The sequence below is a fragment of the Cloeon dipterum genome, chromosome 4 (assembly GCF_949628265.1).
Source record: "Cloeon dipterum chromosome 4, ieCloDipt1.1, whole genome shotgun sequence".
NCBI classification, from domain to species: Eukaryota; Metazoa; Arthropoda; class Insecta; order Ephemeroptera; family Baetidae; genus Cloeon; species Cloeon dipterum.
The window spans coordinates 12,166,522-12,227,172 of record NC_088789.1 but is presented as its reverse complement, the minus strand read 5'-3'; the positions used below and the strand labels follow the sequence as shown (position 1 = coordinate 12,227,172).

The 60,651-nt window shown below is 37.5% G+C and overlaps 4 protein-coding genes across 6 annotated transcripts; all 4 read left to right on the top strand.

Annotated features, from left to right (window-relative positions):
• Window positions 1-204: 204 nt before the first annotated feature.
• LOC135942681 (nose resistant to fluoxetine protein 6-like) lies at window positions 205-5,029 on the top strand. Its single transcript, XM_065488941.1, has 12 exons — window positions 205-436; window positions 1,015-1,247; window positions 1,316-1,509; window positions 1,986-2,065; window positions 2,118-2,311; window positions 2,370-2,527; window positions 2,580-2,748; window positions 3,097-3,290; window positions 3,895-4,214; window positions 4,458-4,600; window positions 4,655-4,763; window positions 4,850-5,029. The coding sequence occupies exons 1-12, from the start codon at window positions 226-228 to the stop codon at window positions 4,879-4,881; spliced, it is 2,037 nt and encodes a 678-aa protein (XP_065345013.1). The 5' UTR covers window positions 205-225; the 3' UTR covers window positions 4,882-5,029.
• A 7,360-nt stretch (window positions 5,030-12,389) lies between these two features.
• LOC135943326 (nose resistant to fluoxetine protein 6-like) lies at window positions 12,390-19,510 on the top strand. Of its 3 annotated transcripts, XM_065489804.1 has the most exons (13): window positions 12,408-12,516; window positions 12,601-12,636; window positions 13,989-14,221; window positions 14,286-14,479; window positions 15,379-15,458; window positions 15,512-15,705; window positions 15,768-15,925; window positions 15,988-16,156; window positions 16,468-16,661; window positions 17,245-17,561; window positions 17,762-17,904; window positions 17,958-18,066; window positions 18,127-19,510. In XM_065489804.1, exons 1-13 carry the CDS (start codon window positions 12,426-12,428, stop codon window positions 18,156-18,158), a joined length of 1,950 nt encoding a protein of 649 aa, XP_065345876.1. In that variant the 5' UTR covers window positions 12,408-12,425; the 3' UTR covers window positions 18,159-19,510. The 3 variants fall into 3 exon arrangements, with proteins under 3 accessions (XP_065345875.1, XP_065345876.1, XP_065345877.1); XM_065489803.1 differs by having other exon boundaries at window positions 12,390-12,636; XM_065489805.1 differs by lacking the exon at window positions 13,989-14,221 and having other exon boundaries at window positions 12,409-12,636.
• Window positions 19,511-24,283: 4,773 nt separating this feature from the next.
• On the top strand, window positions 24,284-29,692 carry LOC135943650 (nose resistant to fluoxetine protein 6-like). The gene is given in 12 exon segments (XM_065490297.1): window positions 24,284-24,584; window positions 24,884-25,143; window positions 25,198-25,406; window positions 25,466-25,536; window positions 25,610-25,800; window positions 25,863-26,040; window positions 27,607-27,764; window positions 27,851-28,044; window positions 28,106-28,241; window positions 28,301-28,490; window positions 28,547-28,689; window positions 28,747-29,692. Coding segments are annotated over 12 exon segments (2,019 nt in total). The 5' UTR covers window positions 24,284-24,406; the 3' UTR covers window positions 28,858-29,692.
• A 2,822-nt stretch (window positions 29,693-32,514) lies between these two features.
• On the top strand, window positions 32,515-35,981 carry LOC135944004 (nose resistant to fluoxetine protein 6-like). Its single transcript, XM_065490678.1, has 12 exons — window positions 32,515-32,785; window positions 33,089-33,348; window positions 33,403-33,611; window positions 33,671-33,741; window positions 33,815-34,005; window positions 34,068-34,225; window positions 34,286-34,454; window positions 34,541-34,734; window positions 34,792-34,927; window positions 34,987-35,176; window positions 35,233-35,375; window positions 35,431-35,981. The coding sequence occupies exons 1-12, from the start codon at window positions 32,608-32,610 to the stop codon at window positions 35,539-35,541; spliced, it is 2,010 nt and encodes a 669-aa protein (XP_065346750.1). The 5' UTR covers window positions 32,515-32,607; the 3' UTR covers window positions 35,542-35,981.
• The last annotated feature ends 24,670 nt before the right edge of the window (window positions 35,982-60,651 follow it).

The following is a 60,651-nucleotide window of genomic DNA, read 5'->3' as shown; positions in this document are numbered from 1 at the left end:
TGGCAAACTTTAACTCTTACAGCTTGACGTGCTAGGTAGAGAGGACTGCGACAAAATGCCGAAATAAATTAAGATTTATTAGAATTTAGCGTGAGCATCAGTTGAATTTTACAATGAATAGAGTTCCCAAGCGCAACGGGTACGAATCTCAAGCTCACGCACACCGTCTAGTGGGGATGAGGTAAATGGAAAAGCTCTCTCTTGCTCTTCGAGTTCATTCTCAAAATGACTTCGACCGTTTCAAGATGCTTCTTTATTCTTCTAATTTGCTGTTCTTCCAGTGGTCTCAACGTTTTTCCAAACTTAGAGGATATCGCTAAAAATGCGCGAGTGGTCATCAATGACATCGCATCCTTGATTGAGGAAGAGAATTGCAGGTCAGACCTGTTAACCCTAGCAGATGGCATTGACAAACTGGACTTATGGGCAATGAAAAGTAAGGAAGCCTATTTTCTATTTATTTTCAATTTTTGGTTTTCTTAATTTGGTAAATGATATATATTGAATATTAGAAGCGCAGGGATTAAAAATTTCAGCTCATTTCATTCTGAGAGCTAACCTTTTATTTGAGTTTATAATTTCATTCATATCAATCTGGCCTACAAAATATTATTAATGCATTTTTACGTACCAAGGAGGAATATATTAATGCTTGTAAATCACAATGCATAATTACAAATAAAACGAATCTTTAAATGGCTTTGATCTCTACGGGATGGCTTAGGCTGGGCGTTAATGAGTAAAATTTGATGAGAAATATGATCTTGATCACAGGTCACACTTTCTCACATGAGGCTGCTAATGTTAATGGGCCTCATAATTCTCGTCACGTTTCACTCAAAACCAACCTTTCCCAGTTAATTAACACGATTAATAGCGACCCTTTCGCAATTTTCGTTTTTACGCTACAATTTCTGAGTGTTTTTTTTTAATTTTATGCTATGGCTATTTACGTTAGGTGGATAAAATAAGCAAGGTTTTTTATTTTAATGCCCCTTTTTTGTTATGGTTTAGTGATTGACGCAAATGGAAAATGGAACCCAGCTTTTTTATTGGGAAACATCAAAAGCTTGGGAAGCTACGAGGAATGTGTTTCTATCCAGCAATCAAAACCCTACATCAAGGGAAAATATTGTCTGGCCAATGTGCACCTCTCTTCAAATGATGAACAAATAGATTCATTGTTGGAAATAGCCACGCAAAAAAGACGTAACCGTGAAATAACTATGAACAGAACGAATACGCCGGTAATAATTTTTATGCAACCAATTGGCACCTTAAAACTAAATAATATGTACTAAACTGCCACCATTAGGTACCGGACCTGCTTCCTTCAATGGCCCTCATTCAATTCGGCATATGCGTCCCTTCAACCTGCTCAATTGCGGACGTGCAAAAGGCGTTCAGCTACATTATATCGAAGGAGAAGTCTGCCAATGGCGAGGCACAAATTGAATCATGCTACACTAACGGTGCAGCGCCGCTTTCTTCTGGAGATTTGGCATTTATGTGAGTAAAGTAAAGACAAAGCGATGTTATCATTAATGAGCTGCCCGCTTCTACCCGTCGAATCATTTCTCTTCCATTGTGTGTTAACCTAAGGACATCTTATGGGCTACGTATGAGAAGTAAATTATACGGAAGACCTAGAGGAAAAATTAGAGGAATCGTTAACTCTAAATTTTACGACAAAACATTTTGCACAAATTTTGGTCAACAATAAATTATAGTAAATACGTAAATCAAATCAGCAAAAAATTCATTCGTTCCGGGAAAAAACGTGTTAAAAGTGTTTGCGAAAAATCAGTTGATGGTATGCAGTCTTCCGTTTTGCAGAGAGCGAAAGTCTAAAATTGAATTTTGAGAATTTTCTGACTAACAAATCAAACATCTGAACAAGTCGTGAGAGACAGTGAAAGTTTTAGTCACTATGATCCTTCTCCTTTATTTCATGTTTTACTTAATGCCATTATTATTTTTTTCAGTGGATGTGTTGCTATCATCGTCGGACTGGTATTCTTGAGTTCTGTAATCGAATCCAATTTTGGCGTAAAAGAAGATGCAGGTTTTTATTTCGAAATAGTTGCGAAATTTTTAATTAGTGACTTGCATTTTAGGGTTTGCGTATAGCTGCTTAATGGCGTTTTCTTTGCCGACTAACTGGAGGAAGCTCTTTTTTATTTCTAACCATCCAGGTGCATTGAAGAGCCTCGATGGTATTCGAGTCTTGAGCACACTATGGGTTGTTGCTGGACACAAAATCATCTTTACCCTTCAAGAACCGTGGGCAAACAAAAATTTTCAAGTTGAGGTAAAGCTAGCTAACTCAAGTAAATACTCGTCCAGCTAGTTCAAAAGCAGCTTTACAGTCTCTTCAGAAATTAGCAAATATGCCATTCATCAACAACATGCCCAGCGTCGACACGTTCTTCCTGATGTCTGGCATGCTGAGATCATACAACCTACTGAAGGAGTTTCAAGGCAATCGATTTCGATTTTTCTCTGACTTTGCTCGCCGTTACTTAAGGTATGAATGTTATGGAAAATTAATTAAATTTAATATTTTTTTTTTATTTTAGGCTAACGCCAGTTTATGCATTGGTGATTGCTTTCTACGCTACCTTATTAACACGGCTAGGTAGTGGTCCTAGATGGGAAAAGTTCGTGACTGAGCCCGGTGAGGCCTGCGCCGTTAATTGGAAAAACAATTTGCTGTATATCAACAGCTACGTCCACAGCAACAAACATGTACGTTTGAAATTAGAATTTACAACAGAGCTTATTGCTGCAGTTGATTAAATGCCATGAACTTTCTCATACTCGTATTTCAAAAACATATCTCTCGATCTCCATCAAAAATAACAATTATGTGTATTGGATACTACTGGCTTGAAAAATTGCCATCTCATTGTTATTATAAATTTAAGTTGATTCCGGCATTTAGGATGCTTCCAATCAGATAAGAGAGAGCACTATTGTATGTTAATTCGGATCCGATTCTTTCTAATGACGCAGCATTATTGTTGGATTCAGCGTGACTGTATGCAACCGGTAGCACTCCGGCCTTAATCAGGTTGCATAACTCTTTGCTTTCAGTGCATGATCCAAACTTGGTATCTGGCATCCGACATGCAACTCTTTTTGGTCTCGCCTTTGGTTGTTTATGCTCTGTGGAAAAAACCTGTAGCTGGAAAATGGATTCTGTTTCTCATGGCCGCGATACCGATTTGTTTCACGGCCTGGTACACATACAGCTATGAAGTTCTGCCCACTTATTTGCTCAACAATTCGTAAGTAAAAAGTTCAAATTATAATATTGGCATCTCAAGAGTTCAAAAAAACTATATAGATACTGGAATTGGAATATATTATGATGTTCTTCTGTGCTTCCAATTATCTTTTAATAAATCCATCTTAGCTCACATTTTGTAGCTTCGGCTTTTGAACTCCTCTTAAACCTTAAAGCTCTCCTTAAACAATCTCTTTCAAAATGTCAAAAGCATTTTGAACTAAAACTACTTGTCGGAGAATTTAAACATAACTTTTCCAACTACGAACCGAGTATCCTTTAAAACCATTTTGTATAATTGTAAGAAATACTTTATTTTTTATTGGATCGAAGTTTTTATCGCCGTATATTTTCATGCTTAAGGACAAGCTAGATTAAGTCAGATTTATTTTGATGTCAGAAAAATCATCTTCATTTCCCATCATAATAATTTTTTTGAATGAATAATATAATAAACGCAATTATACGTGCAACACTAAGCCTAAAATCATCCGTATCAATATACATTTCTTTATATTTACAATAATTATTTTTAATGTTTAATTTTTATTTTTTAAGTTCTGCTCTTTACTTAGTAAAATTTGTAAATTACAACAAAATTTCAGAGACGAGAAGCTGATCAGCTATCAAAGGGACGTGCACATCACCACGCACCATCGAATGGCTCCTTACGTTGTAGGCTTGGCACTGGGATATATTCTTTACAGCAAAAACAGGAATTTTCACTTGAGTCCGTTGAGAGCGCTTTTTGGCTGGCTAATGAGCCTCTCAACGCTCTACTTTGTGGTATTTGGTGCCATCAATATCGTTCAATACGACCACGAGTACGACCCGGTCGAATCCACTTTTTACGCCAGTTTGCATCGCATCTCGTGGGCATTTGCTGTTGGCTGGCTTATTTTTGCTTGCAATAATGAAAACGGAGGTAAATGAATGCCAAAATTCTTAGATAAAAAAAAGAGATGAATTCAATTTTAAATTAAAATTCCGATATTTAATTTTGAAGGGTGAATTTCTCTAAAAATAATAAAAAGGACACGGAAAATTTTTGTCGAATCAATTTTTGATCATATTAATGTAATATCACAATGATATTAGATGCTTTTAGTTTTTCTTAAAAGAAAGGAAATGACAAAATTTTAATTTTTAGCGTGCTTGTATGTTATAGGTTGGATAACGAAAATTCTGTCGCTGAACGTATTTCAACCACTGAGTAAGATTTCTTATTGCATCTATTTGAGTCACTACGTGATTTTAATGGTTGGAACGGCGAGGATAAAAACTCCGCTCTTCGCAGACGATTACGCGCTGGTAAATATCAACTCATAAATTTTACTGATGCACAGATTAACACTCTCGTAAAAGATCCACAGCCTGGCCGGTGATTTTATAATAAGCTTTGCCGTAGCCACAGTCCTGTATCTATCGGTAGAGGCCCCTTTGTTTGAAATTACAAGGCTCATCTTTGCAACCTGTAAGTTTAAAATTGAATAGCTGTCAGGTAAAACCCTGACAATAGCACTATTGATTATTTTAATTTAATGTTATTTTTATTTTCAGCCAAGAGTGTTAACCAGAAAAAAGAAGCTTGAAGATTTTTGTATATCTTGTTGAGTTTATTTTACTTTTTTAGCACATTATTTGTATTAAAATTCATATTTTCAATGGCTGAAAAAGATCCATGAACATTAATCAACATTAATATAATAAAATTCTTTATTACAATATTAAAGACTGCGTGCTGTTAAAATTTGTGATTGATTCGTTAATGTATCACAGGAGTGACACTTTCTGGTGAACAAAAAGTTTCTAAATGTAAGTCTCTACCCAGAAGGACACAGTCGAATTGAGCCCAGATTAGTAAAAAGTCTGACTGTATTTTTTACCTCTGCTTAGCACATCCCGTGGGCAACAACACCGCCGAGCGGATATCATGGGGCCAGTGTGGCCGAAGAGAAGCTTGGGCCCAATGTGGCCATCTTTTCGCCTCCTGGCACCGAGTTCTTTTATTGAAACGCTAGACATTTTTCCCAAAGCCGCTGGAAAGGTGCGAAAACCAGCAAGTAGCGAGTTGGCGCTGGTGAGCCTCCCAGCCCGTGGAGCTATTTGAGAATTTCGAATCGCTTATAACTAACTACATATTGCCATTTCGGACATTGGGCATCTAGTTAGATTCCCCGAACTGCACAAATATCTCCCACTATTTTGACACTCCTGAGAATACCATAACAATGCATGCCAACAGGCTGGTTGCAGCTATTTTTCATCAATGTTTCATTCGCAAATAATTATCTTAATATTCTTGAAACCCAAGATACTTTGCAAAAAAGGTCAACGTAGTGAGGTTTGCTATTAATGAAGCATTGAAAACTGGTTTCACGGGAAGCCCGTTGGCCTATAGGTCAGCTTACTCCACACTAAAGCTGTTGATTTATTTGTGACTTACCATATTTAATTTCATCCATTTTCAGCCCTCAATTATATATTGAAACCATTGTCTAGAATAATCTCTTGCGTCCCTAGAAATGAAGGCGAAGAGGAGTTTTAACGAACGTGTCGGAATTTCTACCAAGGTTCCACTTCACCAAAAAATCAAATGAAAATCTTGCTCGGAAAATAGTCATATCTTACCAAATCCAGAAAAAGGAAAATAATAGGGAGCACTTCTTTGTGAGATGAGCCTGTTCTGACTGGTTCTGAGGTCTATTTTTAAAATTTTCTGTGCAAGCACGACATGTGTATCATTTGTGCACTCGTGGTTGTTTCACTATGCTTTCAATTTGAAGTTTTAATTTTATTAATTAATATTTTTATATTAATTCAAATTTTCCCGTGTTTAAATTATTTTAACGATTTGGATTATTTAAAATTAGGTTCTGCGTTTAGGGCTTGAAACTGGCGTGACCCTGAGGGTCGAAATCTGGTAATCGTAAAAAAAATCTGTGAGCCTTTTTAAATCCTTTGAAGTCCATTTTAACTTAGAATTTATGTCGTACAGAAAAAATACATTCGTTAATATGTGCGTTTTTCATCCTCTTATATGGAAATGACAAATTTATTGAGAATTCATTATTCAGCTTCGTATGGGGGCAAAAGGTTTCTACATCAAGGTCATTTCAAAATTACTTTTGATGCAAGATAAATAATATTCACAAAATTAAAATATAACAATGAATATTGGCTTGGATCTTACAGTTAGAATTATTGTAAATTTAAAAATTTCCTATCTTTTTCTTTTCTTAGCTGTGAATTTTGAAAACATAGTAATAGGGTGCTGAAATCCAGCTGTGTCGTTTGCACCTCGAATTATTTATGTCTCATATGTGGCTATCCACTGGAACATCCATAATCAAGGTTATGCTGTCTATATTATTAGAGTTCATAAATAAAGTTTAAGCAAACAATATAGTTTTGTTAGTGTTCAACATATTCAACAGTTGAGTAATTATTAGAAAATACATGCAATAAATTGATGACAATAGCCAATACAGACACATAATTTGATTTGAATCTACAATTTTACTCCATCACGATTGTTTCCCTGTCTGACTGTAGTCAGTCTCGGAAATTTTTTAAACAGTTTATAAAATGGCTGAGAAAACCTCCAAGGTAATTAGGAAAAATTCACAGCTGGAAATCGCTTTTAAAATATTTCTTCTAGGATGGTGTTTAAAGTTGCTCATATTAGAGCTCATTAAATGATAATTGTGCATTTTGGCGAGATTTCTACATATCAAACCATATAGTAAAATTAGCTCAGCCAAATTCCATCCTTCCTGCTGAATTTATATAAGAATTGAGGTCAAAATATAAATCGATTCTCGATTTTTTTTAGTTAGTGAAACAGGTCATCGGGTTATAAGAATGACGCAATCAAAGCGTGATACTCTATACTTTATTATTTTTCTGTGCTAAAGACATGGTCAACTGATTTCTCTCTTGCAGGACATATTACACTTTTATCAGCCGGCTTGCGTGATTTCTACTCACTTAATCGAAATGGGCTACATGTATAAATCGGCCACACACACGGATTATTGCACAGTAATATTAAAAACGTTAGTTTATATACATTTTCTATTTAACTGTTTTGTTTTCTGATTTGCTCTTTAATAATACAGTGTGTATTTTTTTTTCTCTTCGCACCTGCTTGTAAAAGTCCCATTTAGAGTGCGATACGAATTTTTCGACTATTAAATCTCTCAACCTTTTTTCAAGTTTCGAAGTATTAAAACTATATATATCAGGTAGACTCGCGTAGCAAACTTTCACGACAAACAAATAATAATGAATAAATTAGGACAAGGAACACGTCGTGTTGAGCCGTGAGAAAATTTGTGCTGAGCAAAAAAGAATGCAATCATAAAATAATTTACAAATATTATTTTACCATTTCAGTTTTACGTTTTGCATTATATTATGTATATCAAATCATTAAAATTTTTATTTAATGGCATGCAAGTTAATGTATTGAAACCAACTGTCGGCAACTTGTATTGATGCAATTTTCAAACTCACCGACAAGGCCACGTTTACTTACGTGGTGGAGTAACAAAAAGATCGTTTGGGTGTATTCCAAAGCACCCAACCGGTTTACCCAAAAGCGAAGCAATAAATAACTCTCAGACAGGGAACAACAATCTGAATAAGAGGCAGTCAGCCAGACAGGACATTCTTATTACCTTTTTTATGTCTATCAGTACGCTTTTTATGCTTGCGCGCCGCGCACATATTGTTTTGCGAAAGACTACAATTTTAAATAAATCTTTGTTCGGGCAGACAAAGGAAAAAGTACTGGAGCTAAAAATTAATCCAAAAAGACAATTAATTCACCCTAAGATTTCGAGAAAATCGAGAAGATTAACGGACGAATTACATTGTATGTTTACTCAATAGTTTCAATGCCTCATTGTCAGTGGAAGAAGCCAAGTCAAGAGAAACCACCATTATTTAGTCATCGCACCAAATGCTTATAATTAAACGCTAGACATAGCTCTCATGACATTTTTTATTCACGCATGCTGGTAAGGTGCAAAAAAGCAGGTATATAGTAGGCATTTGAACTACTTTCGCAATCCTCGCAAACACAAACATGCTCGTCTGGTATACTGGTTTTACCTGAAATTGGAATGCCTAAAAAAGGTAAAAATGGAGTGCCGAAAACCTTGCGAATGAATTGTGGAGTGCCCAGTGCCCGAAAATGTGGTACTAGCGGCGGTCACCAATAACTTCTGATAAAGGGTTGTTCCCAGAGTACCGAGCGTTTAATTGTGAAGGCTCAATTGAGTAAATTCTTGTTTTAATTGGAGTTTTTCCGCAATTCAATTCTAATTGTTTTGTTCATTTCGTTTTCTGTTAAAATGTTAATTTGTTAGAGTTTAAATTTGATATTATTGTTAAGAATTTTATTCGGATTTCGATTTCAAATCTGTTTAAGGTCCTTGTGTTCTGTTTGTCGTAATCGACACGTGACTTATTGATAAAAGAAGAACTGTTCAAGACTCTATTTTTTACCCTCTTGCCTAAATTAGCATTGTGCGCCTAGAGCGTTTAATAATTTTCTATTCTCATATAATAATGCGTAACATTTAAATTTTTCCAAACGATTCGATTAAAAATTTCATTTCCATCATTTCTAGAATAAAATTAAATATGAGGTTATGCATCGCTGCAGGAATTTTTAAAATAAACATTTAAAATTCATTATAAATTTATTAAAATTTTAGTAATATGAATTATTATATAATTCAATGAATTATTTTAAATCTTGAATGTAAAGAGCTTGAAAAGTCTATTATTAATAAAACTGTTATAAGCAGCAGTCTCTGAAAGTGAACATTTTTGGAGAAGATTGTCAGCAAAAAAGTTAGTGTTAGACAGCTCATATGCAAGTCTTAATTTCATGAATTTTGTCAATGCTTTTTTGAGAAAACGAGATTTGGAATATTCTAACTTATTTAAGTTGGTCAAAGAAAGATATGGCCTGTATGCCTCCCAAATCGATGGGGGTTTTTTATGGCACCCCGGGCCGGAAAAATGCCTGTTTTCTAAAAAGACATGTTTTCACCAGGAACGCTTTGTCACGACTATCATTATGTTTAATGTAATAATAAGAAATAACATAGTAAGGCCGGTCTCGATTGTAAATGTGTGTTCTGTGATGAATATGTGAATTTCTACCAGTTTTTGAATTGTGAGTAGATCCCATTGCGTGCTAGTGTGCTGTAATATTTGATTCATGTCTATATCTATTGTACACCATTGGTGTTTCTTTAAACAAATAATAATGAAACTGACATTAGCACAGACCTGAAAATGCTTGCCCCGCTATACTGAACCACTGACTAAGGGTAAAAATCAGATCTTGTCCGCTCTGAAAAGGTAGTGCATTTCATTATTTATGCATTTAAGCAGGAACTTAGTGCATATTTTAATATATAGCATTTATTTATTTAAAATGAAATATATCAAATGAGGCTCAAACGGCTGTAATTTGTTTTCATCATTGGAGTAAATTATTAAATATAGACCATCGCCACAAACCTACTCTTCCAACTCGTTTTACTAAAAAAATTTAATTCTTAATCACAAGTTGCACTGTCACGATCACTATTTCCTTGGGCTGAAGGCACCATTAGTTTAAGTGCCTCAAATAAATGAAATCACTGTCAGCTCTAATCCCCCAGCACACAAGAAAGATAATGATCTCTTACAGTAGAGTAAGCAACAACTACTACTGTCACTTAAATTGTCGCAGGTACAAGAATGTTTTTCTGTTCATCTACTTGAGCTAGTATGTATGAATGAACAAGACCGTAATGAAAGACGAATTCAATTTAAATACATATTAAGTCGAAAATTTTCACACACAGCCCTCCCTCGTATAGAAGTGATCAATCACCATACTATAAATTATCATGAAAAAGGTGAGAAACGAGTCTCATGAAAACTTGTATGACAGCAGTTTTTGTTGATCATTATAGTACAGATGATTAACTCTTTAAGATGCTTTGATATTAAGGCCTTGATTTTATTGTATTACTATCACTTTCAGTATACATGTATAAAACAATGGATGGGTTTTTGATAGTTTGTACGTCAGCGTGAATTTAACGAATTTTTAAACGAGAAATTCCCTCTCCAAAAATGTGAATTTATATCATTATAATTATTTTTGAAATTGCTTTGTGTTCAATTTGACTGAGTTGCCAGAGTTACATTATAGTCTTAATTGGAGCTCTGATGAAATTGAATTAATTTGCGCACCGCATTTATTTAGTTTCAAATCAAGTTTGAGTCATCGTCATCACACTGTGGAAAATGGTTTGCCTGATCAAATTGGGAGGCCCAATTGAACATTAATTTTTTTAAATTTCAAATCTTATTATTCATATGATCTTGGATTCCTAAAAAATGCTAGTTTATAGCTGCAAGGATTTCTATAATTAATTAATAAACAATTTAATTAATATTTATGCTTATTTAGCTTCTGCAAAGTCAACACTGGAATAGTTAAAATTTGATAAAGTAATGCAGCAATGGAACCAGCTCGCATTGTTAGGCATTCTCAAGTGTCAAATGTCAAAGCAGTGGAAAATATTTGAGCAGTTCGGGGATCTAATATTGGCTGCCCATAATATCAGATATGGCAAAAGGTGGTTAGTTGTTTGGGGAAGGGGTGAAAAACGACCTCTCAGAAATTGGAATAATTCTTCATTTTATCAATAAGTAAGTCACTTGACGACCATGATAACAATGATAACAGATCACTTGGAAGAATAGGATAATTGATCACTTGGATAATAGTATACTTGTCTGCTTGGACCTTAAACAGAGTTTAATCAAAATCAGAACGAAATTCCTAAAAACAATGTCAAATTTGATCTCGAACAGACTATTACACTCAGAGAAACGACTTTGATTAACCAATCTGAATTGAATTAAGTACAAATTAAATTAGAACAATAATTAACCCGATTGATCCGGGTCCTCCACTGTTAAACGCTTAGAACTGGTCGCACGCCGGCGAAATCTGATTAAAATTAAAATTTTCTCTCTGTTGTTTTTTCGAATTTCTAACAAATACATGGCACCTAACAATAATTATTCAACAAACACTAACAATAGCTGGAACAAAAATGAAAAAGGAGCAGGAGCTCAGCTCCGCATCCGCAACAGTTGAATGACTCGAAATAATGCTTAAATAGCTCAACGAGCTGGGAGGCGCACCAGCGCTGACCCGCCACTAGCTGGTTTTTGCACCTTCCAGAGGCTTTATGAACTCATTATGTTCTCGTTTCAATCAAAGACCTCGGTGCCGGGAGGCGAAAAGATGTCCACATTAGGCCCAAGCTCTTCTGCGGCCACGCGGGCCCTATGGTCTCAGCTTGGTGGTGTTATTGGGACCCGGGGTGGTCTCATAGCCCACGGGATCGACTGAGCAGAGGTTCACAAAAAGTGGGCTCACAGAACTCGCAAAATACTGCCGAAAATATAGGATGCAAGGTTATCTCTCGACGCGCTGAGCCGCAAGTGTAAAACAATGTTGATTAATGATCACTGTGCACGATTGCCACGGGTAATTTTTGCACTTGGAGGGGAATTTCGTCAGAAGGTACATGCTTTTGCTGTGCACTGGTATCGACTGCACCTACCATCTTTCGCTGATGCGCACAAGTATGAAAATATATTGTTGGTAATGAAATTTGAGCTTTTTCTGGTCCTGCATCAAATATACGCGAAAAATAAAATTTACAAAGAATATAAAAATTGCGGCTTGATGGGTACAGACAATGCATTCTTTGTTAAGAGAAAGAAGATTTATTTTTTAGACTTATTTCTTGTAACGGATGGCGCCAGATCCGAGATTAAATTAAATTAAACTTAATTATTTAATTACCATGATTGTTAAATTAAATTCTAACAGCGCATCGTTTCCAAGAGTACGTGTAGAGAGGACTGCGATAAAACGACGAGATAAATTTTGATTTATTTGCATGTGGTGCGAGTGTTGGTTGAACTGAAAAATGAGGCGGTATTCTCAAGCGCAACAAGTACGAATTTCTATCTCACGTACACCGATTAGTGGGGAGGTGAATCGGTAAGCTCTCTCTTGCTCTCCGACTTCATTCCCAAAATGTCTACTACCGTTACAAGATGCTTTTTTGTTCTTCTCGTTTGCTGCTTTTCCCAAGCTCTCAACGTTTTGCCGAATTTAAAGGAAATTGGTACAAATGCACAGTTGGTCGTCAATGACATTGCACCCTTAATAGAGGATGAGCAGTGCAGGTCAGACTTGTTAATTCTTGCAGATAGTATTGAAAAACTGGACTTATGGGCAATGAAAAGTAAGTAAGCTACCATTTTTTGTTTTAAAATATTCCGTTTTTATTTAAATATTTTTACTTTGTATTAATATCAATCATTCGATTTTTGAAATAAATGATATATAATTCAACCAAAGAGCGCAATTTAATTCCAACGATGTCGATTTGGTTCACATATTAGGAAGTATAAATCATAGTGCATGAGCTAAATCTATTTGACCAAAAACAAATTTTTAAATGTAAATATGTACATTCTGGAATAACATATAGAGAAAAGTAAAAATCCACTGCCTATACTTGTCACTGATTCGCGCTGATCGACTAAGGAAACAGCTATGCATAAAATTTAAAGAGCAATAATTATTATGTTCTCGAACATACGCGCCGCATTTTTTTATCTCTCTTTCGGTCTTCATTATTCGATTCAATTTTCACTCAAAGCCGCCCATCGTAAGTAAATCCGCGCAGTGTAGAGCTATTAGCAATATCAATTTATTCATTAAAATTCCTTATGTACTAAGAATTCTTCAAATTTCGCTGTTTAAAAATAGAAAATTTGATCAAATTTAGTTTTATATTATATTTTTGCCACGGCCAAATTGACCTCCCTCTCAAAGTCTTCTGTCAAGACGGCCTTTAAGCTTTTTGATCTTGTGGTTGCGCCAGGTTATCTGGCCGTACTTGACATTAAGTTATTTTGCAAAACTAGAGTCAGTAAAGTCGAGATTTTTAAAGAGAGCACTCGGCTTGTCAAAATAAATGAAATCGAGAATGTCATACAAACTGGCCGACGCTAGCTTCTTTGCTGATGATTTTGTTGCAAGATTCGCTCTTCCTCTCACTGAAAATTACAATAAATTTTTCCAAAACATTTGGTTCAAGATTTTCCAGATAGAGCCGGGGTTTTTCGACAAGCCCGCGATGGTTGATCAAAGGTGGAAAGCCGCGTTTTATACGCGAACATGTCATGCCTGTCACGGCTTTCACTTTTTGCTGTGTAAAATAATAGAATTTCAAGCGAAGCTCTACCTGAGTGTGTGTAAACTTTGTGATAAGAGCATGTTGTACTTTTACAATTTCTTAAGCTGTGATAAAAACCAAATGAGTCTGAAATAAGCTGCAAAATGCCCAGCAAAGTAAATTGACTCTAAAGTTTAATTTTTTTTTTTTTTAAATTTTTCTTCTGTTAAAATAGTGTTTAATAAGATTATTGATTGAGGAATTTTCAAAGTATCAATTGTATGTGTTCCAATACAATTAATTATAGTATTTAACAATATTAAGTGATTGGCTATTAACGTTGAGAGCTTTAGGAGATAAAATCAGTGGCGTTTCTCTATATTATACAATGACTTTTCTTTATAATACTGTAGTGCTAGACGCCACTGGAAAATGGAACCCAGCTTTTTTATTGGGAAACATCAAAAGCTTAGGAAGCTACGAGGAATGCGTTTCTATCCAGCAGTCAAAACCCTATATCAAAGGAAAATATTGTCTGGCCAATGTGCACCTTACTTCCAATGATGAACAAATAGATTCATTGTTGGAAATAGCCACGCAAAAAAGACGTAACCGTGAAATAACTATGAACAGAACGAATACGCCGGTAATAGTTTTTATGCAACCAATTGGCACCTTAAAACTAAATAATACTAAACTGCCACCATTAGGTACCGGACCTGCTTCCTTCAATGGCCCTCATTCAATTCGGCATATGCGTCCCTTCAACCTGCTCAATTGCGGACGTGCAAAAAGCGTTCGGCTACATTATATCGAAGGAGAAGTCTGCCAACGGCGAGGTACAAATAGAATCATGTTACACTAACGATGCAACGCCGCTTTCTTCTGGAGATTTGGCATTCATGTGAGTAAGCTGTGTACAATTCATGTGATGTGTAACATATCAATTTAATAAATTACCCGTTTCTATCACATAATTACGCCTTACGCCCCCTATGGGTGTTGACCTCCAACAATATAATATCATATGTATTACGTCGTTTAAGTGATAAATTAAATGAGAGTTTCGGAGGAAAATACAATAATAGTTAAATTTGCATATTACAACGCATGGTTCGCATAAATTTTAAGGTGGAGGACTCACGCTTTCCGCATACTCACACTTCTCGCTCTGACAGGAAGAACCAATGTTAATGCCCTATTCTACCGAGAAGTGTGAGACGGGTGAGCTGTGCGCAAAGTGTGAGTCCTCCATAGAAAAGTTAAAAAGCAAAATTGCCGATAATTCTTGCTCATAAAAATAGCATTTTACGTCCATAAAATTCGAGAAGAAAATTTTAAAGTCACGATATATTATATTGTCTCTGTCTCTTACTAAAAATGATCACGTATAGTGTCCAATTTATTTATACCGTCTTTTTTAAAACAAGTCTTGATAAAGATAAAAAAATTGAAACTTTAAAAGGCGTTCATTTAAAAAATCCAAAATAGTTTCAAATTGAAATTTTCAATAAATCTAAATTATAAATATTTGAATAAATAATCTGAAAATGAATGGGCAAAAATGAGATAATTTAATTAAATAATTTCAAAAACGTTCGATTATACATTTTGTTCTACTAGGTTTTGCGGCACGCTATACATATAATGTTGAGTATATAGCTCGCCTGTATTACAAATCAGAGACCTTGTCTTGATTATATTTAAAACACTCGTGTTGATCCTAAATATTCTCGAAGTTTTTCTCTCTAAAGTTAAATATGTGTTGTTAAATTAAATTCTCTAAATTTGTATTTATTTCAGTGGCTGTGTTGCTATTGTTGCCGGACTGGTATTCTTGAGTTCTGTGATTGAAACCAAATTTGGCGTAAAAGAAGATGCAGGTTTTTTAATTGACGGAGTTGCGGAGTTTTCAAATTGTGACTTTGGTTTCTAGGATTTACGTATGGCTGCTTAATGGCGTTTTCTTTGCCGACCAACTGGAAAAAACTGTTTGTGATTTCACATCATCCGGGTGCATTGAAAAGCCTTGACGGCATTCGTGTCTTGAGCACACTATGGGTTGTTGCCGGGCACAAAATCATCTTTACCCTTCAAGAACCGTGGGCGAACAAATGCTTTCAAGTAAAGGTAAGGCTTGCTTACTCAAGTAAATGCTCTATCAGCTAATTCAAACACGATCGAGTACACAGTCGCTTGAGAAATTAGCAAATATGCCTTTTACGAACAACATGCCCAGCGTCGACACCTTCTTCCTGATGTCTGGCATGCTGAGATCATTCAACCTACTGAAGGAATTTCAAGGCAATCGATTTCGGTTTTTCACTGATGTCGCTCGCCGTTACTTAAGGTATGACTGCTTTGGAGGAGTAGTTAAGGAAAATTAATTAATTTTAATATTTTTTATTTTAGGCTAACGCCGGTTTATGCATTGGTGATTGCATTCTACGCTACCTTGTTAACACGGCTAGGTAGTGGTCCTAGATGGGAAAAGTTCGTGACTGAGCCCGGTGAGGCCTGTGCCGCTCATTGGAAAAATAATTTGCTGTATATCAACAGCTACGTCCACAACAACAAACATGTAAGTTTGAAATTTTAACGGAGCATATTCATTGTTATTTGAATAAATTCCATCAACCACTTAGACTCAAATTTAAAAAAATACCTCTGCATCAACAATATCAATTATGCATGCATTGGATTTTTTTTAGGTCAGGTCAAGATTATTTCTTACTTATCGGTCTGTGCCCTCATTGGTAAAAATATGTGTTATATTGTTTTCATCGATTTGGATATGCGACTTTTTTATGACGCAGCATTGATTCAGTATGACTGATTGCAAGCACTCTGTTATTTAGCAGGTTGATGCACATATTAACTCTTTGCTTTCAGTGTATGATCCAAACTTGGTATCTGGCATCCGACATGCATCTCTTTTTGGTCTCGCCTTTGGTTGTTTATGCTCTGTGGAAAAAACCTGCAACTGGAAAATTGATCCTGTTCCTCTTAGCCGCGATACCGATTTGTTTCACGGCCTGGTACACCTACAACTTTGAGGTTTTGCCTACCTATTTGCTCAACAATTCGTGAGTAAAACCAAAAAGTGAAGAGTGGAAATTATGTTTATTTGGGGGTGGAAATTTAAGTTTTATTTCCATTTGAATCACACTTCTTACACATCTGAAACCTTTTAAATCCTCTGAAACGATCTAAAGTTAAAACAATATTAGTGCCTCTTGTATGAACAGTTGAATGCCTAAAAATAAATACCAATTATTACTAGTGAGAATTGATGAATTTAAAAGTTGCTTTATATCCTGTTGGTTTCTTATGTGTATTGCACATTTTGATTAAAAACCGTCAAAATTAAACCCAGCTCTTTATATGGAGCTTTAGTTTTCTTTTCGTTGCAAAATAATAATGATTATAAATTAGAATATTAAGCAACAATTATGTGTTCATTTGACTTTTAGTAAGATCACAAAACGATACAATTCTACAGCAATTCATGTCTTCCAATTGCAAGCATTGAATACGAAATTACACACACTTGAAAAGAAAAGTAATTAATAAATTATTAAAATCATGAAATATAAATCAATCTTTTTTTAACAATCTTACCTTGGGTTAAATTTAAAATATAAATTTGCGAAATTCCCTGAATTTCAGAGATGAGAAGCTGATCAGCTATCAAAGGGACGTGCACATCACCACGCACCATCGAATGGCTCCTTACGTTGTTGGTTTAGCTCTGGGATATATTCTTTACGTGAAAAAGAATCTGCACTTAAGTCTGATGAGCGTGATCTCTGGCTGGCTAATGTGCCTTACAACGCTCTACGTCGTGGTATTTGGTGCCTTCAATATCGTCCAGTACGACCATAAATACGATCCGGTTGAATCTGCTTTGTACGCCAGTTTGCATCGCATCGCGTGGGCATTTGCTGTCGGCTGGCTCATTTTTGCTTGCAATAATGAAAGGGGAGGTATTAAAAACTTTGAAAAAATTATACTTTCTCGAAAATCTATTTCTTTCTTGTTTTTAACTGTTTAGTACAGTCAAGAAAACTCGGATTTTTCTTTAATTTATTATTGACCTTATTTTTAAATGTATTTAACAAGACGAGACCATGTGTTTAGTTTTGCTTTTGTATTTTTTGTCATGCTTATGACTTAATATTTTTAGGTTGGATAACGGAAATTCTGTCGTTGAACGTTTTTCAACCACTGAGTAAGATCTCATACTGCATATATTTGAGCCACTACGTGATTTTAATGGTTGGAACGGCGAGGATAAAAACTCCGCTCTACGCAGACGATTACGCGCTGGTAAATATCAACTTATAAATTTACAGATGCACAATTTGACGCTCTCGTAAAAGATTCACAGCCTGGCCGGTGATTTTACGATAAGCTTTGCAGTAGCCACAGTCCTGTATCTATCGGTTGAGGCGCCTCTTTTTGAAATAACTAGGCTCATCTTCTCAACTCGTAAGTTCAATGTTAAATAAAGCGCATATTAAATAATTTTAATTTTGTTGAATTTTTCAGCTAAGAATGTTACAAAGAAAAAAGAAAATTGAAGATTGGTCACAATTTGCTCAAATTATGCTCTGGTTAATTCAGGATAATTCTAGTTCCAATTTACCAATGGTTGATGAAAAAGTTATGTTCTAAATATATGCAAAAATAAAAAAATTATATAATGATCTTTACATTTGAGAAAAACTGAAATGGCTGTACTCTGGTATTTTTATACATAAATACTTAAATCTTTTATCTGAACCTTTTTAATGTTTTGAACAAACAAGTTAATCTTAATATACCCAGCACTAACTTATTTTGTAAACATTGCAAGAGATGTGCTGCTAAATATATACAATTATAACTGGTTCCATGGGAGGTCCGTTGCCCCATGGATCACACAAATGCTCATTACTCGCAAACACGCTCACTTTCTAACGGCGTCATTATTTCTTTCTTAATAACTCATGTTTCAATATAATCATTAATTTTAGCTCAAACCCACTGTCAAGCAGTGATGAAGAGTTCCGTTTCATCGCTATTGTTTTCGCAACTGGCGGGAGTCACTCTCAAAAAACTATTTTTACAAAATATATTTTTTCAAGTAAATGAAATTTCTCTTTTCTTGGTCGATTGAAAGCTTTTGGCTATATATTATCTATCCTTCTTGTTGTTTTTATGAATATAGGGCCAATATTTTCATTGTTTCTATTTTTGTATTCGGTAAAACAGGTTATGGAGATGTATGAATGCCGCACTTTAAACGGGGATATTTTACCTAAAATTTCCTTCATGCTGCTAACCAGAGTAACCGATTTATTGGAGACAATTACACCTTATACATGAGCAAATTATCCTCCTTCGTGTTTCTGACGCAAAATATTGTAATATAGCAACATGAATGGAAGCACCAGACCAGCCGGGATATGAACAGTATTATTAAAAATTCGATTCGTGTCTGTATGTACGTTTATTGTTGCTTATTCTGAATTGTTCTCTAGTATTTTTTTTATTGAAGTTATATTGATCAGTCATTTCGGTCTTTCCCTCTTTACATGTTTGTAGAAACACTGTCAAAGATGTTATCAAAATTAATCGCAAAAAATGACTTCTAATTACTGCTTTCTTTTTCAAAGCTTTGGAACTGTATCAAGTCTTATTGTATTTTATAACTCGACAATATAAATCAATGTTTTAATATACAAAATGTAAACCTTAAATATTTCAAAAACGTTTAACATATACCAAGATAAGGTTGCGAAATATTAAGGTTGTAAAATTGTAGTCTCAGAATTTGGCAACCGCTGCTTTAACTTTCGATGAGCGCAGATGGTGTGAATTCTGGAATATCTTTATTTTAGAGTTCAAAATAAATATTCTATATAAAAGTAACAATAATTTTTTTAAAGTTTTTATAGGTTTTCATTAATTGAACTCCCCCATAGTTTAAATATATTTAATAAAAATAGTAAATGCGACATATGGTTGAAAGCGTGTTGCTGCAATTTTAAAACTCGCCGACAAAATTGGTCACGTTACCTTTTGCGGTGGTGTTACAATGCACATTATATGTAAATTGGTAGACTCGTAAGAATTCAACCGGTTTGCCAAAATGCGAAGCGATTAATCACACTCTACCTGCGTAGTTCTCCGCCCTCTTTAAGCAACTTTTTTGTGTATGGTGAATTTTAAACAGATTGTAAAGTCGTGTGCGGTTCTGTCTGAGAGCGTTTGACTAAATTGCATTGCTATTTTATGGAGCAGGGGCAGTAACATGAGTTGGTCCATTTCTGGACTTAGCCTCTTGCACTTAGGCTCGTGAGCCCACGTAATTTGGTCGCAAAGATTTGGGACGTGAGCTTTCGTGAGCTTCTCGCTATCTATTCAATAAACATTCTTGTTAATTCTTGCATGCCAATACATCGAGTGAAATAATTAAAAGAAAATACTGCAAAGAAAGGCATAAAATACTAGCAACATATTTCAACAACGATTAATTACAAAGGTAATCTAATCTCTCACCGTACTGAGCCGCACTGAGCACTTACAACATAACTAGAACCACTGAACACGGTAAATTTGCCACAGATGCTTTTCGCACCGGTGAGTAAACTCGTCCGTAGTGCAATTCTTAAGCTCAGGTGGCAGGTCGTTCCACGGTTTCACCAACCTGAAGAAAAATGCTCGTTGACCGAACACACTTCGCACAGCCGGCTACAGCCGTGGGTGTGCTGACTATTGGTGTCATTTCGCAGCTGCTGACCTTCAATGATGCGAGCGCACATCAGCCCGCATCTCCCATTAAATTCGATGGGATCCTCACATTTCATGTGCACGCAGTCCATGCGCTCAACAATGCGATCTGATAATAAAAATGTCCATCAGCACGAACGTAGTTTTCCGACAAGGTATATTAAAAAGGTATTTATTCTTACAGCAACATATTGCATTATCACGTACGATCACAATTTCCTCGGGCATTAAGCTACATAGGTAAAGGGTCTCAAATAAATCAAATCACTATCTGTCAGCTCAACAGTTCCAGCACAATGCCATCAGACCCATATTTAAAAAAATCTCCTGCATCATAAAGAATGTGCTCAGAAAAATTGCCATGTAGTTTGTCCAAGAATTTTAATTAAATTCTTGCAATTAGGGGGCTTCCAATAAATTTAATGAGTGCGTGCATCTTTCAAAGTGACGGCATAGTGGTGAGTAAATAAATTCTACGTGTTGCGCAAACTTTATAGAGTAGATATATTTTGTGCGCGATTTAATAGAATACTTGACAAGTATTGTCTATGTACTGTAGTTATCACGTGAAAGTTCTTGTAGATGATACATTGGTCGTGCTAAAAATAGGTTTGTTGTGATATTTTGAATTGTACAACAAACGTGTTTTCTCGATTTTATGTCTACGGGCACAGTGACAAAATTTGAAACCATGAGATTGACTAATTTCCTCTCCATCAGCTACACTCAATGTTAGTTAAATTATTCGAAACTCCTTAGACTGACGACTCCGTTTCAAGTATTTGGTCTGTTTTGAAGAATGGATACACAGAGCAAAAGGTTAATAATTCTTTGCAGCAATACATTTTTTCTAGCGTACTGATGCTTATAATGTTTGCATTTGCACGAAGAATATAAATAATTGTCCTGTTCTTTTACGTATAGGTAATTACTGAACAAATAGAAGGTACTATGTATAATTTTTATTTACAAAAATACCATTCACGGTGAAAAATTGAATGACACATATGCACCCTGTGTAACTATCTTCTTTAGCAGGTTGCATACATCTTATTGCTTGCAGTGTATGGCCCGAAATTAATTTCTGGCATCGATACGCAGCTATTTTGATTTCGCCTTTGGTTGTCTGAGCTCTGTTGAACAAACCTGCAGCTGGAAAATTGATTCTGTTTCTCACAGCCACGATATCGGATTGTTTCACGGAGTGGTATACCTACAACTTTGAGGCCTAATATCTATTTTCTCCACAATTTTCGAGATAAAAAATAGAACGATGATTTGAAGAGTTGAACAGGTTAGAATTTTTTACTTAACTACTTAAACCATTTTGTGAACTGAAAAAACTTCACCTGAAAATGAAAAGCGTTTTGAGCATTTTGTTGGTGAACTTTTTTTGCTCTTTTTTTCCGTCCTCTCGGACCGGGAAGGGCGCGCACTGCACTGGCACGAATGCTGAAACCCGGGTCCCAATAACACCACGAACGGATAACATGGGCGCACCAGGCCGCACCCAGCCCACTGAAGGGCCACTTGCCTCCGCACTGAGGACTGCATTGAAACGCTAGACATTCGTCCCGTGAAGCCAAATCACGCATGCTGGAAAGGTGCAAACCAGCAAGTAGCGAGTCGGCGCCGGTGCGCCTCCCAGCCCGTTGAGCAATTTGAGCATTTCATCGAGTCACTAAATTAACCACTTGGAAAAAAATATTCCAAACCAATTTTAAGACCCTTAAAAATATTTATAATAGTTTGTGTTTGTTAATTTAGACAGAGAAACTCTATTTTAAATTGGTTGAGCGCTTGAAGACTGAATATTTGTTAAAATTAAATCTATAACAACTTATATTGGTTTAGTTTTTCTTCATAAAAAACTTATCTAAACTTAAAACTTATTAATAAATTACTTTTCAGCTTTTATTGCCCGAATTTCAGAGATGAATACGCACCATTGAAAATGGCTCCTTAAGTTGTTGGTTTAACTCTGAAATATACTCTTTACATGAAAAAGAATCTGCACTTGAGTCTGATGAATGTGGTCACTGGCTGGCTAATGTGCCTTTCGAAGCTCTACGTCATGGAATTTGACCCTTTCAATATCGTCCAGTACGACCATGACTACGATCCGGTATTGAATCTGCTTTGTACGCAAGCTCGCATAGCATTTCCTACATTTCCTGGACACATGCAGTCGGCTGGCTTATTTTTGCTTGCAATGATGAACTAGTAGATAAACATAAATTAAATTAAGAAAAATAACCAGCCCGTTGGCTCGCTTTGTTAAGACATTCTCATGAGTTTCAAAGCAGTGGGTAATATTTGAGGGGATCTAATACTGGCTGCCTTTTTGTCAGAGATGGCAAAATGTGGTTAGTTAAGTGACTCGAAACTCTCAAACAGTTCAACGGGCTGGGAGGCGAACCGGCGCCGACTCGCTACTTGCTGGTTTAACACACCTTTCCAGCGGCTTTTTTAGGGGCAAATGTATAGATTATTAACCAAAAAACCTTGGTTTAGGGGGCAAAAAGTTAACCCAAGCTGTTATGCGGCTTCTCGGCCACTCGGGCCCCAAGCCCCAATGTTATCCGCTCGGTGGTGTAATTGAGATCCGGTGGGCTCATAGTCCACGGGACGTGCTGAAAAGAGGCCCTAAAAATAAAAAAATAAAAATAAACAAACAACATAATCTACTCTGAATCTGAATTTCTGAGAGATTTCACATGGAAAAATAACCATGAGAGGGCTGAAATAGTATTTTTCTAATCCCATAGACCTAAATTTTATGATGTGTTTTAATACTAGTCTGGGCCCACTTCGGCTCTGTCCTTCTGGACAGGGTTTCGTAAGTTGTTTGCCAGGAGTGTTGCCTTTTCTCACATGCTTATTTACCTTTTCAATGACATGCTATAACATGAATGTATTTGACAAAATGTGAGAATAAACAACAATATGTAAACAGTAAATCTGTCTTTCATTTAGTTTTCCTAATATAATTTGTGATCAAATTAATCACCTACATTTTAGGTTGGGTATCAAAAGTTCTGCCATTGGACGTTTTTCAACCACTGAGTACAATCTTCTATTGCATCCTTTTGAGTCATTATGCAATTTTAATTGTTAGACTTGCGAGGCTAAAAACACAAATTTTAGCAAATTACTCACTGGTAAATATTCAATCAAACTGTACAGATACAAAAATTTAAACTAATAAAAATATCACAAGATTAATTTAAAGAGCTGCAGTGACCCTGTATTTATTGTGAAATTCTAAAATGCATTAAAAGTATCACAGCGTAACCGATGATTAACTTTGCTGTAGCCACAGTTCTGAATCTGTCGGTAGAGGTGGCTGCGTGCGAAACATTTAGAATAATCTTCTCAGCTCGTAAGTTCAAAACTTATGAGTAATTTTAAAGATATTAATAAGATCGATAGCTTTTGTATTGAATGTTATGCAGAAAAAGCAAGCTTAAAGATTGTTCTTATTTTGATTTATAAATTAATGTTTTCAGTTCATTTTATGACGTGCACAAGTAAAATATTTCAAACACTAAAAGAGATATTAAATAAATATTTAAAAAAATTATATTTAATCTGAGTAAATAAGAAAGATCTTACCCTGGGAAAATTAATTCATTTAAAATTTCGAACACAAAGGTTTTTCTTAATAAGCCCAACACCTTACATTGCGAAACTTTTTCAAGGTCATTAGGTGTGCTGTTGCAAAAGCATTTCAAACTGGTTTCTTGAGAAGCCCATCTGCCTCTAGGGCAAGCCAACTCTATACAAAAAATGCTCAATATTTGCCACCACGTTCACTTTCTTTCAGTTCCTTCTCTTTCATTTTTGAACGAGCTCAAATTGGATTTTATTTTGACTTTATGCATTACTCGCATTCGCATATGAAGCAAAAAGGTTTTAATGATCAGCATTATCATTCTGTTGGAGGCAAAGTGAAGAGAGCGATGCCTTCGATTTAAATGAGCACCTTGCAAATTATAAAAGATGCGCGTCGCGTTTTATTTTTAAGCAGTCGTTCGCCGGCTGAGCTCACGCGATGAGTTGCGTAACGTTTCTTCTGGTAGCAATACTGTTGCTAGTGTCCCCTGCATTTAGTTTCCACTTCAATGCTCACTTGCACCCGGATTTATTGGGCTCTGACAATGATTTTTGCCGCGAGCAGTTGGAGCACATTATTGAAGGAATTTCCAACCTAGACTTGTGGGCCCTCAAGTGTAAGTAAAGTGGTATTTAACAATTTTTAATATGGTTTTAGCAACTTATTATTGTTTGCTTAATTTAAATAAAATATTATTTGCTCTAGTGAAAATTGTCGAGTTAAAAGTTATGTAACTAAAGTAATAATAAAACACATTAATGTTTTAGTATTAAGAATTTACACAAATTCTTATAAAGCGTGATGAGTTTAACGTTTAAACATTAAATCAAAAGATAGATAGTTTTGCGCTTTAAAAATGAATTGTTTAAAAACTATCCAAGCTCTTATTAAAAATTTAATGTAAGCATTTTTCAGTCATCGATTCTAGCTCAAAACCACAGTCTGGAATTCTCTCTGGAAATACAGTGGATTATGGGAGTTTTGACGAGTGCGTCGGAATTTCTGCTAGTGTTCCACTGCTCGGAGAAAATATCAAAGGAAAATATTGCCTAGCAAATATTCACATTGAACCTGATAAACCTGGGAAAATGGAAAAAGATGGTATCCTTAATATCATCACTAGTAATAGGCGACACATTGAGTTAACAAAAAACCAAACTACGAAGAATACGATGGTAGAAGATATAGATAGAAAATATATTGTGAAATAAATAAAAATTTACTTCAAGATTCCAGATGTGCTTCCGAGTTTCGCCCTCTTCAGGTCTGCATTTTGCATTCCAAGTGCATGCCGATCAGTTGACCTTGAGAGAATACTAAACTCCACACTTTCACACTTTGGGAAATCAATTGGACTGACGATTTATAACGAAGTATTTGAAGAAAATTGTTCAGTCGAAACGGAGATCTCATGGAATTCCAGTGATATAGCATTTTTGTGAGAGATATTTAGGTTGATCGTTAGTATTTTCATTAATATATACTTTTCTCTTTTAGGATAATGCTTGGCGCGCTTGTTTCTCTGGCTTTGGCGGCTACTGTTTATGAAGAGCGATTCAATGTTGAAGGTACCTTAAATTTGTTTCAGCGATTTTAGATTTTCAAAGTACTGATATTAGTTGTCAATTAACAAACTTTTAGGGGGTGGAATATTCCAAGCCGTGGTACAGTCTTTCTCGCTGTCTAATAATTGGCGCAAACTTACTTCGTGCAACACGACGATGGCGAGCTTAGATGGCGTTCGAGCTCTTAGCATATTCGCAGTGATGCTTTGCCATATTTGCTTATCAAACCTTAATCTTCCTTACATCAACAAAAAGGATATTTTCGACGTATTAAATTTAATTCGTAAAATGTTAAGCACGTGTTTAGTTATTTCCGGTATTAATTGCAGACTTCAAGAAGAATAGAATACTTGCCTTATTATTTGACGGGCTTTAGTGTCGACTCATTCCTACTGCTTGGAGGTGCCCTCCGAACTTACAATATGCTTGAAAAACTGGAGCGTAAAAAGTTCTTTTACTTCAAAGACGTGATTCAACGATACTTGAGGAAAGATTGATATTTTTTAAGTCCTTTAATTTTTCCTTATTTGCATTTGTGAGCCATAATCAGTCAAAGCAGCAAATTTCTGTCCAGGGGTCGATGGATTTTGATGAAATTTTGTTTGCGTTAATTTTGCCCTAATTGTACTACAAAACAGTTGAGAAAACTCGGCCTTTCCAATTTTTGCGGGTTTTGCGGGCGTTCAAGTGTCAAAATCTGGGAATTTTGAGTACTTCATAACTTTGCTCAGGGTAGTTCTAGAACAAAAATTACCAAAAAAACCAAATTCATTAACTTAGTTCACTCAAAGACGAGTCAAATGGAACTTATTTTTTGTAAATGGGACCACCACAACCTGAGATTCGGGTGCACAAAGATTTTTTTCCAAGCGCGATGCAATAAAATTCTGGATGATCGACCAAATCTCGACTTCTAATCATCTGATTTTGAAAAACCGCATACCGTTAGACTCGTCTTGACATCCCCGAGTGTACTAAAGGGGAATGAGACCCACCAACCCCCAACCCCTATTTCGCCCCCTTAATAATGTGAAATTTAGCATTTTTTCGGTCGTTTCAACACCTTATCATGACGTTGACGAGTAATTGTCTTCTTCAAACCAATTTATTTACTTAGTTCACTTCAATACGATTCAAACGGTACTTAATTTTTGAAAATAGGACCACTACAACCTGATATTTGGGTGGCACAAAGTTTTTTATTAAGACGCGGATGCATTAAAATGCTCGGTGAGCACCAAATCTCGAACAAAACACAAAAAGGTGGTCCTATAAATAAATTTTTGTAAATACAAAAATTAAGTACCGTTTGACTCGTCTTTGAGTGAACTGAGTTAATAAATTGGTTTGAAGAAGACAATTACTCGTCGACGTCATGATAAGGTGTTGAAACGGACTAAAAATTCTAAATTTCACGTTATTTAGGGGGTTAAAAGGGGGTTGGGGGTTGGTGGGTCTTATACCCCTTTAGTGCACTTAGGGACGTCGAGAGGAGTCTAACGGTATGCGGTTTTTGAAATTCGGATGACTAGAAGTCGAGATTTGGTCAATCATCGTTTTTACCAACCTCGAAAAACAAGAGTTTTCGAAGTTTTCATTTTTTATTAAAAAAATGAGGCAAAACACCATTCCAAATTTTAACGTTTTTATAGCTTCATTTTTTGTGCTCTACAAAATGGTTACGAAAAAAATAAAAAATTTCAATATATTCATTTTCAAATTTGAGTTTAAATTCAAAAAATTAATTTTTATGACCTTGACCTTTGACCTACCACTTTGAGGTCAATGTAAAAGTTGTTTGCCTGGTTGAGACGAGTTTACGGAATTTTAATTTTTGTTCTAGGACTACCCTGAGCAAAGTTATGAAGTACTCAAAATTCCCAGATTTTGACACTTGAACGCCCGCAAAACCCGCAAAAATTGGAAAGGCCGAGTTTTCTCAACTGTTTTGTAGTACATACAATTAGGGCAAAATTAACGCAAACAAAATTTCATCAAAATCCATCGACCCCTGGACAGAAATTTGCTGCTTTGACTGATTATGGCTCTTGTACGTTTACAGACTTACACCAGCATTGGCCATAATCATTGCGTTTTATGCTACTATTTTCCCTCTTCTTGGAAGTGGACCAACGTGGTTCAAAGACGTCGGTGTGCAAATGGAAGTCTGCAATGAAAATTGGCCACTCAACTTACTTTATGTGAACAACATAATTGACTCTGATAGATTGGTATTCAGTTCTTTTTTATGTTTGAAAAGTTGACACAAAATATATTTTGATCTAAATTTAATTATTTTCTTCTCTTTGTTCAACAGTGCATTGTGCAAACGTGGTATTTGGGAGCAGATATGCAGCTTTTTCTTCTAGCGCCGCTCATTGTTTATCCTATTTGGATGTGGCCATCTGCTGGAAAATACATCATCATAGTCATGCTTACTCTATCGTCGTTGTTGTCAGCCTATATAATATTTGAAGCTGATACGATAGTTTTATTCGCATCAATATTTGAGTGAATAACACAAAATTGCATTTATTTATTAAACTTCTGATCATAACTGTCATTCTCACAGAGACGAAAAATTGGCATCCTATGTAAAGTGGATCCACTATTTTACTCCATCCCGATTGTTTTCCTATCTGGCTGGAGTCACTCTTGGAAAAATTTTAAGTAACATAAAAAATGGAAAGGCTGAGAAAATTTCTAAGGTATTATTAATCACCGTTGACATAATAAGATTATTCTTTAAACTAAAAACTATTTTTAGGAGGTTATTTACGGTGGCTCGACTTTGAGCTCGTTGGCGCTTTCTACAATTGCTTATTGGGCATTTCAATATATCAGTCCAGATTATAAATACAGCTTGGGCCAATCTATCCTTCTTGGTGTGCTGATAAAAATAGTCATCACATTTTGCATCTCTTGGATAATTTTTGTCTGTGAAACAGGAAATGGAGGTATGAGTGCTCACAGTAAATGGGAAACTGTACTTATTGATATTTCCAAATTACAGGCCTGATCAACCGATTTCTCTCTTGCAGACCTTTACAATTTATAAGCAAGTTATCATTCTGCATGTTTTTGACGCACTATATCGTTATAAGCCACTCGAACGGATCTACCAGACAACCGGAATATTACAGTTTCATTAAACATGTTAGTATCAGAAAATTTTTCAAAAAGTGACTTCTAATGTAAAATTTGTTTTTTCAGTCGTATGTAGTGATTGGGCATAGTGTGTACACTATATTTCTGTCTATTCCTCTTCACCTGCTTGTAGAAGCCCCGTCTAGAGCGTTAACGAATTACATCATGATTAAATGACTTCTGTGTGTCCTTTTCTTCAATCCTTTTCATAACTCTTTGCATGTACTCACGACGTGTCAGGAAACCAAAATTTAAATCTGATGCATGTAAAATAACGTATTGAATGAAACAAAATTTTCAATCTAGGAAATATATTATGTACATATTATAATGGTAATTTTATAACGATTGGATAGTAACGTGAGAAAAATCAAAAGTAACAATTGGGGTCACAAAATTTCATTGTCCATCCAGATGCACAATTTCAAGCATTTCAAGCAACAATACTATAACAATAACAAACATTTTGTTGTAAACATACTGCTTCACTTTAAATGGGATATATAAACTGTAGCTGCATAAAACACTAACAAATTTTTACAAAGATCTACGATTTATTACAAAGGTAATCTCTCACCGTACTGTGCCGCACTGACAGCATAACTTATAGAACCACTGATCACTGTAAATTTGCCACGCAGATGCGTTTTGCACAGGTGAGTAAACTCGGCCGCAATGAAATTCTTAAGCTGAGGTGGCAGGTTGTTCCATGGATTTACCAACCTGAAGGAAAATGTTCGTTGGCCGAACACACTTCGCACAGGTGCCGGCTATACAGCCGTGGGTGCTGACTATTGGCATCGTTTAGCAGCTGCCGTCCTTCGATGATGCGAGCGCACATCAGCCCGAATCTCCCAAAAGTTCGCTGGGATTCTCACATTTCATGTGCACACAGTCCATGCGCTCGACAATGTGATCTGATAATAAAAATGTCCATCAGCATGAGCCTAGTTTTTCAACAGTGTACATTAAAAATTGGAATGATACAAGGCAACAATTGAAAATTATTTGAATTATTGGATGCCATTATACCAATTCGTCCTGGTCCCGGCAAAATTGCGTAACTTTCAACAACCAAACGCGAATTTCCTTGTTGCAAGAAAAGGTCAACAATCAATTCGACAATGAAAATTTGGGTGTTTGTTGAACGTTGCGCAATTTTGCCGGGACCAGGACGAATTGATCGATAAAGAATTTATTCAACAATTTGCAATAATAAAAAAGGACCTTCCTACAACAAAAATTCAAATTTGGCCAATATTCTCCAAAATTTACAGTGCTTGAACGTATTTTCTTGGCATATTCCGATTCCTCTCGTCGAGATCTGTCCAACGGTGTATGCCACTTATTGGGGAAACTCTTGGTTTTGAAATTAAATTGGATTTCAAGTAAGGAGATAGCCATTACCATTTGAAAAGCACGGTAACTTTCTAGCAAATTTTCTCAGAAAATTACAATGCTTCTTAGTTACAGGTCAATTTAGGCTTTAACTGAATCCTAAGGAAAAGAGTTTATGCATTGACAACAAGCATTTTCAAGGCTTTTGCAGTATCATTCCTCTTTATAAAGGTCTTAATTCTTACAGCATTATATTGCATTATCACGTATGATCACAATTTCCTCGGGCATTAAGCTACATTGGTTAAAAGCCTCAAATAAATCAAATCAATATCTGTCATCTCAACTGTTCGAACACAATGCGTCAATAAAATCAAGAATGTGCGCAGAATAATTGCCATCAAGTTTTTACAAGAATTTGTTTTTAAATTCTTGCAATCAGGGAGCTTCCATTAAATTTAATGAGTGCTATTAGTGCGTTCGTCTTTCAGAGTGATGGTATAGTGGTGAATAAATAAATACTGCGTGTTGCGCAAACTATATGGAGTAGATATAGTTTGCTCACGGTTCAAGATGATATATGACAAGTAATATCTTCTGTTACATATATCCCATGTATTCACGGAAAATTTTCAAAGCACAATTATCACACGAAAGTTCTTGCAGATGATGCATTGGTCGTGCTAAAAATAGGTTTGTTGAGATATTTTGAATTATACAACAAATGTGTTTTCTTGATTTTATTTCCACGGGCAAACGGGCACAGTGACAAAATTTGTAACCATGAGATTTATTAATTTCCTCTCCATCAGATGCACTCAATGTTAGTTAAATTAGTCAAAATTCCTTAGACCGACGACTCCGTTTCAGGTATTTGGTATGTTTTGAAGAATGGATACACAGAGCGAAAAGTTAATAATTCGTTTCAGCGGTACATATTTCCTAGTTTACTGATGCTTATAATATTCGCATTTACGCGACGAATATAAATAATTGTATTGGCAATAAATTAAACCAGGCTTCATCCTCGTTGCAAAAATTGTCGTTTTTAATCTCGACTATAGTTTCGACGTCATCCAGTGGTTATGAACACAGCCTCGAGTGATCGCCTATTTCAAAAATAAATAATTGTCCTGTTCTTTTACGTATAGGAAATTACTGAACAAATAGATGGTACTACATGTATAATTTGTATATTAATAAAATACCATTCACGGTGAAAAATTGTATTACACATATGCAACCGGTGTAACTATCTCCTTTAGCAGGTTCCATACCTTTTTTGCTTGCAGTGCATGACCCAAACTTAGTATCAGGCATCTGATTTGCAGCTATTTTGGTTTCGCCTTTAGTTATCTGAGCTCTGTTGAACAAACCTGCAGCTGGAAAATTGATTCTGTTTCTCACATCCCCGATACCGATTTGTTTGACAACTTTGAGGCTTTGCCTACCTATTTTCTCAAAAATTTACCTATAAAATGTTCAAGGGCAAAAATAAAATAGATTGATGATTTGAAGAATTGAACTGATTAGAATTATTTTACTAAACTACTTAAATCATTGCGAACTGAAAACACTTCGCCTAAAAATGAAGAGCGTTTTGATCACCTTTTTGGTGAACTATGAAAAAAAACATTCCAGACAAATTTTAAGACCATTAAAAAATCGCTATTTAAAGTCTGTGTTGTCTTAATTTAGATATAAAAACTATGTGAATCAGTTGAACGCTTGAAGATTGAAGATTTGTTAAAATTAATTTTAAACCCCGTTATTGCTTTAGTTTTTTCTTTAAAAAAACGTCTCTAAAATAAAAAAATTATTCATAAATTACTTTTCAGCTTTCATTTCCCGAATACCAGAGATAAACATGCACCATCGAATGGCTCCTTACGTTGTTGACTTAGATCTGAGTTATATTATTCTTTACATGAAAAAGAATCTGCACTTGAGTCTGATGAGCATGGTCTCTGGTTGGCTAATGTGCCTTTCAAAGCACTATATGTCATGGTATTTGACCCCTTCAATATCGTTCAGTACGACCATGAATACGATCCGGCATTGAATTTGCTTTGTACGCCAGCTTGCAACGCATTTCTTGGATTTTTGCAGTCAGCTGACTTTTTTTGCTTGCAATAATGAACTAGGAGATAGAAATAAATTAAATTAAGGAAAATAACCAGCCTGTTAGCTCGCATTGCCTTAATAAGCCAAACGCCTATATTGCGAATTATTGTCAAGGTCACGAGGTGTGCTGTTGCAAAAGCATTTCAAACCGGTTTCTTGAGAAGCCCATCTGCCTACAGACCAGCCAACTCTACACAAAAATACTCAATATTCGCCACCACGTTCACTTTCTTTCAGTTCCTTCTCTTTCATTTTTGAACGAGCTCAAATTGGATTTTATTTTGACTTTATGCATTACTCGCATTCGCATATGAAGCAAAAAGGTTTTAATGATCAGCATTATCATTCTGTTGGAGGCAAAGTGAAGAGAGCGATGCCTTCGATTTAAATGAGCACCTTGCAAATTATAAAAGATGCGCGTCGCGTTTTATTTTTAAGCAGTCGTTCGCCGGCTGAGCTCACGCGATGAGTTGCGTAACGTTTCTTCTGGTAGCAATACTGTTGCTAGTGTCCCCTGCATTTAGTTTCCACTTCAATGCTCACTTGCACCCGGATTTATTGGGCTCTGACAATGATTTTTGCCGCGAACAGTTGGAGCACATTATTGAAGGAATTTCCAACCTAGACTTGTGGGCCCTCAAGTGTAAGTAAAGTGGTATTTAAGAATTTTTAATATGGTTTTAGCAACTTATTATTGTTTGCTTAGTTTTAATAAAATAATATTTGCTCTAGTGAAAATTGTCGAGTTAAAAGTTATGTAACTAAAGTAATAAGCTATAAAACACATGAATGTTTTAGTATTAAGAATTTACACAAATTCTTATAAAGCGAGATGAGTTTAACGTTTAAACATTAAATCAAAAGATAGATAGTTTTGCGCTTTAAAAATGAATTGTTTAAAAACTATCCAAGCTCTTATTAAAATTTTAATGTAAGCAATTTTCAGTCATCGATTCTAGCTCAAAACCACAGTCTGGAATTCTCTCTGGAAATACAGTGGATTATGGGAGTTTTGACGAGTGCGTCGGAATTTCTGCTAGTGTTCCTCTGCTCGGAGAAAATATCAAAGGAAAATATTGCCTAGCAAATATACACATTGAACCTGATAAACCTGGGAAAATGGAAAAAGATGGTATCCTTAATATCATCACTAGTAATAGGCGACACATTGAGTTAACAAAAAACCAAACTACGAAGAATACGATGGTAGAAGATATAGATAGAAAATATATTGTGAAATAAATAAAAATTTACTTCAAGATTCCAGTTGTGCTTCCGAGTTTCGCCCTCTTCAGGTCTGCATTTTGCATTCCAAGTGCATGCCGATCAGTTGACCTTGAGAGAATACTAAACTCCACACTTTCACACTTTGGGAAATCAATTGGACTGACGATTTATAACGAAGCATTTGAAGAAAATTGTTCAGTCGAAACGGAGATCTCATGGAATTCCAGTGATATAGCATTTTTGTGAGAGATATTTAGGTTGATCGTTAGTATTTTCATTAATATATACTTTTCTCTTTTAGGATAATGCTTGGCGCGCTTGTTTCTCTGGCTTTGGCGGCTACTGTTTATGAAGAGCGATTCAATGTTGAAGGTACCTTAAATTTGTTGCAGTGATTTTAGATTTTCAAAGTACTGATATTAGTTGTCAATTAACAAACTTTCAGGGGGTGGAATATTCCAAGCCGTGGTACAGTCTTTCTCGCTGTCTGATAATTGGCGCAAACTTACTTCGTGCAACACGACGATGGCGAGCTTAGATGGCGTTCGAGCTCTTAGCATATTCGCAGTGATGCTTTGCCATACTGGCTTAACAAACCTCACTCTTCCTTACATCAACAAAAAGGATATTTTCGACGTATTAAATTTAATTAGCAAAATGTTAAGCACTTATTTAGTTATTTCCGGTATTAATTGCAGGCTTCAAGAAGAATAGAATACTTGCCTTATTATTTGACGGGCTTAAGTGTCGACTCATTCCTACTGCTTGGAGGTGCCCTCCGAACTTACAATATGATTGAAAAACTGGAGCGTAAAAAGTTCTTTTACTTCAAAGACGTGATTCAACGATACTTGAGGAAAGATTGATATTTTTTAAGTCCTTTAACTTTTCCTTATTTGCATTTGTACGTTTACAGACTTACACCAGCATTGGCCGTAATCATTGCGTTTTATGCTACTATTTTCCCTCTTCTTGGAAGTGGACCAACGTGGTTCAAAGACGTCGGTGTGCATATGGAGGTCTGCAAGGAAAATTGGCCACTCAACTTACTTTATGTGAACAACATAATTGACTCTGATAGATTGGTATTCAGTTCTTTTTTATGTTTGAAAAGTTGACACAAAATATATTTTGATCTAAATGTAATTATTTTCTTCTCTTTGTTCAACAGTGCATTGTGCAAACGTGGTATTTGGGAGCAGATATGCAGCTTTATCTTCTAGCGCCGCTCATTGTTTATCCTATTTGGATGTGGCCATCTGCTGGAAAATACATCATCCTAGTCATGCTTACTCTATCGTCGTTGTTGTCAGCCTATATAATATTTGAAGCTGATACGACAGTTTTATTCATATCAACATTTGAGTGAATAACAAAAAATTGCATTTATTAAACTTCTGATCATAACTGTCATTCTTACAGAGACGAAAAATTGGCATCCTATGTAAAGTGGATCCACTATTTCACTCCATCCCGATTGTATTCCTATCTGGCTGGAGTCACTCTTGGAAAAATTTTAAGTAACATAAAAAATGGAAAGGCTGAGAAAATTTCTAAGGTATTATTAATCACCGTTGACATAATAAGATTATTCTTTAAACTAAAAACTATTTTTAGGAGGTTATTTACAGTGGCTCGACTTTGAGCTCGTTGGCGCTTTCTACAATTGCTTATTGGGCATTTCAATATATCAGTCCAGATTATAAATACAGCTTGGGCCAATCTATCCTTCTTGGTGTGCTGATAAAAATAGTCATCACATTTTGCATCTCTTGGATAATTTTTGTCTGTGAAACAGGAAATGGAGGTATGAGTGCTCACAGTAAATGGGAAACTGTACTTATTGATATTTCCAAATTATAGGCCTGATCAACCGATTTCTCTCTTGCAGACCTTTACAATTTATAAGCAAATTATCATTCTGCATGTTTTTGACGCACTATATCGTTATAAGCCACTCGTGCGGATCTACCAGACAACCGGAATATTTTTGTTTCTTTAGACTTGTGAGTATCGGCATATTTATCACAGTGATTTCTAATTAAAAATTTGTTTTTTCAGTCGTATGTAGTGATTGGGCATAGTGTGTACACTATATTTCTGTCTATTCCTCTTCACCTGCTTGTAGAAGCCCCGTCTAGAGCGTTAACGAATTATATCATGACTAAATGACTTCTGTGTTCTTCTATCTTTTTCATAATCTTTTGCACGAATGACGTGATACAAAAATTTAAATCTGTTGTATGTAATTGAATAAAACAAAATTTAGAATCTAAGAAAGATATTTAATAGCCCGGCAAGTTGTATTTCAAATATAATATGGTACTTTCGTAACGACTGGATAGTAACTTGAGAAATATCATTTTTAACCATTTTGGGGTCAAAAAATTTCATAGTCCATCCAGATGCAAAATTTGAAACAAAACCATAACAATTTTAATCATTGCTGTAAAATAGTGCTGCAATAATCACAGTGGTGGAGTAACAAAGCCCATTTTAGTATTCACATTGGCATTCAAAAGAAATCATTCATTATATTCGACAAGAAGTTTAATTTTTTATAAAAAGTCATATCAGCCTATTTAATAAAATTGGTCCTTGTACAGTATAAATGCTTAGTATATCTAGCAATTAATTGCTGTAATAAAATTTCAATGTAAACCCATTTTTCGTTTGCCGAACGCATAATCGATCGACATCGACTGATCCGCGCTGTGCAAATTGTGTTCTGGGAGTTGCTGTCATTGCCGCAAGATCGCGCCTAAGTCAAGTAGCACCAAATCTCTTGAAACACATGCGATCAGCCTGGCGGCGCATGCAACCTGCGAAGCATCTAGGGCCGGCAAAAAGGCTAAACGATGTCCCTTTCTGGCCGTTTTTTCGACTTGACAGACCCCCGCTGTTTTTATTGCCTTCCGCAGCGGCCGAGTAGAGAAGACAAGGATGCGAGTTGCATGAAAAACTCTGTTCGAGCTGCAGAGTTATGCAAGTAAAGTTTTATCGAGTGTATGAAAAGCAATCTATAAAGGGGGGCAAAAAGCGAAGCAGGACTGCTGAAGTGTTGGACCGAAGCCACCACATGTTGAAATATCTCAGCATCCTGCTTGCTGTCCCAGGCTTTTGTTGCCGTGCGCGCTCGCCTAGGCTGATGCAGCTTTTCACCCACTCGACAGACTTCACCGTCAAAGTAAGTGAGCTTTAATTACAAATGACACCAGCACCAGCAGCTTTCATCATGGGTACTTCTCGATTCACACCGATTTTTAAAGGAAATAATATGAGAAAAGTAAAACCATTTTATTTTTCTCTTGCAATTTAGGTAAACAAAAATAAAGGTAATTGGTTGAAATTGTCTCGGCGCGCAATTACTTTAATGTGTTTAGTGTGTGGTGCATTTAACATTTACTGTCCAAACTCAATTTAGCAGAAGACAATCATCCAATAGCAGCTCGTCTGCTTGGAGTGCTTCTTTTTAACATCCAGACTGTTGGCCTCTAGACGTTTAAGCGGGGCAACCCGCGTCCAAATTACACCGCAATTTCCTGCGAAAGCTGGTCGTTATTGTGCTCTGCAGTGCGTACGTGCATTATTTTCTGTAATAATTCTCCAGCGTCAGACAGCGCGCAGGCAGGCAGTTTTCAGGAGCCCCAGCAGTGAAACTACAGCTCAGCGCTGGTACTCACGCTTCCCTAGAATATTGCTTAATTGTTGCGGGATTCCCTGCTAATTAATTACGCGAGCGAGAAGCTCTGACTGACGGACCTCTAGTGGAAGTTCTCGGAATTCAAATAAGCGGTTGGAAACTAAATTTGTCATCCTGAACTTGGCGGGTCCAAACTTGAGGGATCAAGTGTCACGATCTCTTAATTAGGGCACAATGGCAAGGCCGAGGGAATAAATTCCGCTCAAGTGTTCGCTCCCATTACCTCGGGAGAAGGAAAGCTTGCAGACGGAGCTCCAAACTTGGCTGCGACGTACGTTTGACTTGGGGGAGCGAACCAATATAAAAGTTTCAATTCCCTTATTAGTTAGAAAAATGTTTGGCATTTGATTTCAATAAAACCGACCTCTTGTCAAAGCAGTGTAAAGAGGGGCGAAGCTTAGTGTGTAGAGACGGAAGAAGAAAAGTAAAGCCATTAGACGTAGGAGTTTCAAAGAAGGTACCGACCGGTTCTCTTTTGTTCCAATCAAAAGGTCCTTTTCCTACTCATTGTCGAATTCCAAGGAGTCTTCGCTAAACGCACACATATTTGAAACCTGACAAATGTATTCCGACAGCGCATACCTTTGAGACATTTCATCGTAACTAGAAATTGATTCTGGAAGATTTACAAAGGTGCTTCTGTGAATAAAAGCTACGTGAAGAGCGCGTCGTACACTTGAAAGTACATCTATTTTCGTGTGAATTGATACCAGTTTAAATTGTGACACGAAAGTGTGAGATTTAACACAAATTTGTTTCTGAATCAATATCTAGTTGTTAAATTCACTCGTGAAAAATTTTAGGTTTGTAGAGTGACAAGATAAAACTGCTCAAAACATTTTTCCACGTGTCACTATATGAATTATGCCAATGTCTCACCGATAGAATCAATATTTCTGAATTTCCAGCCACGTCGTCGACGAGCCCAATTTCCGCGCCAATCTCGAACAACACCACCATAACATACACGGTTGTTCCAGATTTTTTGCTCGCCAGCGTTTTCCTCTCCGAGAGTTAGAGTCGCGTTTCATGTACTAAACTCCTTGAGCTGCACAGTTTTTCATCCGCGCGTCATAAATCTCGAAGAAAAGGAGGCCTGTGTGTGATATTGGCCAGTCAGCAGCGCTATCTGACGCCATCTCCTAGATGAATTATTATTGCAAACACCAGCACGAGCTGTACTGATTGTTTAAATGTGCGAGCCGGGGAAAAAAGCAGTCAGAAGACACAATCTCTGGAGCTAATCATAATCCTCATAACTCTTGCCTCCCACCGGTTTATCGGACAGAGTGTGCATGTGTATTTGGCGACGCTGGGGTTACAAGTCTTGTGTGTCTCTTTTCTGTGACATGCAAGTGGAGGAGCTGCACTCAACTTATTTTTACATTGCATTAGCAGCTTCCTGCAGCTGCCTTTGCAGTCTCCAGCATCTTGATACATTGCTGCAGGACTTTTCTAACTTATGTCCACTGGCGATTCCTAACACTTGAGTAGCTGGTCGAGCTCGTAAATCAACCCCCCCCCCCTCGTTTCCAATATTAAAATTGGCCAAGTCGTGTATCTATGCTGGTGTTCAACAATTTTACGTGATTTTGATTAGAGCGGAACGTTTTATTGAAAAAATGAATTTCATTTAGTACCAATCTTTCCAAGCCGTTGGATTGCTTTGTTAAGCGCATATACTGCGTGCAATGTACAATTTCAATGGTAATTCAAGTAATGTCTAAGGGTCGATCATGCGGGCAGCATGCCTAGCAGGTTTGACTCACTTGCAATACCATATATATATATATATATATATATATGCCAATCGAGTCCATTCGCATCAGTGAGGAAATAATTATTTAGAGACTCTACAGCTCTACAGCTCTACAGCAAAAAATTAACGGAAAAAATAAAAAAATGGGTCAATTGAGCTGGATATTATTGAAAATCGTTTATTATATGTTTCTAGTTTGCTCGATATTCCACGATTCACACCCATTGATTGAAAAAGATGTTGATTGGGTTGAACATTCAATTGAACCAGGTTGAACGTACATTTAAGCAGTTACGATTGCAATTCTTCTTAGGAGTGTGAAATCAGTTAACTTAATAAAATTGTTCAAATATAAACAAAAAATCTGTCATAAAAAAGCTCATTTTTTCATTTGGATCTTTAAGAATAGAAATATAAAACTAAACCTGCGGCCAAGGGAAAAATTGTTGTTTGAGCCTATCTCAAATCTGTTATTTTGCTACTTTGATTTTATTTTATGCCATTCCTTTTAAATGATCTAGTTTATTTAAAACTATGTTAATATTTAAGTAGTGAGAAATTATATTTCTCAATCGCGTCATTAAATGACAAAATTATTTTATTTAATAATTTAGAAGCTTTTACATTAATTAATATTAAAATCCACCATGGCAACAGTTTAAATCGCAACCATCATTTAGTCTAACCTTGGTCGATTTTATAGCCCTTTTGGATTAACAATATGTGTAATATTGCATGTTGATGAGCTGTTTAGTTTTCTATTCAGCAGCCGTGATGCTCGGCAACCGTGCAGTACGTGGCAATGTGCGAGCGCCATCAAAAGCAGCCAGTACACCCATCGCATACACATGCATGCTGCAGCGCGCAATGTTATTAAGGCCGCGGGAAATGTAATCGTTTGTAGAGCCCAGTATTTTCACTACGTGGATGCTGCCGGCCATGTTTGTATTCTGTATATTGGTTTCTTCTTTGATCATTGCACAGCAACAGAGAGTGGGTAGCATTAAAAAACGAGCAACGTCAATCACGGCGCATTGTGTGTCACTGAAAGCTGTGCACAGGGGCCTCGGGCTGTGAATCTTCAAAAATACAGCAGCTCTTTACCACGAACAAAACATTATTTTGTAATACTTTTGCGGCATTATTCTATTGAAAAAATGGTGAGTCTGGAGTGCGGAGACATGATTTTAAAGGAAATTGCATTCTTTTCCTCTCTCTTGGCCTCGCTGCACACGCACTTGCTGCTTATAATGTGCGAGGGAATTCCGCGTACAGGAAGATGAAAATAAATATTGGCTGCGAAGGGAAAGTTGCCGCCCGCGCGGAGAAAAATGTATCGGGTTATCTGTTCGGGGTGGCGCGCCGTGTTCGGAAAAAAGAAAGATGGAATAGAACGAGTTATGGTCTTGTTTACATTTCGACCAGAGCTGCAGGAGCAATCAATAAACCCCCTAGAATGATAATGTTGTTATCAGTGGGCGGAATACGTGTGTGGTTAGCCAGAGTGCTCCCCAGCTTGCAAACGTTCCAACTGTATAGAACTACTGTTTTCATTGAGGTGGGGCCCACGCTGTTGTTTGTTTAAGTAATAAAATCCAATTAAATTTCAGAAACATGATTTTGAGTGCATGAATTAGGGGATGTGTACTTAGAGGATTTAAATAAAATTGGGCAGCATGAGTGAAATTTTTAACTTCTCTAAAATGGATGAAAAATTCCCAAAAACTGGAATTTTACTACCTCATTAAAGTCCGATATTATATATTAAGGAAGTAAAAAATCTTATTGAATAGTATGAACAGTAAAAATACTAACCAAATCAGTATAAATTGATAAATATAAATTTTCATAGAAAATCCTGATGGTTATATACTGAAAAAAATATTAATAATATCACGCTTTGAATGCAGTCTGTTAAAATGACGGGAATTCGCCTCAAAAATTACACTGTGACAGATCTATAGTAATTGGTTTGGAAATAATGAAAGAAAAATGATTTTACTTTGGAAGGTGTATTTCGTAATTCATATTCTCGCGCATTATTTCGCTCAAATAATTGAGAGAGAGGAGGAACCCGGAATCACTGTGATGAGTAGCAACCCTAATATAAAATGGAGTCAGCTGGCAAGTTTATTTGCATTTACAACAGGCAGCAGTGACGTGGTGGCGACGGCGGCAGCGGCGGCGAAGAAGAAGAATAAAGCGAAATCGAGTGTGTGCGTGCCATGCCATTATCATCCGCGAGCTGACGGCAATCAACAAAGTTGGCGAGCGAGCGAGCGAGAGTTCAAAAGGCTCGTCGAAACGAAGGCACAAGTTTGATAATTGGAGGCAAAAAGCGCGCGCGTCGCAACAAAAGTTGCACTGTGTTGTGTGAGAGCGAGCTAGCACATTAAGTCGGATAATTCAGATGATTATCCGACAATGATGCGGCGATGTGCTCGCGCGCGCCCGACCCGCAATGCGTGGTATCGATTCGGCAAAGCGTGTTGCTCGCAAGCAACGCAACGTGCAAGGCCCCCGGGAAACCGGTACTACACTCACGCGTGCAGACCTGTTGTTCACTTTCAATTTATCCCTGCCTCCATTACTCAACTTATTGCTCTTCAGCTCCGGTGCGAAGGTCTGCGCTTTAACAATGTGCCCAAAGTTGGCCCATAATAAAAAGTCGGACAGAGAACACGAGCCAAGCGAGAGCATCAACGGCTGCTTTGATCTAATTATACCGACTAGAAATTTGCCTTTTCCTGGCCAATTAAAGCATCGCGGCCTGCTGTTGATGCTCTGCGAGGCGGCAAATAATGAGAACCTCTCCCTTTTCAGCTGGGCCAAATTGAAACGACTCCCATTCGGCAGCTCTGCCTCTGAAGCGAAGATTTGGCGCCCGAGGCACTTCTCTCAAGCTATATTTATATGGATCAACAAAGAGTCTCATTATATGTGAATGGGTTGAGAGTGTTCGCGAAAGCAATAACGAGAGAAAGATCTAACGACAGTGCTTCTTAATTGGCTTTAAATGCACCCAAGTCTGAGAAATACCAAGGGAGATAGTACTTGCTCGTAAGTGCATCTCTAGTTAGAAGGCAGTGACCGTAAATACAATTATTGCTTTGTCATTAATACCCTGCTGATTTTTGCTAACATTCTGTGACAAAAGACAATTAATTAAAAGAATGTACAGTGAGAAGTAGCAAAATCAGTTGTATGATGAATGATACAATTATTCTAATAAAACATATCCGTTTTCTGCTTTTACGTCAAATAGATCATTTTGGAATCAGTGTGCGGAATAGAAGACGGCAATGAAAGTCAAATTCTATCGATTCTTCCAATGATTAGAGCCGGATTACAGAAAATATTACACTTGCGAAAAAACATGCTTGTCCACAACATTTTTGTTCAATCGGCAGATCAGTGTTGGCATTTGCCGGAATGGACTGTCATTTGGTCTCTATCACGAGTCGCAATTCTGTCGGTCGCTTGTCTGCGCTCAGTACCATGAAACAAGCGCGAATCTAACAGAGAAGCGAAAGCGATCCGGAGTGCAGGAAACAATCGCAAATGGGCTCGTGCGTCTCTTTCGAAATCCAAGGGTCAATCGTTGAACGGGTCTGGCAGCCGATGGAGAGGGGCAAGTGGTGAGTGACGATATTAAAAAGCAGGCATGGATTACGACGCAAAGGCAGCATCACAGTCGAGACGTAACTTTCCTCTGTCCAGCGTTATCTTGCCGAGAATATAAAAGACCCCGAGGGGTTTGTTTGCCGATGAGGGTGGTTTGAAATAAGTAACAATGAAGAGAGAGAAGCCCAGGCCACGAGAGAGAGAGAGAGAGTCTGGCACTGCGAGAATGAGAGAGGGGGTTATTGGGTGAAGTTCCGGTCGGCGTGCACACAGCAGGGATGATCGCGCGCGCCGGATAGGAAGTTGGCGTGATTGCCTAAAACTCGTCGGCCTCTGTGTTCAGTGGTTCGCTAAAACTTGCTTGCACTCGTGTGCGTCCGAGTCCCGAGGCGGTAAAGGGCGCAACCTCCATTATTTCGTGTAGAAACGTGCGCTCCGCTCTTGTTCCGCACTTATCCCAGGCCTCCGAGCGGGACAAGAATTACGCTCTCGCGTGGATAATCTGGTCGGTTGGGTTTAATTGTTTTATGAAACAGCGGCCACTAATTGATATTTAACGCTGCGGATCGACGCCGGCCAGGGGGACAGCAAGCCGCGGGGAAAAACGCACGTTCAGCAGACTCGAGGTGGGAATTCGTAATTAAAAGAGTTGCGTGCGGATGCGCTCGCCACTCTGTGCAAATGCGTGGGCGGGAATTATTCGATTCGGTCAAAAGAGCACGTCCAGGCGTGTTGCGGAATGCAGCGGGTAATTTACTCCCTGTCCCGGAGGTAATTATGCCAATGGAACGCGGGCCTATTTTATCACTGCATTTTAAACTGCAACTGAAATTGATGCTCTACTCACAAATAATATTATTATGCAAATGAGATCCATTAAAACCTATTACCACATTAGTGCATATATCCTACAACGCTAAACAAATGTTTAAATATCTGCATCAGCAAGTTAATACAATTTTTTTTTAAACTTCAGAGGATGGAGAGATTTCATCAAAACGTGCTTTTAATCACAAATAATTCTACGAAGCATAAAATAAGAAAAAGCAGGAATCATGAATGTGTTTTGATCTCTCATAAATCTATGATTAATTAATAGTGATGCAAAACGATTTCCATATCATCATATTTAAAAAAGTTAGACAGTGGCAGCATCTGGTTTTGAGACTAAAAATTATTATTTCTTTAGTTAGGAAGCAGAATTAGTATTTTGTCCAACTATCATCAGCCCTCGATACACGCTTATTAAAGCAATTATAAATTTAGAGCGATAATTTAGATTAAAATAATTCAAAAATTAGTACCAGCCGATAATTCTTCTGAATTTGCTGAACTTGTAATTTTTTTGAACTAAATATGTTTATTTAAAAAGAAGAGAAAAAATTCCAGCATTTACAACACTTTGGATGAGCGTAGCAGGACAGAAAGTTAGTAAAGAAAAAATAGAATGCTTGTCCACAACAATTTTTTGTCCAAGATATTGATATAAACAAAACTCTTCAGACAGATTGCGGAGATTAAGGAAACCCGCTGCAGGAAATATCATTCATTGGATTAGCAGCGCCCAAAGTTTTCGCTGCTGGGCAACTCGTGGAGGAAAAACAAACTTGGTTTGCTCGCCCGCCGCAACATTTTTGGCAATGAATCACCTGATTTAGTGCCTCTCTCTCTCTCTCTCTCTCTCTCTCTCTCTCTCTCTCTCTCTCTCTCTCTCTCTCTCTCTCTCTCTCTCTCTCTCTCTCCTCTCTATCTATATAGCCAATGATTATTTCCTCGTTCCTTTTTGCGGATTCCAGAATTTAATAATTTAGCCGCTGCTCTCCCCGGACGGAAAGTTTGTTCAAACAGTTCTAGATGCTAGTTTTCAAACATTCTCTGGCGTGTTTTAAAACAATCAGGCGCGCTTTGGAAAAATTTACGACCGGAGGGGATCTTGGCTTTTGCTCCTTTCAATGGCAGAGAGGGTGTGCCATTTCGCACCCCCTTCTCGAAGTGAAGGAAAATTTCCCGGGAAAATGGGGAAATATTGTAGGGGCCAACGGTGATCACAACTGAAGATATGGAGGAGTCTTTTGCGATATCTAAGCTCCAAGATTTCTGTATGTGTAAACCATAAATTCTGCTCCGACGTGTCATGGTAGACCAGAAAAAATAGCTGCAAAGAGATTAGAGAGGACTAAAAAAGCAGAAGATTAAATTTAGAAATTATATTCGGAAACCCACATTCTGTATATATCCTTTCAAAACTTTAGTCTGGTTTTAAATTGATTTATATCTTTTTTTCATTGTTAGAGATTAATGTGGATTCCAAGAATCTTGAAAAACCGATATCCATCCATCAATGATTTCGAATTACAACCTATGCATTTGCAACCTATGCAATATAATTACAGTAAGGAAAATTGTTGTGTAGATTGAAGACATTAGTAACAAAAATGAAAAAAATCAGAGATAGAGAGAGAGAGAGAGAGAGAGAGAGAGAGAGAGAGAGAGAGAGAGAGAGAGAGAGAGAGAGAGAGAGAGAGAGAGAGAGAGAGACCGATGAAGGATTCCCCTGCAGTACCTGCACTGTCAGATGCTAGAAGCCGCCTCGTAGCTGTGATCACGCCCTCGGTGCTGCTGAAAAACGGGGAGAAAGAAAGAGAAAAATACGAGACGCCACACATTAAAAATATAAACGGCTGCTGCATCTGAGTTTTATGTAATGCAGAGAGGAGAAAGGGGCCCTGCGCGACCGTCTTTATGACGAAAACGGCGTGCGCATGAAAAATCATCGCCTAATTTTCATGCGGCACGTTTGCGGGCGGGCACGACAGCGGCGCGGTGTGAAAGATGCTGATTTTTTATTTTAATAAAACTCGCCGCCCGCTGGCATCATCGGGCGGAGTTAAATTGCCCTGAGACGTGCCCCTGGGGATGATGCATGTTATGATACGGCAATAACCCCGTGACGTGACAAATGCGCCCGACTTAGCCGAATCACTTATCCTCCGCTGCTCAACGACGTCGGATGCAAAGTTGCCCTCTTCCGCTGAACGCCCCTGATGTGCTATGCTGATGCCGTGCAGCACCTTATGCTCAATTTGCAGCATACATGTCCACATTTCCCGGCATAAAAATTTCATGGCAAACGCCAGGAAGTGCTCCCTAGGCAGTGACAGGGAATTTTTATACTCAGCACACAACACTTTTAAAATCGAGGTCATTCTTCAGAACGAACATATAATTCAAAGGGTTGTGAAGGAAAAATTTGTTTAGGAACAAAGCATTTGTTTAACTAAAAATCCAAGACCGACATTTTGAACATTTTCCATCACATCTCAAATTTCATTTGTGGCAAAATTTTAGCGTGTTGTGAATGTGCTTTAGCGTAGGCCTTGTCGGCTCGACTGTCTTTTGATTTGCCGATGTTCCCTTTTCACTTTTTTTTTGTAATTTTGATATCGATGAAATAAATAAATATAATGTCTTTCTTTTTCACAAGCTTTAAATTGGGTTAAAAAATGGTTTTCCAATTTTAAAACAAGCAGCTACGCAAATACAAGCTTTTATCATCCAGACAATTTTTCATAATATTATGAAACTGTTGGTCTGGAATAAAATGAAACACGCACGAGTAACTCACTCTGCACTCCTCTGTTGAAAACTGAAAAATTGACCTGAATTATTTGATTTACACCGCAACTCACACAGACCAGTCTGCGAAGAATTGTGAAATCCACTTTGCAAATTAGCATTTTGCGCCGCAGCAATTCCAACAAATCTCCTTGCTCACTTCACTTGGCCGTGCCACCGCCGAGCGGATTGAAATGTGCATTTCACACTTCCGCCCCATTAAACAAATCCCGTCCAGCAGAGCAGCTTTGCTCCTCTCGTCACAATTAAAGGAAATGAATTATGCAGTCTCGATACGCGGCCGATTACCGTTGGTAAGTAAGCCGACCTATTTTACCATCCAAGGACGAGATTAGCACACGGCAAAATTAGCGACTAGCTTAATTACATCGGAGCCGGAATTATAATATTATATGTGTTAATGCAGTCAGGGCAGGTGATTACGTCGCACGTGTCGAATATGGCGCGGTGCCGTCGAGTGTGTAATTTTACAGGGCCAGTCAGCTGATCTGGTAATAATTATAATATGCAACTTGCTTTCGTCAGTGCAGTCGAGTGTGGCAAATCCATATTTGCGTTTAATTGTGCTGCACAAGCCCCAATGTGCAATCAAACAGAAATTAGCGCACTGGAATTGGCAAACTCGGCAGTGTTCTCAGCCACCGGGTCCCAGCCGGAATCGTGTAAATATGACGCACGCAGCAGTGTTCGGCCTAATTAATTATTGATATCGCCTTTCTCGCCCTCCAGAGGATCGAAAGCCTAATCCGCCACGAGTCTCTTGGTGCCGTGTTTACTGCCAGCATCAGCATCAAATTGTTTTTGCGAATAAGGCCCCACAGTCATTGCTCGAAACAGAATAATTGAAAGCTAGTACACGAGATTAATAATAGATCTCAAGATTGAATAGCTATTGATAGAAGCTATAAATACCACCCTCGTTCTTGATTCACTCGTACGAGATGCCTTCTGCAGTTTCCCACGCACTCCAATTTAAATTTCTTAAGTTAGTAGAAAGGTTTCAAAGTTAGAGTTTAATAATCTTGGTGTATAATATTTTATTTCCTCTCACTAAATATGAATGTTAAAAATATAAATAATGTTATTTCGAACGTTGTGTTTGTGAACTAGTTAAATATTGGAACTATATAAGATTATATTGATTGCTGATTCATCGCAAAAAATTGAAATCACTATTTTAGTGCAATATATCAATCTTATTTTCGATATTTTTGCTAGTCATTTATAATCATTTTTATGCATACAAAATTAAAAATTTAATGGAATAATAGTAGATATTTTTCAAAATTTCGGGAAAACAGATTACGTTATTTGCAGGAGTAGTTTATCGTCATACTGAGCACTGCAATTTCAAAAATAAAAATTTTACGTTTGCATAGTCTACTACTATACCAAATTTATATTCATGACTAGGGTTGGGAAACTTAGACTGTTTTATTGTGCAAAATAGTCGACTATTTTTAGACGCTTTTTGCCCTCAAAAAGACTGTTTTTTAGACTGTTTTTGGTGATTTAGACGGTTTTAGACGGTTTTGAGTAGGCTGATTTCTGGTGCCAATTTCATGCATTTTCAACATTTTTGAGTTTATCTTTCAATTATTCAAATTATGGGCCAAATAATTCACTTAAATATTACCAAAGTTTCTTGGTAAAAGCAGGAAAATGTACTTATACGATTAATTTTTATTATTTTTTGTCACACAAATGACACCACCGACGAAATATTTAATAGAGCACTGCACGGGTATAAGAGTGCGGGTTTAAACCCGCGGTTATCTGCACCGCGTGGCGGGTTGGTTTAATTTTTTTTTGTCGTTTCTGTTGGGTGCGGTGCGGTTGCGGGTTTATGCACTAAAAACCATGAAATATTTTGTGAAGCTACCAACAGATGACGCCACCGTATACTTTCAATTTTAAGGCACTTGCAGACTTAATCCTACCACCGTGCATTCTTCACTTAATTTTCTTTCTTTTGACGTGCTGAAAACCAATATCGGTTAAGCTAATCGGTGTAGAATCGTGAAAAACTATTTTATAAATTTAAAATATTTTCCGACGTTTCTACGGCGAATGGCTGGACTGATTTTGGTTTTTAGCACGTCAAAAGAAAATAAATTAAGTGACGAATGCAGGATTGAGTCTGAAATCGCAGCGGAAAGTGCCTTAAAATTAAATTTATTACGAAAGTATACGTTGGCGACATCTGGTGGCGGCTTCGAACACTAAGGCCTTCATGCAACTGGTGAATAGCAAAATTTATAATATGAAGATTCGGGGTTTCGGTAATGCGGTTGCGGGTTTTTGGAACACACGTCACCGCGGGTGAGGGTTAAAATTAAGAATTCCATGGCTGGGTGCGGGTGAAAAAATCCACCCGTGCAGAGATGGCTCTGGGATCCTAGATAATCGCGGCATATCGACGTTGCATTCTGTTATATTATAAAATATGAGAATTTCCCCAGCAAACGGCCTATTTTGGGGGATTTTAGACGGTTTTAGACTGTTTCAGGCGGGTTTAGACGATTTTTGGCAATTTAGACGGTTTTAGACGATTTTAAGTAGGTGTCAATCGTCATCATTTTTCATGATTCGTGAAGATTTCATGTTTTTGGAAAGAAATAGAGCACAGAAAAAATAGTCGATCGTCAAGTTTCCCAACCCTATTCATGACATTGATCATGATGTGATACGACTGATACGCCCCTAAGTATTTCTGTTTTGGTTGTTATCCAAAAAATCCAAGTGTTCTGCGATAAAATTTGTTCCAATCATTTACTTTGATACCGGCAACCATTACTGTGAATGAAACAGCTTTAAATAACCTGCTCTAACTGTATGATTTCACAAAATTCATAAGAGTGAATGCTCGGTTTTGCCCGCGAAGCCTCGCAATTCTATAAATATATAAATATAGCTTGTGAAATGGTGAGTGATTTTTTATTTTGACAACTTATCTAAATATCCCCGAGTTTGAAGCACATAAATAAATCGAGGAAAGAACACAACTTTTTTCTTTTTTATATCTCGCTGCGCCGGTGGCCACTCATTCACATAATTCACCTGCGCAGCAATTGATTTGAGTGTCATCATCATGGAAGCGCGCGCGTATTGAGCCGTAAAAATTAATGGCTTACGAATAAATTTTTGCCGACGGTCGCAGCTTTGCGAAAAAGCGATCGACTAACGAGCGAACAAGAGCAAAAAATGGTCCTGAGCAAATCTCCAGTCCCTGCGAAATTGTTTGGCGTCGTGTTTTTGGAAGACGATCCTGCTGGCTGGCTGGCTGTCGCATTCAATAAAAAGGGACACGACGACCAGTCGGCCTCTTATTGCCGCTTTTTACTCGACCGTTAAATCTGATATGGCTAAATTTTTAATGCGAGTGCGCGCCCAAAACATCGCCGACGGAGAACACTTCACCTCGGGCGCACTTAACAGGACGCTTAAGCCGCTCTCGGCTGCGCCGCCGCTGCTGCTGCTTTTTTCGTGCCTCCTGCAGGAGCAATTGCTTTTAATTATCCCCAATAAAAAGCTCCGTTTGCTCTGACGGAGAGCAAGGAAGGCGAGAAAAGAAGAGGCGCGCTGCGTCAATAATGAATTTAAAGACAGCCAGTCACGCCGCGTAATGCCGCATCAAAAAGACGAGAGCTCTTTCTCTCTCGCCTCCACACTGCAGTGTGTCGGGTTAACACGCCCACCGTCAAATTACAATGCAACGGCTGATTTTATTTGCATGATTGAGTCGATTGAGTGGAAAAATAGCCGTCAACGCCACTGACGTGTGACATAATTATTTCGATCTAATTATTAACACGAGATAGTCATTTCTTAGCTCTCAGAATGGTATCGATATACATTAACAACCTACATATGTACCCAGTTCACTCAAACATCTGTAATCAGAAACTTAACTTCAAAGAAAATCATGTTTCTGAACTGAAAAAATAGTGATAGCAAAATTCATAAGACACAACATAGAAAAAACCATTCATCAGAGAAATTGATTCTGTTAACTTTTATAATTCTGTGTTAATTCTGAAAAATTGGTTGTTCAGGCCTTAGAATCAGGGCCCTGCAAGCCTCTGGCCGCCTTACTCTTGAGAAGGTTGCATAGTAGTCAACATCCTTGCTTTGTGGGTAGAAGATACTAATTTACTAAGCACAGCATGTTGCCTGCTCCTATACGCAACAGCAATGCTACCAATTTTCAGAAAAAAAATCTACAAAGGATTGGCGGTAATTAGAGAGAAATTTTGATTGAAAAGAAAATCATCCCGTTGGTCTTACACTGGCCAGTTTACCCCCTCCTATTCAACTCACTCCGGCCTTTTGCCTGCAAGACAAAATTAAAAATCACAGGAATAATTTGTTTGGATTCTGAATCGCATTGAAATCGACTGGTAGAACTCATTGCTGAGCCTATAAAGAGGTGTGCAAGTGATGATAAATTTCACGTATTTTCATCAAGTTACGATGAAGATTATATAAAATTATATACGTACATACTATTAGGGGGCAACGTGAGCAAAATTTATACAATTCATCGGTTATGTATGTTACTTATGTTCAGTGCACAATGCAAAGACATGTTTCAAACTATATTGATTAAGTCAGTTCAAAAATGCTGATTTGAGCGATGTTAGTTCATTTTTCTGTTGTTGTGGTTCCTTTGAGATGTTATGCACTATATAGACTAATAATTTTGGGCAGTTAAAATTTGACAATATTTAAACAGCCTGCCTTCTTGCTTGCGGCTTCATGTTGAAAAGTTTCGTTCAATCCCGTGAAGTAAGAAGTTTCGTGGAGCGTTTCCAAACCAAAAGTTTGATCAACATCCTCTGGATCTAATCGCATCGTGGTGGCTGCCGCGAAAAAGTTTCGTGCTAAGGCAAATGGGTATCCTGTTTGCAGAGGCGAGAAGCATTTAGTTAAGCGTGCTGATTTCAGGCAACTTCTCCAGATGTGCAAGTTGTGTCACTTTAACGTTGATGAGGTAGTCCATCAGAGCCTAAGCTTGAATTCCAGTTTCAGCTTTACCTTTGATTTCTTACTTCACTTGCTGACTGTTGCTTCACAATAATGCACAGATATGGGGCATTTTTATTTAATTTATGATTTGATCAAATTTCACTTTAAACTTGCAGATTTGATTTGGCAGTGCCTAAATTCTATTATTGTTTCAGTTCCCCAAAATGCAGCAAATAAAAATAAATCGGGACTCTTTATTGACATAGTGAATCGTTGGGATTTTATTTTCCTCGACTTCTGACTGGTGCCCTAAACAAACGATATTAAATTAAAAAATGGTGAAAACGTGTATCTCTATCATCTATTATTGTTAGGGTAGCAAAACATGTCGAGGAATTATAAGCTCAAAGGCATAGTAGTAAAGAGAACATGTCATATTTTTTATTTTTGCCGCATAAAATGCGTTTCTCGACTGAAGAAAGCCTCAATCAAACTGAGCATTCCAAGATTGCGGATAGTGTGTCTTGAACTTTAAAAAAAAACATTTTAAATCAAAACTACATGTTTTTCTATTCGACAATAGAACCCATTCCACAGGCTTCGCAATCCTTCCGATATAATTTTGCAGAGTCACGACACGTTCCAATAAGCACAATGAGGCGACCAGCGACCCACTTGTAGTGCCTGTTTTTGATTTGCACAAGAAGAGCATTAATTAAGGGATGGCATTGCACAACGTCTGTGTCGCTCGCTCTTTGCTGCACTGAGAATGAGAGGCCTCTCACTTGTGCGGTCGAGGATGGACGTCGCTGGGCAAAATCTAGTACTCGTGAGAAATTGCCCAGCTCTATTACGGTTATTAGAATGGATGTGTGCGCGCACGGCTCTTTTCTCGGCGATTCCGTCCGCGCGCATTATGCACGATTTATCTCTCTCCCGTGTCTATTTCGCAAGCACTCTGAGACTTTGAGTCCTTTTTTAATAAATTATATTTCTGCTTTTGCTTGGGCACGCTTGCACATCACACACCCGTCACATCGTGCTGCAAGCTTATTTATTTTGCGTGCGCAAATGTGTGTTGTCTAGTTCCGTCTGCAAAGCTGTTAATTCGATGAGGCTGAGTGTTTTCACAACGGCTCAGCTTTATCACTCCAGCAAATCTGCTGAAGTGGGCGTGCAATTGTCTCTTTTACTCGTAGTAAAATAACTTAAAATGCCTCCATGGCCAAACATAATGAATAAATTATATTTGTGCTTAAAAATTAACCCTTTTAGGAGGAACTTTATTTTTAGTTATTAGTCAGGATCTCTGTTTATCAAATAGTGATTATGGTAGACATAAGTCGGGTATAGATCTTTTGGGCAATTTAGCCATTGATATTGATTGTATCAAAAGTTATTTGACAAATTCAGTTGACGAAGGATCGGTCGGCAGCCGTCGAAACACTCATGTCCTCCCGGTTGCATACTTTGAAAACAGGAATCGAATTTCTTAAAAATTGTCCGTTTCTTTAACGAGAGACAAGGAATTCGTAAGCTTTGAGACATAATTGAAATCTGAAATAGCCGAAAACCAAGTTTTTAGCAGAAAATGTTGTGTTTTTACCGAACTGCTGAAAATTAAAATCAATCTCTCTAGGCAAGAAGCTGAAATCAGAAAGAGTGCCAATTTGGTCCAGCGAGTGAGCAGAGTGCGATTTCGACAAGGCGGCGAAGGCGTTGGCGAGCGGCGAATATTCAACTTTGAGCAGAGCGACTACAAAGTGCCTTTAATGTCTCGCACTCGAGCCTCTTTGGAGTGCCCTCGCCAGGATTACTACGGCAAGATAAACAAAGTTGAGAGTGGCTCTGTCAGAGAGGAGTGAGAGCGAGAGAGCCAGTCGGCGAGCACGCCTTCTGTCCAAAAAAAGCGGGCGGCCATTGCCTCATGAATATTCAGTCTCGCTTCCTACTCATTACGAGCGCAAAAATGATGCCACGCCACTTGCAACACGTTCAGGTGATCAAGCAGTCCGCCGGGAGGACTGTATGTGTGCGTCTGACAAATGAGATTAGCACTCCATCTCGACTAAAGTCGGCTCTTGGAACTAATATGACGGGAACAGCGCTGAAAAATAACGGCGGTCCTCTTGGGGACGTGTCGGCTGCTCCGTCAAATAAAATATTAATCCCAACATGAGCACCATTAACTGCTCGTGAGAGCTGCAGCAATGGTAATTATATTAGTGCCTAGGAATAGAACAAGATCTGCTTGTCATCGCACTTTCTTTTGTTGCCGCTCGACTCTGTTAAGCTAGTTCCAGTGGCAAATAAAACACGAACAGTAAAATGGTATAAAAGGATATGACTAGAACTTTAAGTCTGTAATTTTCACTTCTTGCTGTTTGAAAACATTTATTACTTCAATTATTCTGTAGCCATTTAGAAAAAATACAGATCAAACATTGCATTATTATATAATAATTTAACTTTTGTATTTTGGAGCCAACAAAGGTACACTCATAAATTAAGGCACGGAATCTGGTCGAGAATAAATGCCATATGATGTCAACGAGGAAATCAGTTTCTCCGGTATAAATATATCTTCATTTAATTCACTAATGGAATGAAAAGCCATTTATAAATATAGCTTTGATTTAAAACACATTAAAATTGAGGTAAACGTGAAGAAATAAGTTAAGTTTCCTTGAAACATTCTTCGAGAACAATGCTGTGGTTTTTGAGCACTTGACGTAATTAGCCTCTCATACCAGATGATCATGTAAATATTTTATTTGCCAATAACCTTGCAAATGTCAGTTTGAACAGCGTCATTGAGTTGTCCCTAGCTGCTACCCTTGAGCGATGAAATAACTGCGTGGCAAGGGAGTACGTTAGAGAGTCAATATTTCTTTGAGTCTGCAAGGAGGAAGAGTTGGCCGAGTAGGAATGCAGCGGCATCGCGAGTTTCGCCATAAAAAGCAGCGATATTTCAACAAATGAACACAACAGGAGAGCCGCTGGCCCCGGTCGGTGATGTAGTTTTATGGGCGCACTGGCCACTACAATAACTTCAATCCATTGGTTTTATGGCGATTGCAAGTGACACAGATATCCGACTGCTTGACCTCTCTCCGGCGCAATAAATAAAGCAAAGGACCACCTACACTGTTCCCCCTATGGGCAGACACCCCGCCGACCCCGTGAATCATTTGCATTCACCACCATAGTTTACTTTGCAAATAACGTCGATGATCTAGAGAAAACGATAGATTGTTGGAGGTGGGCATATGAAATTTTAAAAATTTGCAAATAATTGAAATAAACTGGGTTGTAAAAATCTTACGGTAATTTTATGTTCTGTAAAAAACGTACTCAAAAAGGGATAGAAAAACCCGTGTATCCTCAAAATTTCAGAGAGAGAATCGATTCGCACTGTATTTGTTATATATACAGGTGTACTGCTGAATACACTATATCAATATGGTTTTCAAAGAACAACAAATATTAACATATTGAATCTATGATTTTGGCTTACAAAGTTAAGCGAGACTCTGGAAAGGTGCGAAAACCAGCAAGTGGTGAGTTGGCGCCGGCGCGCCTACCAGCCCGTTGAACTATTTAATGTTTGATCTGTTATAGTAATTAGAATCAGTAACAGTTCCCCGAAATGCTCAACTATATTCTTTTTGCCTTGACACTGCTAGCAATGCCTTAACGACGCGAGCCAACGGGTATTATTTTATTATTTATTTAGATAGAGAAAAGGCCTGGATAATTGAAATGCCATAGGCCATAATTTTTTAGACTGTAAAAATTAGAAGATAAAGAATAAAACTTCATTTTAAGGGTAAATATTTCAAAAATTATATTGGATACGTTATGACTTTGTCTCCTGGACAGTGTCCCAGTTAAGACGATAAGTAATGTCCTTAAATAAGCCTATTTTTTACTTAATTCTTCATCTCTATAATTAGAATCGGTTGTTATGTTGACAGTAAGTTCATATTAAAGTCTTGGTAGAAACTACAATTACTCCTTCAAGGTGCGCGCATTGTGGAAAATAAGATATTTTCAGTAAAATTAGCTATTCTTTTGTTTTGTTCAAGAGGCCTTTTTGCACTGCGAGTGGAGCACGAAGGCTTTGACGTCACACTTTATGCACACAACACAAGTAGCCAGAGAGAGAGAGAGAGAGAGAGAGAGAGGCGAGGAAAAGAGGTCGAGTCACACCTTGTGGGGCTGTTTCCCGCAGGTATGTCGCGCGTGCTCGCTTTCCCAGCTAGCAGGTGAGGACGCTGGAATGAGTTTCAGCATTTAAATTTTTATGCTTCTTCCTTTCTGGCCTACCTATTTTACGAGTACACAATGAAAAAAGGCGCGCATAAACTCTTTTGTCTGCTGCGCCTACTTTGTGAAATGAATTTTTGAAACAAGCGCTGTGGGGATGTAGACTGAGGACAAGCCCAGCGTGCGTGTACTTTCTTCTTCGCTCTCATCTGTGCTCTTTGTTTTTGTCTTATTTAAAGTAAGTCCAAATGGTCATAAAGGGAGTATATAAGCCCAATTCGAGGCTGCTGAAAAACATAAAACTCATTTTGGCCCCACATAACAACAAAAAAATGTTGCGTGTCATTGTTCGTATATCAAAGCAGTCAAAGGCCTGCGGCACTGCTGGCGAAAGAAGTCATTTAACAAATTGCTTTGTTTTGTTATGAAGCTATAAAACGGAATTCATTTCAATTAACCGTCTGCCTCAATAACTCATAAAACTTTGCGCGTCTGCAATTGAACAATCGCAAAAAGTGCGTATATGTACTGTACTGTACTGCTTCATGATGCTAAGTGAAAACTTATTTTGCCTTTCAGCAGCAAGCAAGCTTTCAAAGAATAATCGTCAGATTAAATTCAAGCCATTAAGCGAATAAATGGTGCAGACAAGTAAATCAACTTTGTTAAATGATTTTTAATGGACTCAAAGTTAAAGTTCAAAGCAATGTGAGGTATTTGAGCAGTTCGGAGATCTAATACTGGCTACCCAATGTCAGAGATGGCAAAAAGTGGTTAGTTTAGTGACTCGAATTGCTCAAATTGCTCGACGGGCTGGGAGGCGCACCGGCGCCGACTCGCTACTTGCTGGTTTGCACCTTTCCAGCATGCGTGATTTGGCTTCATGGGACAAATGTCTAGCGTTTCAATGCAGTCCTCGGTGCAGAGGCAAGTGGCCCTTGAGTGGGCTGGGTCCCTGTGCGGCCTGGTGCGCCCATGTTATCCGTTCGCGGTGTTATTGGGACCCGGGTTTCAGCATTCGTGCTAGTGCAGTGCGCGCCCTTCCCGGTCCTCGGACAGACAAGGATAAAAAGAGCAAAAAAAAAAGTTGTGTTTCATCTAACAATAAGAACCAATTCCAATTAACATTTTAGAAATTGCGTAGAGCCATTGTGTTCATTATCATAATGCAATTAATTATTTTACCAAATGCAACTTAATTTTAACTAAAATATGATTCTGAATTGTTATCGTTGTTTGGATTATGATATGATTTTTAATTTCTTATTCAGATATTTCTATAAATTTACTGCTGTAGAAATAAATGTATTTTATCCGGCTATGGTTTGTTTGACACTTTGATAAAGAGATATATAACTGTGGACGACCGCAGCTTTTTGCATTAGTCAGTGGCAACTTTAACTCTGATAAATCACATATGAATTCAACCGTCCACTCAGTGCTGCTGGGCTCGAGTTTTAATTTTTGCAACTGTATGGTGCGTTGTGTATTTTGCAAAGTGCTTTGATACGGTTACACCCGCATCTGGCGTGAGGGAATCGAGGGCGCGCAGTCAATAATGCAATTTGCGTTTACAGTTGGCAATTGAGCCTGCTGCAAGCTAGCGAACGAGGAAGCAGCAGATTCAGCCAACCGGCCAGACGCGAGTCGGGCACCACTTTTCCATGCCAGCTTGTAGCGTCACTCGCAGTAATGAAATTACCCCGGACCAGTGCATTTTTACCACTTGCAAAGCTCTCATGCAGCTCGAAAAGGCAAAATAAATAGCTTGTTCTGCAGCCTCGTAATCTGCCACTTTTCATACTCAGTGCGCTTTGGGCACGAATTGTGTAAGCTCAGCACATTTTGGTTTATTTCGTTGAACACACCATGCAGCGAAAACTCCCTTGACCTGTTCTTCACTTAACATTTACGACCAGAAATGAGTTCAAGAAATTTTTATTTCATAATTATTATGCATCTATTAGTCTCATAGTGTTCTGTGGGGCAGAGATACGAGCAAAATTGTTAAAAATATAATGACATTTGTTCTCTGCAATGATGCAACCTTTATTGACCTGTCGCTGACAATGAGTAAAATATGAATGAAGTAGTTCTTATCTCTAATCATCAGTTCTCTTTTCATTGCTTTTATTTTCTATAAAATTTAAACAAGGACGAAGACAAACGTTTGGTTTACGGGGTTTACTTAGTGCAGAAAGAAATAAAATTGAACAACAAATTAAAAGATATTAAAACACAATTTTGATATTATTTTTCCACTCTAGTATTTTTAATTATGAGCAATGAACATTAAAATAAATAGAGGTATTATTTTTCAACAAATCAAAATTTTTGGTTGAGCCACCTTAAAAAAATATTTTGCAACATTTTCCATCTTACTTCAATTCCAGTATGCTAAATAGACGCTCCAAATTTGGTCTGCCTAGCTTCCCTTTTTGTCAGAATCCGTGGTGTTAATCTCGCTTTAGACACAGTTTTCGAGCAGCGCTGAACAATGCTCGGTTTTAGTACAATAGTTGCCAACCTTGCCGCGCACATTTCATTTTTTGCTGATGTGGAGATGGCCAATGTCAGGGTTGCACGAGGGTGTCTGCCGGGGAGATGTCTAGGCGGGGTGATGAATGGCGCAGGCCAATACACAGCAGCACAGCACGAATACGTGCCCTGCTACACACGCAGCAGCTACGCCAGGCGAGCTAACAAAGTGTGCAGTGTGAGCCGCAGCCGCAGCCGCCGCCGTAGCTGCTGCTGGACGCATCATCGCACTTGACTTATGTCGGCAGTATAAAAAGTGACACGCAGATACAGCAGGGAAAAACAAAAGTGAATTAATGCTTCCCGTTACTTACTTAGTAGCTTGCTGATTTATGGCACACAGCGCCGAATCTGATTATGTGCCGCACTTGATGCTGCTAATCTTGATAAATAACTCTTAATTTGATTCGCAGCCAAAAATGGATTTATGCTTATCTCCCATTTGTTTTGTTTATTGGTTGAGTGCAGATTTCAATTTAGCATTCAATATTTTACATGTTAGTACCTCCAACAATTTTTTTTGTATTTATATTTAAAAAATTTCAATAAATTTGAATCAAGCTTTAAAATTAAAAAAAAACATTAATTGAAACTAAAACATTGATTAAACTCTCAGCTTAAATTCAGGTAAAACAAGAGCATGATGGTAGACATTAAAATTTTATTTAGTTTGTCTGGTTTGTTTGAATATATAAACAATTTAGAATGTTTTCATAATCTCCTCTTGAAAATGAGCTAATGATGATAGTGATGGGAGTACTTCAGATGTTTCCGTAGAAACCAAAGACCTGCTGCACGTGTATCGATAATTATTCCTGTTACATTTTCTTGCAAAGGTCACAATGGCGGGGGCATCTTGTTTGCATCAACATTATTTGGAATTCAAAAGCTCCTAATGACCAAGAATTTAAGGTCATCAAAAGGTGGATTCACAAAAAATATATCATGCTTTAGTAAATCAATAAACGAAATTCTTCGTTCTAAATCATTAACATGCGATGAAATTAGTAGCGTAATTGCTATATTATTTATGATAATATATTATCTATTATACTTTCTATGTTGTTTAGCACTCATTTTGATTCTAAGCGGTTTCCTGTTATGATGGTTTAAAGTCATGCGGTCTCAAATAGAGATAAATAATCTTGTAGACTGCTACTGTGAAAAAACAATCAAAATATGCGAGTGATTTTTTTTCAAAATCAATTACCACCTCGTGTTCAGTGGTTGGTTTTTCGCGATTTTTATTTATTAATCATAAGAACCGTTCCACTAAGCTTTATCGAACATTATAGCGTTCTCACAGTAACTGAAATTAATTGATGTCCTCAGCAATTATAACTAATTTACTCATGAATAAATTTTGATAGAATGAAAACAAACTTCTAACAGGATTCAATATACAGAAAAAAATCTAAATTCGGTGTTACCAAAAAAAAAACATTTAAAAAACATTTTGACTTCATTAGACGCAGAAGTGTTTTATCATAATTTGTGTATTCCGTCAAAAATTAAAAGTTTAAAATGACTCGAAACACTAATTCTGCAAAAAAATATATAAAATAAACGGCGGTTTACGGAACCAAGTGGATTGCGTTTTAAATTAGCTGTTTACTTTGATGATGAACGTGATAATACCAATCGCTTTGAATACAATTTGTTTGCTTGCACAGTTAATGTGTGGGATGGAGCGAGAGATGCGCGGATCTCAGCTGGAAAGAAGCTTTTTCCTTGGAAAATAGGATTTCCACCACGCGTCTCTGAGTTAATATTGATACTCCATCATGAGCCGGTGCTGTTGTTGTTACACGTAGTTTGCTTTCGAGTGGCAGCGGAAAAGATGGAAAAGCGGGTGTGTGTGTGCGTGTGTGTGTGTGTGTGTGTGTGTGTGTGTGTGTGTGTGTGTGTGTGTGTGTGTGTGCACGCTCGCGAGAGTTTAGTGCACGCGCGCCCGGCTACCAGCGAAATATCTCGCACCCAGCCAGCAAGGCAGCCGGCGGCAGCAGATTGCTCCATATAGAAATATGGAGGCGTCAAACTTGACCCTCTTGCACACTACATCAATCTGCAGGGAAAAAGGGCAAAGGGAAAAGAAACTTATAGCGCTGCGGAGATCGGAAGTTGGAAGTTACCGGTGCGCGCGCGGGGATAACACCTTGAATGTTTGTTCCATCAAGATTAACTCGCTCGTGGTACCTAGTATAAAATATCGTCGGAGCGATAGGGTCGATTCGCGTTTCGCGTGATTTCTCGCTCCCGACTTCTTCACCTGCTGCTGCGGACTTCTTGGCAGGCACCCGAGACGGCTAAATTGAAACTGCACACCGGCAGGAGGAAGCCAAAATAAATGTTTAATTAACTTGTTCAGGAGCGTAAATAGCGGGTATTCCACGACTACTTTTCAACCTGCTGACTTTTGCTCGCACTTTGAGACGACGCTTCTTTTTCGCAGCAGAGAGGGCATGAATAAATTATTCCCTGAAATGAGCCGCCTTACTGTCGGCAAAAGAGTGCACGAGTCGCGAAGAAGCGGCAACAGCACGGCCAGGAAAAATAAACACTCATTTAATATAAAAGTCAGCACGAGGCTAAATTGGAGTTTCGCTCGCGACGTTTTCATTTACGCAGGAAATTTTTTGGCATTTCAGGGTGGCTGAAATTTTGTCAACTCTAGTGAAAGCCTTGCAGCGCTCGGTTTTAATTAGCGAAGTGCAGTTGGCCCAAGCGCCCTTTCAAAGGCTACAATTTTTGCTAATGAATTTCCGAGTAAACACGAATTTTACAG

What these genes read in the sequence shown, in the direction of transcription:
- LOC135943326 (XM_065489803.1), top strand. Translation starts at nt 12,426, where the DNA reads ATGTCTACTACCGTTACAAGATGCTTTTTTGTTCTTCTCGTTTGCTGC. An exon ending in TCTGGAGATTTGGCATTCAT is followed by an intron (nt 14,480 to 15,378) that starts GTGAGTAAGCTG and finishes TATTTATTTCAG; the next exon opens with TGGCTGTGTTGCTATTGTTG. An exon ending in GTCGCTCGCCGTTACTTAAG is followed by an intron (nt 15,926 to 15,987) that starts GTATGACTGCTT and finishes TTTTTATTTTAG; the next exon opens with GCTAACGCCGGTTTATGCAT.
- LOC135942681 (XM_065488941.1), top strand. Translation starts at nt 226, where the DNA reads ATGACTTCGACCGTTTCAAGATGCTTCTTTATTCTTCTAATTTGCTGT. An exon ending in TCTGGAGATTTGGCATTTAT is followed by an intron (nt 1,510 to 1,985) that starts GTGAGTAAAGTA and finishes TATTTTTTTCAG; the next exon opens with TGGATGTGTTGCTATCATCG. An exon ending in ACTTATTTGCTCAACAATTC is followed by an intron (nt 3,291 to 3,894) that starts GTAAGTAAAAAG and finishes ACAAAATTTCAG; the next exon opens with AGACGAGAAGCTGATCAGCT.
- LOC135944004 (XM_065490678.1), top strand. Translation starts at nt 32,608, where the DNA reads ATGAGTTGCGTAACGTTTCTTCTGGTAGCAATACTGTTGCTAGTGTCC. An exon ending in ACAAAAAGGATATTTTCGAC is followed by an intron (nt 34,006 to 34,067) that starts GTATTAAATTTA and finishes TATTAATTGCAG; the next exon opens with GCTTCAAGAAGAATAGAATA. An exon ending in ATTTTTGTTTCTTTAGACTT is followed by an intron (nt 35,376 to 35,430) that starts GTGAGTATCGGC and finishes TTGTTTTTTCAG; the next exon opens with TCGTATGTAGTGATTGGGCA.